General features: G+C 39.3%; 1 long non-coding RNA gene and 1 other non-coding gene across 2 annotated transcripts; one reads left to right on the forward strand and one right to left on the reverse strand.

Annotated features, from left to right (window-relative positions):
* Positions 1–19,271: 19,271 nt before the first annotated feature.
* Positions 19,272–19,373, reverse strand: LOC132682584 (U6 spliceosomal RNA). Its single transcript, XR_009611759.1, has one exon. It is a non-coding gene; the product is annotated as a U6 spliceosomal RNA (small nuclear RNA).
* A 3,914-nt stretch (positions 19,374–23,287) lies between these two features.
* On the forward strand, positions 23,288–48,050 carry LOC144615685 (uncharacterized). The gene is made up of 3 exons (XR_013554130.1): positions 23,288–23,405; positions 24,674–24,752; positions 47,189–48,050. It is a non-coding gene; the product is annotated as an uncharacterized LOC144615685 (long non-coding RNA).
* The last annotated feature ends 22,615 nt before the right edge of the window (positions 48,051–70,665 follow it).

A 70,665-nucleotide genomic window follows, 5' to 3' on the forward strand; every position in this document is an offset into this window, starting at 1 on the left:
CATAGAACATCAGGGATCTTTACTGCAACTTCTTTGTTCTTCTAAATCAAGAGACAGCTCTGTCCCTTGAAGAACAATGTTTATTGAAGAGTCAACTCAGAGACCTTGTGCCCTTAGGCGTGGAATACCTTATCCTCTCCAAAGCACTTCCCTACAAGCACTAAATTGGAGGAAATTCCTTCCAGAGCTCAAGCCCAGAAGGCTGACAATACTGTTAATGGTAGTATATTGAGAAAGAAAAGTTTAGGAGATGGAATGTGGGGGTCCAGGATCCTCCCTGAAGGGAAGAGATCTGGGCTCCTTGGAGCCCTGTGGAGTAGGGCCCCAGTGAACTGATGATAAATAGTGCCTCCTGCTGCAGGGCATACAAACAGCTAAAGATCTGACCCCCTCATGCCTTTATTTCCCTGTGGGAGTTGTGTACAATTTGGAAAGTAGATCAAGGGCATCCTGGCTCCCAGCTGACCACCCCACTTGCAGCCTGGACGTCTGGAGGCCTGGAGACCCCCCACCACAGGCCAGCAACCAGAGGTCCCCAAGTTCACAGAGCTAGTTCCACTTCCCCTGGGTTTCTGCTCTCTGGGGGACTGCCCTTTCCAGAACTTTTCCTCTGTAGGCAGCTCTTTCCAAGGCTCTCAAGACTCCAAACCAAATTGTTTGGGGAGTGAAAAAGTGAAAGGACACATCTTAGAGCAGCAGGGACCAGCTGCTGGGTCAACTCTCCCCAAAACAGAACTTCCTGGGAGTGCCTGGAGCATTGTCTTTTAAAGCAATTGTCTTTTAAAAAAATAACACAAAAATAAAATATTTTCACTTGAAAGAAGGGGAGAGAGAAAAAGGAAAGAAATTAATTACTAAGGTTGTCCGTCTCCAAGGAAGTTCAGGGGGAAATTTTAGGAACTTTGCGTCTGCTTTTTATTGTATTTACCGGGCCACCCTGCCAAGGGGAGGATGAGAACTCTTTGCGCCTGGTGCACCATTCAAAGCCCTGTGTGCTTAATAGAGTGACACAAATGTCTGTGTTTCTTTTTGCTTTTAACCAAAAGCTGTAGGGAGGGGCCATCCTACAGTTGGAGAGGGCTCTGCCAGTTGGTTCCCGTCCCCCTCACCGAACTCGTTCCCAGCCGGGGCCAAACCAGCCCCGGCCGGAAGGGCCTACGGGCCGCAGCCTGGCGGCGGAGGGGCCGGGACAGGGGTGGGGGTGGGGACGCGGACGCCGTTCCTACCGCCCGGCTTGAGGAGACTCGGAGCCGAGCGGGGCTAGCGTGGGCTCTGCCGAATCACGCCGTGTGACAGCTTTTGCCAAAGGAAACTTTGGGAAGCAGGAGGTCGGCGATTCCCTGCTTCCTCCCATCCCCACCCCCACCCCCACCCCGCCGCTCTCCCTCCTCCCACCCTTCTCCCTCCTCGGCCAAGGGACAGCTTTGGCCGAGGTCAGCTGGCTGCCTTTGTGGCTGCTTCCCAGGAAGGAAGAAGCGTTGTCTGCAGATCAGTTTATCAGCTGGCTTTCCTGTGCCGGAGCGCCGCCGTTTTCCGGGGACGGCTGCCACCCCCGTGATTCCCAGCCTGGGCTGCGGGTGGTGCGTGAGAGCCAGATAAATAGGCCATTGTGAGGCCGCTCAGAATCCAGGTTTCTTATCAAATTATCCAGCAGCGAGAAAGAAATTCCGCCCCTGCTGCCTGTTATCTCAGCTTCTCTTTTCACTCTGCAATTACAGCCATTTCAGGTCCCTCCTCCTCCCCCCTCCCCAATTTTGAAGGGAATATTCAGAAAGCGATTTATTTGTGCAGCTTACAGTGTGAGCAGACTTCGGGGGCTTGTCTCCTAACAGTGCTTCCCCTAGGATTTTGGTTTCCAATCTTGAGTTTGGCCTCTTTGGCTTTGATGTGTGATGTTTCTACTTGACACTCCCACTCAGGAACATCAGTCAACACGGACTGCAAATATCAGGGAGGTAATTCTGTAGGGCTTTAGATACGGTGTGGTGTTGTGTGTGTGTGTGTGTGTGTGTGTGTGTGTGTGTGTGTGTGTGTGTTTAATCTTTTAACTGCTTTATGAACACTGAAGACTTGCAAGGGGAAAACACTAGCGGAAACTGACCATCTGATGGAGGCCAGGAGGCAGTGTGATGGTTCTGGGGAGGGATGACTTTGAGGTATTAATGGTGTCTGGTTTTTGTTTTTCTGCTGCAGCGGCTGGCCTACTGTGGAGGAGTTGTGCATAGCTGGTGCTTGACTTGCTAAGTAGCCATTAGCAGGCAGCGCTGGTTTTAGAGCCTATGACCTGTGTAGTTGCACAGGTCCCTTGCTCAGAAGGGGACCCGTGCTTGGGTTACTGTTCTGCTGCTCCCATCTTGTCATGTTTAATAATGAGAAGATTCTGCATTTTCATTTTGCACCTGGTTTCAATAAGTTCATAAATTCCAATTTGAGGGAATGGCCTGCCATTAGTTGATAAACTGCTGAGGTTGCTTCTCTTACTTTTCAAAATATCTACTGCATTTTTTCTGATGGATTAGACAATGTTCTACAAACGAAACTGGGCACCCTGGCATCACATCTGTAGTGAGCTCCAGCAGCCTATTGCCAGAACAAGAACGAGCATCCAGGCAAAACTTGCTTCACTCTGTACATAGTCCTTCCTTTAGAAAGCTTAGGATGTTCACTCCTAAAAGATCTAGAGATTTCCATAGTAAGATGCTCATTTGTGCAGGTATCACCTTTCTTTTCTCTCATCCATTTGAAATTCCTAGCTTCCACATCTGTAAGTCACAGCAGGGTTGATAATGGGCTCATTCCATCAAAAATCTTTCATGGATTTGGAGACTGTGTTTAACACTTTTAGCACCTAAACAACTCTTGGGAAATTACTCTGAATCTGGGACTTGGCGTTCCTGACAGAAGAGAGAAAGTGAAAACAGTTCATAGTAAATAAGCAAAGTGCTATTTTTTTAAAAAGAAATCATTTGTGTAAGAAACAATTGTTTTGGCTAAATGAGACAAATATTCCCTTCCAAAAAGTATTCTTTCATTTGCTTACTTCTTCATTCATTAGTTCATGATTTTAATTTTCATTCACTCAACAATGATTCCATAAGACATGTACTAGAGAGATACTGTGATACAACAATGAAAGGAAGGAGGTTCAGAATAGTGGGGATATAAACAAGTGAACAAAGAGTACAATGACATGTTATAGATGCTAAGATAGAAGTATCTGTTAAGATGCTTTAGGGCCAAAAGAGTTCATAGGATCAATTCTATTTGCTCATCACTCATGAGTTCCCTGGATATGACATTTTTTTTTTCCTTCATGAGCTTTAGTATTATTATTATTGTTAGCAGGTAACATAAAGTAATTGACACGTTCAGAGAGAGAGCTAAAAGCATTTTATGGGCATTTTATCATTTGTCTTAAAATATGATCAATTAGGTTTGTTTAGAAACTCCATTTTATAGAAGCAACTTAGAGTGGGATATGATATGTGTGCTCAAGGTCACACAGTGCCTAAGAGGTAAAGTCACTATTTGATTCAGCTGTTCTCCTCCAAAGTGTGTCTTCTCCAGCAAAGCCACACTGCCTCCACAATCATAGCTGCAGCACCATGTGTAATCATGGTTTGTACAAAGTATTGGAAAAATGGCTTCTACTGTTTCTCATGATTGTTTTTCTTTTCACCTAATATACCGGAACTAGCATCTTCAAAAGGGAATGTTTTTTCCTCCCCTCACTAGTAGGATCACGCTTATTTGCTTCAACAATTTTTGGATGCCATTGCTACACATGACTCCCACAAGACCAGAGTAAACCCCTAAAATGGGGGCTGGGTACAGAGTGGTTTGCCATGGCTTCCTGTAGGAGGAAATTTTGTGGGTATTTTTGTGCCTCCCAGGTAAGGGGTGAATTCTACTTCCTTGGATGATTATGTATTCCCATGTCCCCAACTCCTAAGCAGTCAGTTTTAGGTTTTAATGCCACAAGTGCTGGAAGCCAGACTTTTGAGCTCATTCCCATAAACCCCTTTAGGCTAGTTGATACTAGTGGCTCCTTGTAATAAACCACTTGCGTTTGAAATTTTAGAGGATCTTCCTGAATGTTACACATAACACTCCAGTAAGGAGAGAATGGTGGAGGGTGGCAGTTTAGAGCCAGGATGGGGCTGGGGTGGCACAAAGCTGAAGTGGCCAGGATATGGTTGCAGAGCACTGGAGTGAGTGTTAGAAATAGAATTTAGGTTTTAGTTCTTTCTCTTTTGCAGGGCACTGCTACCTGGAAACCTGAAACTGGATTAGCTTGGGGTAAAACAAAGCAAAATTGACATCTTCTTGAGGAAGGTTTTTTTGTTTTGTTTGTTTGTTTGTTTTTCTCTCCTGAAATCTAGAGACAGACTCTTTGACTGGGTGCTAAGTGTTTTCAATGGGGAGAGGCCCTGTATGGCCAAATTCAGTTCCTCCCACTCTGAAATAGTCCCTTGCTCTGACCTTGACCTGAATCTTTAACAAAGCTGTGAAATGAAAGGCAAGACTAGAAAAGACCAGCAAACAGAGAAAGAAAAGAATCATTCATTGCAACATTGTGAAGAGCTCAGGTGTCTGATTACCATGCTCTCCATTGTTGCTTGGGCCACAGCACACGGAAGGAGCAATCTTGGTTGGAGTTAAAAAAATATACGTATTATTCTTATTTGAGTAGAAAACATAACTAGTCATTCTGGTGGAATCTGATAATGTTTTTCATCCTACAGTTCTGATGAATATTAACCTCTAGTGCTTAAGTGGAAAAGTCAGATTTGGAGAGATCAGAAACATAGTAAGTTGTATAAATAAAACCTCTATATGTATAAAAACAATTGTTTTGGAAACAATATGACAGCCTTCTACTACCTGTCTTGGATGGTTAGGTCACCAAGGAAATTATTGAGTGCATCTTTGTTCCTTTATTCATTCACTGTCAGGCAGTTAATAGCTGTGGTACTTTCTGTGCTAAGCACACAGAAGACACAAGCTAATGTGTCCTCAGAGAGCTTATGATGTCCAGAAAAGGTCAAAAACAAAAAGCACATGAACTTGAGGCTCAGACATGTCAGAGGCTACATGAAGGACTGATGGGGCTGGAAGCATAGGGAACTTTCTCGCTGAGCTTCTTTGCTTTGGGGGAAGAGAGCCAACAAGGGTAAGGTTTGTGCTCAGTACTTAGGGGTTGCTGGGGGTGAAGGAGTTATAAAAAGATCAAGCCAGTGTCTGTTTTCCAGGCTCACCACATGTGATGGGTATTTGTCCTATGGAGAGAAGGCTCTCTAGCTTCTAGGAAATATGGAAGGGAGCCCTTTTCTGCATTTATGCCCAATTCACAGTCAGGCTTTGATCCCTGGGAAGAGCAGCCTCTCCATTAGGAAGAGTCACAGCCTGGGGAACATTTCCTAGGTGATGGCCCCCAGGTCATGGATCTTAGCATTGTCCATGGGACTGGGTAGCAACAGTAGAGGCAGTGGTGAGAAGCTTCAGAGGAGCCCACCTGAAGGAGGTCTATAGCAGGAGAACAGCGAACCTTCATGAGGCACTGTTGGCTGACTCCCTGTTGGGTAACACTTGGAGGTGAGCTGAAACATGGGACAAAGAGCCATTAGTTCAGATACTTGCAGTGAGAGTAGTTTCACTATACCCACAGGCTGGTGCAGCCCAGTAGAGGATTGTATACAGACTTGATTTCAAGGCAGTGTGAGAGAAACCACCACAGTGGTCTTTGCAGACACCCTTTCAATTCAAAGGGTTTATCATGTTATGAAACAAAACTATGGAAAGTCAGAGAAGGATTTATTCAAGTGTTGTATCAGACATCGATTTAATTTTGGAGCTCTCTGCATCCTCTCCACTTTATGTATATCCTTTGGCCTCACCTGAGGCTAGTTCTAGAGTCATATATTTTATCACAATTAAAAAACAAAAGAATAAGTAATACTCTTCGATCATGAACAGTATATCATAAATTGACATTAAACCAAAATAACAGTACTGTCATAGAACTTTTAAAAACTGTTTCAAGTCTTTATGTGGGTAATTGTAAACATAGATCTTACTAGTCTTCTTGAATGTTAATTTATTACTCTGAAGTTATGTACAGAGCTTTTTAGATTAGTAACATAACAATGTAAATGTACTTAACACTTTCTGAGATGTACAATTAATGGATAAGATAGTAAATTTTATGTTATGTATATTTTACGACAATTAAAAAGGAAGGTTAATAAAAAAAAAAAAAAAATTCCAGGCTCAGAAGTTTCAGAACTGTAGAGTCATGTAGAGAAAAAGACCTAAATGTACTTGAGTAGTCTGTATTGTTAGTATATGCTTTTTAGGAAGCCACACATATTTCTTTGTCCCTGCCCTTTATTACATGATAAAACACATTTACAGATTCCATATTTGTCATGGAGGATTAGAAAGGTGCTTTGTTATCCTTTATCAATGTGGTGGAGGCTGCTGGTGGCCAGTGATATCCAAGGTCTCCTCTTCTTGGATTTCCCATTCATGGCACTTCTTAATCCTGTATATCAGGGCAAAAGACAGGGCTGGGAGATTAGACTAGTTCTCATCAGAGTGAATGTGCCTCCCTGAAGACCAGGCACTATTTCCACGAGCTCTTTTTGCTTCTCTGATTTGCAAATGGAGATGAGTCCAAAGGCTCAGAGGAAGGCACAACTCTAAAAAGGAATGAGTCTGGACCCCTAAATGACTGTGTGGAACTTCACTGCAATCTTGCATGAGACTGTGACAGAAATGAGAATAAACTTGTTGCATTAAGCCACTGGCATTTTACTCTTGTTAAGCATCTAGCCTACTCTGAGTAACACAACCATAAAAGGTAGTACAGAGACAGGATGTATAGTACTGTACCTGTAAGCTAAGGAAAGGTCAGACAGGCAAGGGAAATGGAAATTACATGTCTAATGATTCCCAGGTGTAAGCATTTCATGTTGCTCATTAATCATGTGGCAAATATGTTTAAATAAACATAGACAAGCTATTCCTGTTCAACAAATATCTCAAGGGAAAGGGATTTTGTTGAAGCTTGGATCAGAATGTTAATGCCTCCCTTTGGGCCCAGCACAGCAGTTGCAGCAGGAATCAGAAAGAAAGACTTCTCTGGAGAGGATGAAAAGGCACCTCAAGGGGAGAGTCAGGAGCAGCCAGGACAAGAGTTCCATTCAGAATTCTTGTTCCCCCAGGTTTTGGAGACTTGAGGGTTTTTTTCCCCTAAAATGATGATCACTGCTAACACCAGACAAAGGAAATTAAGGCACCCTGACACATAGGAGTTTCCCAAACAGTGTTCATCCAGTCCTGCTCCTGGTCCCATCCCACCTTTGGTTCTAAGTTGTTCTCATGGACAATGTGTTGAAGACTGGATCTTGCCTGTTGAGCCTGGCTGTGCAGCCCAAGACAAATCATCACCCCTGCAACTTGGAAGAAAGTCCTTAGTTTTGGCCCCAGTATGGATCTTTGCTCAGTGGTACTGTCAACCAGTTTGTACTTCCCAAAGTAGAATGACTTCTCAGCTTCATACCTGTAGTTCTTGGAGATTAGTAGCGTTCATTAAATGAGTTCATATTCACTTAGAATAAAATCTATACCATGCTCTCCAGGATTCTGCATGATCTGGCCTCTGTCCTTCTTACTATAACATCTTGGGCTGCCTTGCCCCCTTATTCACCATAGGTACCCTGATTTTTTAGTTCCTGAAAGATGCAAGCTCTTTCTCAGGGCCATTTAGCATGCTGTTTCCTGTACCTAGAAATGCTCTCCTCCCAGCTCTTGCTATTCTTAGTTCCTTCGGTTCCTTAGATCTCAGCCTTGAAGACTCTTCCACAGAGAGTCCTATTCCGACCCACCCACCTAAGCAGATCATCTCTTGCCTGCCTCAAACCCTCTCAAACCCTCTCAAATTCTAGCCATTGTGACAGAAATAGACCTGTTCAGCTGTCACCTGACAGCTTCAGCTGCACTTGGCTTCTTTCAGTTTCTGCTCCAGGGTTTCAGAGACTCCAGGGTTTTTCTGATGCTGCATTAGGAGCTTTGCAGCTTAGCCTGGGAATGGGAGGAAGTTGAAAACCCAAAACCAATAGTAACTGATGGGCCAGTGCTTCTCTCTTCTGCCCCTTAGGTGGACAGTTTTGAGGAGCATTCTACACAATTCCTCAATGTCCGTACAGGATCATCCCCATGAACCACAGCAGTGACCAACTTGAGACTCTACCCTAGTTTCAGCTTTTCTTCTCTCCTTCTTTCCCTTTCCTTTTCCCTTTCCTTTTCCCTTTCCTTCTTTCCACTTCTGTTCCCTGGGGTCACTTCCCAAAATAAGCTACCTGCATACAATCCCTGGCCAAGTTTTCCATGGAGAAGTTAGGTGAAGAAAGTCCTCTCCTTCATTTAATATCTTAGGGTTTTGGTTTTTCTCATAGCACTTATTACAACTTACATTAATTTTATTTATTTATACAATTATTTTTTTCTTCTATGCAATCCTAATTCTATACAATTAGAATATAAACTCCGAAGGGCATGAACCTGGGCATTTTCAACTACTGTTGTTCCTCAGCAACTAGTGTGAATCGCTTGGCACAGACACACCATCACTAAATGTATATAAATGAACACATCTCTAAAATGCTACATTTTAAGAATGATGCTTGTATTCTAAGCATTGAGAGACAGTATAGCATACTGATTGAGAACATACAATCTGAAGTCAGACTTTCTTGGGTCACTTCCAGACTGTGCCATTTAAGTACCTTAGTGGCCTCAAGTCAGTTATCAAATCAGGCTGGACATCCCAGTTTGTAAAATTGGATTAATAATAGTACCTAAAACATGGGTTTGTTATGATGCTCAAATCAGTTACATATAAAGCACTTAGTACAGTGCCTGGCACATAATAACCACCAAATATACTTTATTCCTTTAATCTTCCCCTTTTTATAGTCATTGAATAAAATTCAGACTTGCACAGATGTAGTATCCATTCTATATCTTTCATATTTGTTAGTCCTCTGGCTTAATTTTCCAAGTATGCCTGAGTTGAATAATATCAGTCTAATGACCCCTAGCTGAGAATCAGAGGATTTAGGGGTGTGGTACTGTAAATATTACACGTCTTTGATTCCCCCCTAAGAAGTGCTTTGAGAACATACTTAGATTAGTCAAAAGTAGACAAAGACCTGGGGCACCTGGATGGATCAGTCCTTGGGGTATCTGACTGTTGATTTCGGCTCAGGTCATGGTCTCATGGTTCGCGGGTTCAGGCCCCATGTTGGGCTCTGTGCTGACAGTGTGGAGCCTGCTGGGGATTCTCTATCTGCCCCTTTCCTACTCACGCTTTCTCTCTTCCAAAATAAATAAGCAACAACAACAAAAAGACAAAAGACCAGTGCTAATGTGCAATATGTTAGTTTCCTCTGTTTCTTGTCTTTTTAGGGCTTACTTCCATGTGATTATATTTTAAAGTTGTAGGCTAGAACCACAGCTGAAAAAGCTAATCATGATCATATTTCCCTAAATGTTTTGTGAAATTATAATAATTTTTAAATAATCATTTAAAGCAATGATTAAATGTTACATTGAGAAATGCTGCTGGAATGAGGGTTGGAATAGATGACATTAGTGATATGAATACGTACTATGGGCTGTTTACTCTCCTATTCCCCTCCCTTTCTGGCCCATCAGGAGCAAGGCTCTTCTCTTCCAGGTAGAAAGAACTCATGTTCCATCAATATTGGCATTGTGTGGGTCACTCTGATAAGACAGTTTGTGCCTACTTAGGGGCTGGAAAATGTCAGTGCCTTGGTTCTAGAGCAAAACCTAGAAAGCATTCTGCTTGGTCACCAGCCTCCCTTCAGGTGGCTGTAAGAAAGAAGTCAGAGATGGTGGGTTTCAGTGCTGAAAACTTCAATCCAAGACAAAGAGACTGTGTGTCAGCATGTGGGAGGGTGGTAGAGAGGTAGATGCCTGGATGTTGCTCTTGGGCTGTGGAAGGGAGGCAGTGCTGGACCTTTCCTGTCATGTTACTTCCGCTTCCCAACTTGCAAAGAAGAGCATGCCCCACTCCTCTGACTTCCCTTTTAACTTCCTTTTCTTACTGATCCCAGCCTGCAAGGAAGACAGGTGGCTAGGCCCTGGGTCAGGGTTGGGTAAGGCAAGTGGCCAAGCAGAATGGCTAGGAAATAAGATGATGGTAGAGAGAGAGGGATTATGACTCAGGAGTTTCCCTCTGAGGTGGTGCTACAGTGTGCCGTCATAACATAAGAGTAGTAGAATAGGGAGGCAAGAAAGTGTGGTGAAATGTTGAAGAGAGGAGATCTGGGCCCTGATTCTGCTGCTGGCTAGTTTTGTGATCTTCTCTTTGAGCCTATTTCCTGGAGAATGGACAAATGATTTTCTAACTTGGGCAGTTGGTGATTTTCCATCAGCAGATTTTTAGCCCTTCACTTTGTGTAGTCTGATTCTACCTACATCTCACTTTTAGGTGGTCTTGACCTTACAAAAGTCAGCAGGAAGCTTAGGTGGTGGCTTTTGCAACAGGAATCTGATTTTAAATGCTATTATTTTTCAAGCACATTAAACTAGTACTTGAAGTCTATTTTTTAGTTGTTGTTGTTGTTGTTTTTAATCTAGAAGACTATGCTTCAGAGTTGCATTTAGCCTATGACATGGTGTGCAGTGTGGATGGCTGAGCTCCATAAAAATGATAAGATATCCTGAAATTATATATGTGTGTATGAATGCATATGTGTGTGTGTATGTGTATGTACACATATTCATGTGTGTATGTGATTGGGTTTAAATAGCATATCACTTTTTCAAAAGTTCCTTTATGGCATTCCATGTGATTTCAACACAATTTTGTTATATTCTATTTTATCTCCATTATTTTCTTGCCTCATTGCCATTCCTGTCCATATTTCTGCTCAAAGCAGAATTTTAAGGACACCTCAAGGTGTTTTTAAATTAAGAGTAAACAGCTCTAGCCGACACCTCCAGCGTGGCACAGTGACACAAGCCAACACAAACAGGGAGTGGGAGGTGTGCTGACAGCTCTGAGCACTGAGACCTCAGGACTGGTTTGGTGAGGCAGACCTAGAATCAAGCAGTGACTTGTGGAGGAGCCAAAGAGGATGCAGTCATGTTGTCTCTTGTTCCAGCTCCCTGTACAAGGAAAGGAAATTCTAGAAGGGGCTGAGCCCTTCTTTTAGTCAAAGCAAGAGAAGATACATGCACAACTTGGGTGGGAAGGCAAGTCTACAGATGCTAACGCAGCACCTCCTATATAAGGTCGTAGTGTTGTGGCAGGACTTGTTCCACATATCTTCTTTTGTGTTTAGTGTCTGGAAGCAGTAACTAAAGCTCCAACATTATCCTGCGTATTAATTAGGATATAGGTTGGGTCATTGTAATGACACGATTCCCAAATACAGTGGCTTCAATAAGAGAATACTGTTTCTCTCTTACACGGAAGCTCAGGTATCCTGTCCAGAGTTGGCTGGTAAATAATCATGTTGGTGACCCTTCTCATGTAAAGCACCTTGCTCCCCTAAATGTTCTTCAGTTATCCTATTTAAAAATGAAGCTACTCCATAGCCATACAATAAGTCTCAAACATCTAAGAGAGTTTGTAGAAAAACAAAGGAAGTAGAGAAGATCAAGCATGCATCTCAGTGGGTGTTCTCAGTGGGGCCTAGAGGTTACATGGAGCCTTTACCATATGGTTTATAATATTTCCTCTGCCACTTGCTAGCCTGTGGGCTTGGGCAGGTTACTTAACCTCTTTGTGCCTATTTTATACAAAGATGATAATAGTACCTCCCTTGTCGGCTTACATGTTGTAGGCTTACATGTATGACTGAGTCAATACATGAAAAGTGCTTAGAATAGCATCTAGACAATAACTTAACCCAATAGCAGACACTGTTGATTCCTTACCCATATCCATTGGTACTCACCTTCACCATTTTGTAAACTCCAGATGCTTTTATACTGTAAGAATTTGTGACTCTCCTTCCAGGCTCCCTCTGGCCTCTGGGGGTGTGCTCTACTGCATGCAGGACAAACTGTATGTGCTGAGAAGTTAAAAGATAGCAAGTAGCCTGCAACCAGGAGGTTGAACGGTCCCCAACATCTTTCTTATTCCTTTTTTTTTTTAATTTTTTTTTAACGTTTATTTATTTTTCAGACAGAGAGAGACACAGCATGAACGGGGGAGGGGCAGAGAGAGAGGGAAACACAGAATCGGAAGCAGGCTCCAGGCTCTGAGCCATCAGCCCAGAGCCCGACGCGGGGCTCGAACCCACGGACCGCGAGATCGTGACCTGAGCCGAAGTCGGACGCTTAACCGACTGAGCCACCCAGGCGCCCCAATCTTTCTTATTCCTTGAGTGAGACAATGCTAAGGCATTTTCTACATTACCCTGCAGAGGTCCCCAGGACAACTGAGACCTGACTGTTCACATTAGCAACCTGCTTTTTGGCATATTCGTATTGCTTCCTTGCTTTCCATGGTTCATTTCAATACCCTCCTGATCGTCCATCTTCCTGGCATCACCACCCAAATTAACTACCTGTATTCATCATTAGCCTTTGGGAAACCTCAGCTAAGGTAATTTTCACTTACTATACACTTTTGCCCAAACGCGATGATCTTAGGATGAACTGTGATCCTGGCAGCCCTAACCCTTCCCTTTTCATACACCTCTACCTTCTGGTGTCCCTCTTCTCACTTTAACAGTTACATCTGCACCAGGATGAGACAAATGCAGACACCTCTACTTCTCAACGCCCCTTCTCCCCTTGTCCCACACTGACGTATATAGAGTCCCATGAAAACCAGGCCACAAAGGAAATGGAATGTTGTGGCAGAGAATATTCAGTATCTTTGGGGGCTGGTTGCTCTGCCTTACTTCCTTCAGGCTTGTTCTGATTTCTATTGGGGTCTGCACACATGGCATATTGCTTAGATCTGTGCCTGGGTTATGATTACACATTAAATCTGAGACATGGGGGTGGACCCAGGTACACAGCTCTACATCCTGTTGTGATGGATAAGCATTCTCTTTCCATTTCCTCCCTGGGGAAGAGAGAGGATGGAAGTGTTTTTCATGAAGACAGGAAATATCTTCACTACTGCTTTGTGAACTAGATAGAATGATCTTTAAAAAGCAGGTCCACTGGAGTGAGGAGAGACCATATGTGGGCTGGATTTTCGACTGAATGATTAAACAATAGTGATCTCTGTGGCCACACCCTGCTATTTTACACAAGGTGGTGGTGGGTGGGGGGACAACTTGGCAAGATAAAAATCAGTGTTTACCACTTTAAAATGTACTATCATTTCACTGTTACATTTATGCAAGACCCAGTTCCAAGAAGCCCAAAAATAATTCAGGTAATCCTCATTCTGCAGAATTCTAATATGTGTGAATTTCAGTCACTATGGTTTCCTTAGTTTAGTTAAAGGAAAGCAGTCCCCTCCAACAACACAGTTAAAATTTCAGTTATTATGGCGAATGAACTGTGACTACTGGCATAGAGGATGAACTTTGCTGCTGTCAGTACACAAATCATTTCTGAAATATGTGCATCATGATTAGTTATTTACCAGTCATGTTACTTCTTTCAGAACTCAGTTGACAATTGGTCACTGGGCATCTGTTATTCAGTTTACCCACAGACAGCAAAGTGTGTAGTTGTGTTGCCTCTTTGTCTTCAGTTATAACTCATGTGACAATTTACAGGATTATCAGTGGAATGAATTGTCCAACAAAAATGGAAGAGGAAAAAGAAACAAAAAATAATAACATAGAAAGTAAAATTCACATTGAATGTAAATGGGGTTTAGGAAATACACCTGAGCCTAGGAAGGTTGACACTGGAGCCATTTTAGAGATTCAAGATAAGCAACCAAAGGAACTTAGTGACGGTGAACTTATCACCGTAAACAAGGGAATTACAAAAAGATGAAGATGTCTCAGGGGAAATGATGCCAGCCCCCCTCCCCCCAAAATACGTGTATGTATATATATGTATATATATACGTATATATGTATATATATATACGTGTATATATATGTATATATACACGTATATATATGTATATATACGTATATATATACATATATATATATATGTATATATATATATATACACACATATACACACACACACACACATATATATATATATATATATATATATATATATATATATATATATATATCACACTAAAGACACTTACATATCTCACTGCCTGGAAAGTGCAAAGGATAAAATGGTGAAGCTGATCCAATTTTAGGAAGGACACTAACAATTTACCAAGGCATGGAAAAGATACTTGCTCTGTATTATAAATTATATGAAAGAAGGCAGGTACTGCTCTAATTATTCTAGGTAAGTTTTTACAAAGAAATAAAACACTTCAATTCTTAATATTTCTAATCAGCTAAATTATAGTGTACCACATAAATATTTGTTTTACTATATTCTTCATTTCCCTATACATTTATAACTGACAGTGAGAGTGTTTTTAATATTTTAACAAAAATTTCTAAAGGTCATGGACCAATTGTAATTTCCCCAGTGATTATTAAAATCATTTTGCAGTTTCAGCCTGCACATCATTTTTACAATGTTGTGCTACAGTGCAAGGACTGCCTGTACTTGAGGTTTTATCTTATTTATTAGGAACATGAAAACACATGGGCTTTGGATCCTGTGTGCCTGGGTTCACATCCTCTCTAACACTGAACTGCTTGCTGTCCACTGCTTGTCAAGTACACCAACCTGAGATTCAGTGTTCATATGTAAAGAACAGAAATAATAATATTTACCACATGGAGTTTTTGAGGCCCTGGATGAGAAGGCCTCTGGAAACCCACTTGACATTCAGGAAGCATTAAAAAAAAAAGCTCCATGAAAGTGGAGACCCTGTCTCTTTTCTTTGTTGCAGTATCCCTGGCATTTAGAGCAAAGCCTGACTTAAAGTAGTTGCTCAATAAATTATTTGTTGATTAAAAGAATGAAGAGTCACATTTAGCATTCAAAAAATGTTAGTGACTTGATTGTCTTCCTGTTTTGCTTACTTCTTGGATGCTGTACAGCTTCAGAGTTGAAGACATCATGGGATCCAGTTCTACTGAGAAGTCAGTTGGCTTATCATTGACCTGTAATATTGTCCATCTCTTATAGCCATGCCTTGTTGGTCCCTGCCCATTTGGTTGAGGCAGCAGGGCCACTCAGCAAGGTTAGCATTTTTCATATAAGTAGGGAACTCATAGAAATCTGGAGGAAACACATTAAGACTTCAAAAATGGGAGAAGAAAAGAATAATTGATTTGCAAATAAAAATATTTGGAAAAATTCAGCCTCACTAGTAACCAAGGAAATACAAATCAAAACCAGAAAGCTGTTTTCTTTGTGATCACATTGTCACAGACTTCCAGAGTGATGGAGACAGACTAGTAAGAGTAAGGTGGCGCAGACCTTTTCTCAACTGCTTTTTGCTTGTGAGCTTTGCTATCATCCTTTTGGAAAGCAGTTAGAACACAAGCATCATCAGCCTTTGACTTAGTAATTTTACTTCTGGAAATTGATCTTGAGAATTCAATACAGATGAAGCTTTAGTGTGAAGATTTTCATCACAGTGTTATTTTTAGAAGTGGAGATGGGAAACTACATACATGTCTGAAAATAGGGATTGTTTAGGTGGAAGATGGAATAAGCACTTTCTATTATGTAGTGCATGTCTATAAAGAGTTTGTGTATAAAGAGTACATGTCTATAAATGTGATAGAACATTGTATAAAATATATTTTTAATTACATCTAAAATCCAAGTACTGATGCCTTAATGCCACTCTTGAAAGAAAATACTCCAAATGTGAATAATTACCATTTGTTATGGCTCCACCATATTCCAGGGGCTTTGAATATTTTATCTCTAATTGTCACAACAATCCTGCATGGTAGATATTATTATGCCAATTTTACAGATGAGAAAATGAGGCTGAGAGACCCAGGTAGCTTTTCTGAAGCACCAGCTAATTATGTATATGTCCCTGACATTAAAACCTGCACTTTCCTGCCAAACAGGCTCTTTTCCTTGTTTGGTTGAAGTTTGTTCTTTTGTGTTTTGTTTTTTTAATTATGAAAACAATTTTCTAAAATTTTCTAAGTTTTTGTGTTTATTTAGAAACATAGACCATAACCATAAACCTGGTTAAAAGAAAACAGTGCAACCATTATAACTTGTTTACTCACTCTGAACCTCAGTTTCTATCAAATAAATAAGCCCTATCCCCACTCACTTTGTAGGGTTCTATACTGAAATTCATGTGAGATAGCAGACAACATGTATCAAACCTTTCGAAGTTATAAAAGGAAAAATGCTCAAGTCTTAAGTGTTCTTATTCTTACTTCCTAAATAAAAAAATTGATTTACTTTAGTTATGTATTAACTATCATTATTACTTTAAATAATAGAAGAGCTAAAAACCTTCAATAGAATGAGTGCTTTCTCAGTCACAGATTTTAATGTCTATCTCAGTTAAGAAATGGGAGGGTCATTGTTTTTGCACAGTTGATATGGAAAATGAAGCACATGTCCAGCATTCTTTGGGAAAGGAAGTAGAAAGCTTCCCTATCAGATGTTTTGGAAAGAAGGTAGCTGTGGAATAGGCTGGGAGTGCCAGTCCGGAGCTTTCCAAAAGCATTTTCATTGATTCTTGTTGAATATTCATGGACTTGAAACTTTCTGCCTCTGATTGTCCATTCTCTGAGTCTGGCACACTGCAGCCAATGGTTTTCTGGTTGTTTTCCTGAGGGTTTCTTGGTGGTGTTTTTGCTGAATATTGCATTGTGTGAGTGAGTGAGTGAGTGAGTGAGTGAGTGAGTGAGTGAGTGAGAGGTGTGTGGGTATGTTAAAGCACAGCCAGATCCTGGGCATTTATAGAGCATTGCCTTCAGGGACTGTTTATTCTGGACTCTCTCCAGGATGCCAGACTCGTTCTAGATGATTCGTTCTGACAAAAGGACAAGGCTTGGCTCATCCTCAAAGATTATTCAGATTATGCACCTTGCCAGTTTATTTGTGTTTTGCCCCAGAGGGCATCCTGCAAGCCCCCGGAAAAACTTAAGAGATGTGAACATCTTGCTCTTTCTGCACCCAAAGAGAGCCTCCTGATCAGCTTCCAGGGAAGTAAGTAGAAATGTTTGGCTGGGGCAGCTACAGCTTGACTTTCCCACAAAGTTCAAAAGGTTATTTAGTCAGTGACTCCCTCCTGCCACCTGCTTGTGTGCAGCTACAATTTTAACTGCAGGATTGCCTGCCTCCTGGATCATTTAAGGAAGGTGACTTCAGAGTGCAGTGCCATGTGGGGAACTTGCTAAAAAGAAGTGATTTTTTTTTCTTCTTCTTTAAGAGAGAGGGAGAGAATGTGGCATGGAGTCAAAACATCAATTAAATATACAGTTGGCTCCATTTACATGATAAGCTTTGAGTCCAGCCTTAGACACTGAATAGTAGCTTTCTCCCCGCACAGGATGCAACCATAAAGTGGGGTGCTTCAGGCTGGCTGGAGACTGCTCAGGCCCTTCTCTCTCAGCTGTAATAACATTCCCTGTGATGTACATCCCACCAACAGCATTCAGCCTTGGAGGAAGTTTAGTTTGGCTGATTTAAACTTAAAAAAAGGAAAAGAAAAGCTTTTTTTCCTTGTTTTTTCCTCAGGATTAGGCTGCAGTTTTGAATTTGTTGTTGTACTCCCTAGTACTTATTTATATGTGGAAAATGCAGTCCCATGTGTTGATCACAACCTTTGGCAGACTCTGGTAAGATCACAGCTGAGGTGGGAGCTGATTGTAAATTGTTTCCATGAGTGTGTTAATTATTTTCTTATTGGACCCTTTTTTCTCTGTATAGCACTTGGGTGTATGGTCAAGTGATAGGTTTTAAAAATTTACATAGAGAAGACAATTTTCAGAGAAACTAGAAAAACAATATGTAACAATAAAGGAATGGATGTGTTCCAGAATAGCAAAAGTTTGCAAACTTTTTGTGACAGGGCCTGGTAGTGTAATTTTAGGCTTGTGGGTCATTCGAGCTCCATCACAACTACTCAACTTTATTATTGTAGTGCAGAAGACAACAGTGGTCTGTGGATTAGACTGTGATCCAATAAAACTTTATTTACAAAGTCAGGCAGTTGTTTGCAGGCCCACCATAATTATGGTGTAATCTATCTGGTATGTTGCTTTCAGCTGAAAATAAGGAAAAACCTAACTAAAGGTAGCCTGAAAATCACATTAATTTCACGTTAGAAGATCATCTCGTGGGGCACCTGGGTGGTTCAGTCGGTTGAGCATCTGACTACAGCTCAGGTCATGATCTCCCTATTGGTGAGTTTGAGCTCCCTCATCGGACTCTCTGATGACATCTTGGAGCCTGGAGCCTGGAGCCTGGAACCTGTTTCCAATTCTGTGCCTCCTTCTCTCTGCCCCTCCCCCACTCATGCTCTGTCTCTCTTTCAAAAATAAATAAACATTAAGAAAAAATTAAAAAAGATCCTCTTGCGTAAGAAGAAATCTAATAGGAAAGTCCCAGGGTTGGTTAATTAAAGCAGTTTGAAGATGTCATCAAAGGTCCAAGTTTTCTTCAGTCTTTCTGCTCTCCCACCTTTAGCTCATTGGCTTGTTCTCAGGCTGACCTGCCTCATAGTTACAAGATGGCTGCCATGGTTTTAATGTTACAGGTAGATGCAACAACATTCAGCAGAAAAATTAGACTCCTGCCCACCTCCCACCCCCCACATTTCTTTTTCTAAGAGCAATAAAATCTTTCCAAGAAGAGCCTTCTGTTTCATAGACTATGTCTTATTGACCAGAACTGGGACAGAACGTTTCAAGAAGGATTTGGACTAGGTCACTGTATTAGCTGTCTACAGCTCCTATGTGACATCAAACTCGGTGATATAAAACAATCAAAATTTCTTTGGTCACAGTTCTGGAGTCTAAAATCAGTATCACTGGGCTGAAATTAAGGTGTTGATAGGGTTGTGCTCCCTCTGGATGTTCTCAGGGAGAATCCACTCCTTGCTTCTTCCATCTTCAGGGTGCTGCTAGTGTTTCTTGTCATGCGGCCACCTCAGTCCAGTCTTCAAACCTCTCTGCTCCATTTTTGTATCACCTCCTTTGTGTGCCCATGTGAAGTCTCCTTTTGCCTCTCTCCCTCTTTTAAATGTGGAGCTCTTCATGAATTTGTGTGTCATTCTTGTGCAGGACCATGCACTTTTCTCTATAGTATTCCATTTTTAGTATGTGTATTGTGGAAGCTTCTCTCTTCTGATGACACTGATGATGGCAGTTAGGGCCACCCAGCTAATCCAGCAAGACCCTTAACTTAATCACATCTGGAAAGACCCATCTCCCAAATAAGGTGACATTTATAGGTCCAACGATTAGGATGTGATAGCTTCGGGGGGCATTGTTCATATTGCTCATTTCTGTTAGAGTAACAGAAAACTTTGACTGTCAAAGTAAAAAACTTTGACATTTTCTGAAAGAAAGCCATTAAATCAGTTACTGGCAAGAGAGAACTACTTTGACTGCTTTATATTAGTGAAGATTTACTTAAGCCAAATAAAGGAGGTGTGGACCAAAAATCATTGGCTTCAGCCAGTAGGGAAAATCTGGAATAGGATGATTAGGTAGGCAAATAACAACTGCTGTAGCATTTGCATTTGGTGATTGTTGTGTTTAGCAAAAGCATATAGTGACTTAGGAAAATATTTTGTATAAAATAAGATAGGAAAAATTTTTTATCTATAGTGCGGTCACAAGTGAAATATTCTTGTCTATAAAAAAGATGAAGAGACAATAGAGACAATACACTAAAAAATTACTATTGGTTGAGGTGCCTGGCTGGCTCAGTTGGAAGAGCATGTGACTCTTGATCTCTGGGTGAGTTTGAAACCCACAGGTATAAAGATTACTAAAAATAAATAAATAAGATTAAAAAAATTACTAGTGGTTGTGTGGAGGTAATGGGAATATGAGTGATTGAGTTTTTTCCTCTCCTTTTCTGTATTTTCTAAAATTTTAATAAAAATTATGTACATATTACTTAAATTAAAAAATATATTTTAAGAATAAATCAATAGCATTATATTGTTAGATTGTAATATTGGAGTTTAAAAAATTATTTCTGTTTATTTTGTATCCTTTCACTTAATTTCTCTCTCAGTTAACTGTATCATGAAATTGTACAGAAAAGCCACAGATTCTGCCCAAAATTTTTGCTTTCAGAGAGACCCAAACTCCTCACATAGTCGCTAGTTATCCTTCTGAAACACAGGTTGTGACATACATGATGCTTCTCATCAAAAATATTTAATGTTTCTCTCTTACTTTAGAAAATCTTACCTTCCTTCCTCCCTCCCTCCCTCCTTTCTTTCTTTCTTTCTTTCTTTCTTTCTTTCTTTCTTTCTTTCTTTCTTTCTTTCCCTTTCTTCCTTCCTTCCTTCCTTCCTTCCTTCCTTCCATTCTTTTCTGGCTTTCAGAGTTCTCCACAACCTCATCCACATCCTTTTCAAAGTGTCCGGCACTGGACACCCACTACGTTCAGTCATGTGCCTCTTGCACCCATCTTTGCCCATTCCACAACCTTTAGTGCTCTTCCTAAAGCTGATGTCTAACTCAGGATTCTCCATTTCTCCAGGTGGAAGGGCAGCATCAGTTTCACTTGGGAACTTACTAGAAATGCAAATTCTCAGGCCCCACCCCATATTTACTGAATCAGAAACTCTGGGGATGAGCCTATTTATTGATGCATGTTGTAACAAGCCTTCTAGGTAATTCTGATATGGGCTGGAGTTTGAAAGCTCAAGGGGTAGCTCTCTTTGTCCTACGTTCTTCATTATTGCATTCTTATGTCTGTGGTGATCATCATTGACAGAATTAACCACCATATTATTCTTCCTAGAGAATTTTTGTAAATCAATTATACAAGCCATGTATGGCCTTCCAAATGAATAACATACCTATAGTCTTATGATTTTCTTGCTGAATCAGTCATTTTTTCTTTTCTTTTTTTTTTTTTTTTGAGGGGTGGAGGGACATAGAGAGAGAGGAAGAGAGTGAGTGAGAGAGAGAGAGAGAGAGAGAGAGAGAGAGAATCTTAAGCAGGCTCCATGCCCAGTGGAGAACCCAAGGCAGGGCTTGAACCCAGAAACCATGAGATCATGACCTGAACAAAAACCAAGAGTTGGGCACTCAACCAACAGAGCCACCCAGGCACCCCTCTCAGTCCTTTTTTTTTCATTAGGTAAACTGTTTTTCTCCTGTTTGTATGTATTTTATCCATACAAGTCAATGAACCTGGGCAATAATGAACATTCCTTCTTAATGATCCTCTGGATCACTTATTCTAAAGTCATCAAATTCCTGCTTTTTTTTTTTTTTTTTTGAGAGAGAGAGAGAGAGAGAATGAGTGATGGAGGGGCAGAGAGAGAGGTTGAGAGAGAATCCCCAAGCAGCCTCCAACTTCTCCATGCAGAGCCTGATATAGGGCTTGATCCCACGAACTCAGGTCAGATCATGACCTGAGCCCAGATCAAGAGTTGGATGCTTAACTGACTGAGCCACCCAGGAGACCCTAAAGTCATCAAATGCCTGCTCTGAGTCCAGCATTGTCTATGATTCAAAGCCATTCCTTCAACTGTGGTCCACTGAATAGGCCTGGTAGCACATGACCTCTCTCTGTTTCTTCTTTCTTCCTGAGATAAACCAAAAACATACACAGAAGAATCATAGCCTGTGTATCTGGAGGCCTAAGAGAGCTGTCCCGACCCTCCCCTGCAATTTCAATTGTAATTTTATAATCTTGGGTAGTTCATCTTTCCTCAGGGTCTCAAATTAATCTTTGGTAGAAGTAGAGATGTTAAGGTTTTATTCTTTTGGATACATAGACTCTGATGCACTGGAATTTATGTGATTCTATAAAGCTCTTTGGTGAGGGAGGACTCAGGTCCTTTTTTTTTTTTGTCCACTAGCATCTGACAAAAGGGTATTTTGCCCTCTACTCAGCACCCAACCCCGTGCCTGGCACATAGTAAGGGCTTAATAAACAATTGTTGGATAAATGGAAGAAATAGTGGAAAGAACAATGGAAGGATGGAAGGATAGAAGGAAGAAAGAAAGAGAGAGAAGAAGGGAGAAAGAAAAGGAGTAGTGAAAGAAGGAAGGAGAGAGAGGAAGGTGTAGGGAGGGAGCAGGGGAGATGGCAAAGTCTAGATCAGACATAGCTCCTGATATGGAGAAGTGCTTACCAGAAACAGGAGAATTGGAACTTTAATACCTAACCTGTGCTAGGGTGAGAGAGAAACAGAGAGAGAGAGAGAGAGAGAGAGAGAGAGAGAGAGAGAGAGAGAGGGAGAGAGACAGAGAGAGAGATGCTCTAACAGTAAATTAGCTATTCAGTTTGGTTCCCTCCCTAGAGGATATTTTCATCAGTTCCTCCCAGGTGCAAAGGGCAAGGCCTCTCTGAGAGTCTGAGCAAAAGGGCTTTGTGAACTGTAAAGCTGAATGCAAATGGTGATTCACTGAGACCACAAGCAAGGGCAAGTCTCCTGAGCAGTCCCAGGAGAGACTCTTTTGCCTTCTTTTTGTCATTTAAGTTCTCAAAATCATCCCCAGCTTAGACTAAATCCACCTCAAATGTCTGTGATTAAAATTTCCACTCTGAAAATCTGAGCAATTTAGGAATTGTAGGAACTGGACCATCTGGAGATAATTTATAAATAACACTTGCATTTCAAATTGCCTCTGTCTTCCCAAAGAGTCCTCTGTCCTGTCAGTGGGACTTCCGCCAAGGCCCAAACTGCTAAATTGGGCCAGTAACACTGAAGTCGCTGGCGGGAGCTTCTTATCTCTGATTTGTCTAAGAATTTGGGACACTTCATTGAAACATTTGTTTTTCCTCATGTGAAATGTAGGCTAAAAGTTATTGGCTATCTTTAGGTTGGGAAAGGTTTTCAGGATTTTAATGCATGTGATTTACTCATTTGACTTTATCTACTGTTAAAAAATTAAAACTCAAATCAAATACTAAATAGAATTCAAAATATCCTGGATATATAGGAAGATTTGGGGGCATTAAAAAATGACAAAGTCCTCTGTTTCTTTTTCACTAAATCCTGTTGACATGAGAGGGAGACATTAATACTATCTTTTTTCCTTCTTTTCTTTCAGGTCAGCACAGCCTTAGCCACTGCAGTGTGTTTCTGAAGAGTCAGTCCAGCTGTGTTAAACTGTACAATGGTGCTTTATGGGGCCAAGGCAGATAGGACCGTGCAGAGTTGATCAGCCTGGGTAATGATCCCTTGTACCATATGTCTGTGGAGTTGTCATATTGGTATTCTCTCACTTCTGCTACCAGGAGCAGTTGAAGTCTCATGCCTGTTCATACCCTGGGATTGTGTTGTGTCTCAGATGTCATTATTTCTCAAGGAAAGGCAAAGTTTAAAAATGATCAAGTTCAAAGAGAGCTCTGCAACCTGTGATCTCTGGGATTCCACCCGCTCCCACTCCCCACACCCAAAATACACACATATATCCCTTCCTTGTCCCTAGCTAGGGACTCTGTATTCATACATATGCCTGCAGTTGGGCTTTGTGGACAGGAGGTCTTTACATTGCTTCTCAATCATCTACTAATGGCAAATGACAAAGTTGAGGAGCTCGTGTAGGAGAGGGTCATACTGAATGCATTGCGTGAGAAACAATAAATTTATAAAGTAGGGCTCTTCTGGAGTTGGGGTGAAAACTTTTTCATTTGAGTAGTATACTGCATAACACACAGAGATGTGTATTTCAAACCTAAAGATTATGGTATACATGTTGAGAAAACATACACCCATTTCTGAGAACACTGTTTGGCCAGGTAGTTTCATGATGGTTCTCTTCTCTTTTTCTCTCTGGGTCCCACAGAGTCATTCTTTGTGTAGCCTTCACATCTTCCTTTTGTTCCTCTAACATTTTATAGCATTGGTTTTCAAACAGATAAAGAAAGTTCTTTTGGATATGTATCAACATTTCTAGAAGGAAATGTATGTGTACTTTGAAAAAAAGGGTGTTTAATATTATAGGAGAATTTCACAACTTGGGAACCAACGTAAGTCTACTGTTCCTGTGATATAAACAAACAAAGCAGGTTTATTAATTCTCTTAGTTGTAGGGAATCTGCACAAATGAGCCTTCTAAGGGAGCACCTGATGGGGCCAGGGTCTCATCTTGCTAGGTGGGTCATGTCAAGAGTTTGTTGGGTGGTTGAGCATAGCATTTAAAAAAATTTTTTTTAATCTTTATTTTTAAGAGAGAGAGAGACAGAGCCTGAGTAGGGGAGGAACAGAGAGAGAGGGAGACACAGAATCCAAAGCAGGCTCCAGGCTCTGAGCTGTAAGCACAGAGCCCCATGTGGGGCTTGAACTCAAGAACCACGAGATCATGAGTCAGATGCTTAACTGACTGAGCCACCCAGGTGCATTTTTCTTTATAAAAGAGGAAAAGTATTTTTTTTTAAGGTTCAAAACACTTCTGGGCGAAAATAATAACAGGAAATGCCTGTATCTCTCTTGTAGGATGAACTGAGACAGGAGTGCCCCTGCTGTGATAGAAGCAGCATATTCAGGGCACATGTTATAAGTCCAGAAGAGAAAGGTAAGTGTTGTGTGTGAAAACAGCTATGGCTTCAATGATATAGGCATTGCTTTCATTACATGAATGCAATTGCCCTAAAAAATGGAAACAGAAAGAGGATTGAGGACAGTGAATCCACAATGGGGCCTCAAAATGGGGGTCCTAGGACCTTCAGAACTGACAGCCATGAGGCTGCAGTATTTTTCCTCAAGAAACATTTATGATACATGTGGGGAGGGATGGGGTAACAGAGGCTGCTTCCTAATCTCCAGTGATGGTGCCCTGGGCTGGGGGTGGGAACAGAGGCCCCACCTGAGCAAGCAAATAACAGAGGTCCTTCTTAGAACTCTTAGTAGGGAGAAGCTCTCTGTAGGTGACTTCATGGTGTCAATTCTGCAGGCCTTCTGAACCTACCCAGGCATGCTAGTCCCACAGTGTTCATGAGCAGAGGCTCTGGGGAGCAAAAAGAGTGAGTTGGATAGGAGTGGTGACACAGGAGACAGAATCATAGCAAGGCAGGTCTAACAAGTGAGTTTTGACAGTGAAAGGAGGAGAAAACCCAGTGAGCAGTGCCAAATCCAACAAAAGTCTCCATGTCCTCATAGGTGAAGATGGGAAGGGTGAGGACAACTGGACATAATTTTGGTGGAGAGCTGGAAGGACCTTGTGTTGATGAGAAGATATGACCTCCCTATCAGGCTATGGAGGGATAATAAGCAGGACCAAGGAATACCAAGAGGTAGAAAAGAAGGATAGGCACCACATGACATTAGAGGTCATGCCTGGGCCATCCTGAGGCTTTGCAAGAGAGAAGGATTTTGGAGAATTGCAGTCCAGAGAGTTCCCTTGTGGGTTTTCAGCTCCTAGATTATGGTCTTGAAAGCTGATGACAGGAGCCTAGAGATGGGGCTAAGTACATGGAATGGAGGAGAAACCACAGGGAATCCTAAGACACTGGGGACATGTTGGGCAATGAAAGATGTGACTCACTGGTAAGGAGGTCCAACAAGAAGCATGATCTCCAAAAATTTAGGGTATTGCTAAGGTGGCACAGGGCAATTAGTCCTCTCCATTTTAAGGAAAACTGAGCCATAAATTAGAAATGCAAATAAATATTTTAGAAACCTCTTCCCACTTCCCTTCAATATTGATATTTAATGCAAGGATTGCTCTGACCTCAACTAGACTGTCTACAGACCAAACCAGGCTGTCCCCAGAACTCTGATTCCTTACCAGCAGCCTGGATATGTTATCTAAAAGAGCAACCAGGAAAGAAGGACCCATGAAAATCTAGGCAGGAAGCACCTTCTTCAATTTTCTAAAATACAAGATAAAAAGTGACAACAGCCCAGGGAGATGATGTGACAGTAGAAGGAGCAGGAAGAAACAATAATCTCTGGCACAATTCTGGCCACAATGCTAACCAGAATTTTGAGAGAGTCTGGGACAAATGAAGAAGAGAAGCTGGATCACAAATAGTATTTTATTGGGAATCACAATAAATAGGATCTTCCTAAACTCTTACTAACCTAGCTTGGGACATTTGGAAAATAATTTAATGTCTCGAGACTTGATTTCTTCCTGCATGTGAGAGTTGAAACAGGTGGTCCTTCAGGTCCCCTCTAATCCTGGTATTCTATAAATCTGGGGTTCTGGGTAGTTTACAGACTAGAACACTCTCCCAGATTTTCCAGAGCGAATACTGTACCTCTGATAGGGCTTCAGCCAATTTTGTGATTTTTCCTATTATCCCAGAGAATATCTCCACCTAGAAAATGCTGGGGATGGATCCTTTATACTAGTAAAGAGATTACACCAATTAGTGCTAAGTTTCCCCATAGCCCTGAGTTTACCATGCATTTTACTCTCAGTATGGTCCAAGCCATTCCTACCTCATTCATTTACCAAGAGATACATTTAGTTGGAATGTGGTACTGTTGCAAAGCCAGATGAGCCTACCAGTCATTAAGGAGACCTAAACCCATATACCAACCCCAGTATCTCAAAGAAAGACTGTTGAGTTTTGCTTGGCTTTTCAGTCCAGCAATCAGGTAAAATGTGCTGGGTAGACTTTAACTATTATATGACCCTTATAAGTATAGTGCTTTTACTTTGGAGCCCAGGGGAAATGTCACAGGTGCTCCAGCCTGAGCTCTGGGCCACCTGGACCTCCCCTAAGTCATGCCTGGACTCCTGTTCCAAAGCAGAACTGTTTTTACTCTATTCCCAGCAGTGGACTCTGTACCAGGACTTTTGGGGTGCATGTTATCTCCACTGGGAACCCAGTATTTGTTCATTCATGCTCTCTTGGAATACTTACTGTGATGAAGGCACGTTGTGGGTACAATGAAAATTACTCTTTTGGTGTTCCTATAACATTTGTTTATTTGATCCTCTAACTCAGGAGTCAGCAAACCACAGCTCCTGCCCCACATCCAGCCCTCTGCTTGTTTAGAATAGTTTTTACATTCACGAAGTTGAAAAATAAAATATAATATTTGTTAAATGTGAACCTTTTACTCAATCCAGACTTTATTGTCTATAAATAAAGCTATAGTAGAGCAAAGCTATGTTAGGCAGAATCTAAAATGACCCCCAGTGACAATCCCTCTTGCATAATATTCTCCCCTTGATTGTGGGCAAAACCTGTGAACATAATGAGGTTTCACTGCTGTGATTATGTTACATTATACGGTAGAAGGGATTATTGCAGGTGTAATTAAGGTTACTAATCAATTGACTTTGGCTAGTCAATGGGAAAGTTACTCAGGTGGGTCTAAGGTAATCATATGAGCCCTTTAAAAGTAAAGGGTTCTCCCTGGCTGGGAGAAGAAGAGGAAGTTAGAGAGATGTCCTTCCCCTGGCTTGGAAGAGAACAAACATTCATATTATGAATGGCCTATGAGAGACCTGAGAGAGGCCTCTAAGAACTGAGAATGGCTCTCACTGACATGCAGCAAGGAGGCTGGTGTATCGATCCTACAACCCCAAAGAGCTGGATTCTTCCAAACCCTGAGTAAGTTTGGAAGCAAATTCTTACCCAGAGCCTGTAGATGAGAGCTCTTCTGGCCAGCACCTTCTTGTCAGGCTTGTCAGACCCTAAGTAGAGTATTCTAGGCCAATTAGACTTCTGACCTATAGAACTAGAATTAGTAAATAAGTGTTGTTTTAAGACACTAAATTTGTGGTCATTTGCTATGCAGTGATAAAATAATAATAAAAGAACTATGCTTATTCATGTGCATATCATTTCTGACTGCGTTTGCACTATATTAGCAGAGTTTAGCTGCAACAGAAACCACATGGCCCACAAAACCTGAGATATTTACTAATCTGACCCTGAGAAAGTATATCAACCTGTGTTATAATAAAAAAATGTAATCTCACGTGAGATGTATTTGGTCAGTTTTTTGTCTGACCCAAGGCTTTCAAGAAATAGGGCTTACATTTGGAACCACTCAGCAAACATTCCTTTCATTCAACTAAATTAGGCCAAAAAACTAGTAGACACCAGGCTGTCCTGCAGACCCCCTCTCCATTCCAGTTCTTACAAGGTTGGGGAAGGAGACAGAATGTCCATGTATTTAGAGAGAAAAAAAAATTAGACGAAGGTGTTCTATATTGGAGGTTGTCATTTTCTACATTATGAGTTTCTGTAATGGTTGAATTTATGTAATAAATTTTTATTAAATTAGTAATAATTATAATATTATTTTTAAAGGCTACACTGTGCTTCACTTTGTTCTTTCTTGAGGCAGTGGCCTGGAGAAGATAATGTATGAAAACTCTTGCTTTGTGACTAGAATTCATTCCACCGCTTCTTGATTTTTCTTCTCTTCATGATGTCCCTTTGACCTTAACAGTGGAATAAGTCAAGATAATCCAATTTTTCATTCACTAATATTGGTGATCTAGGAGAGTAATTTTCAACCATTTTAGAATTTGTATCTTCTAACACACACACACACACACACACACACACACACACACACACACAATGAAAAGATTTGTCATTGTATGTATTTAGCTTTGAATGAGTTAAAACTCATGTGATTCTGAGGATGGGGAGAAGCTGAAGAGGATGTATTCGTGTCCTAGGGTTGCTGTTACAAATTACCACAAACTAGGAGGCTTAAAAACAGAAATTTATTCTTACAGTTTTGTAGGCCAGACACCTAAAATCAAGGCAGCACTGATTCTTCTACAGGAAGTCTCTCAGGGAAGGTTCTAAGGTTCTTCTAAGCAGTTTCTAAAGGAGAATCCATTCCATGCCTTTATCCTAGCTTCTGGTGGCTGCTGGAAACTCTGAATTCCCTTGGCTTTTAGCTGAGTAACTCCAGTTTCTGCCTCTGTCTTCACATGGCCTTCCCCTCTGTTTGTCTGTGTCTCAGATCTCTCTCTGCCTTTATCTTATGAGGACACCTGTCACTGGATTTAGGCCTACCCTAAATCTGGGATGATCTCATCTTGAGATCCTTAACTTAATTACATCTGCAAAGACCCATTTATTTGCCAAGAAGGTCACAGCTGTGGCTATGAGGGTTAGGACTTGGACATTTTTTTTTTTTTGAAAGCCACAATTCAACCCACTCTAGAGGTATTTAACATGTTCTCAGAGCTTATAGGGAAGACTCTCAATCTCATAAATAGCAATTGAAATCAACAAAGATGTCCTATATGGTAGTGAAAGTTATTTTTTCCCTCATAGAACTTTATGGATACTCAGCGTTTCCCTCCGTTATCCTGTGATTATAGGTTGGACAATTCCTCAGTGACGAGGCATATGAGAGATGGCAAGCCTTCATAGTATCTTATGTGGGTACCCCTTTTTGTCTTTACCTTTTTACCCATCTGGACAAAACCAAAGAATCATGCAACATTAGAAGTGTCAAAAGTCAGAGTAGTTATCCTCAAGTGTTAGATCCAGGATAGAACCCTGTGGAGCCTTTCTGTAAGTGGAAAATTGTTGGTGTTCTCTAGCAGAAGAGGATGGTTCTCTTTGGGAATGAGTCCATGCCCCTTATTGTCCATTTGGCCTTGGGAAAATCTGATGCTGTGATCTGGTTTCTCTCTCTGTAAAGAAGGTATAACAATGCCTTGCTACCTTACCACGGTGTTGTGTGAATTTGCTGACACCCATAAAGCTCCCTGAAAATGAAGAGGCTTACATAAGTCCCTGGTATTATTCGCACAGCAAATGTTTTCCCCTGAGAATAAAGTCATAAATGGTACCATTGTGCAGCCGGTGGAACATGTTCAAAAGTTTCCGTTCACAACTAGTAGATCAAGTTGTGGGTGGCTGTATGGACTTTCTGTGCTCATGCCAAGCTGCATCCAAAACAGTCTGCACAATGGGCTATCCTGGAATGAAAAGCTGTACTGTAAGAGATGGCAGATCATGGCATCGCATCACATGGGACAGTCCTATGTAGCCAGTGACTTCATATGCACCTTTTCTTTCTTGCACCTCTTCCAGCAGAAAGAAGTAATAGCAGAGACAGTGGCGACATGGCTGTCTAACATGGCAGCAATTGAAAGTCAATTCTCTTCTACCACATTGACAAACTTTACAAGGCTAAGGATGTATGACTGTGAAGGATTATAATTATAACCTACCTTTCTTTCTTTCTTTCTTTCTTTCTTTCTTTCTTTCTTTCTTTCTTTCTTTCTATCTTTCTTTCTTTCTTTCTTCTCTCTCTTAATTTTGGGGCCAGTAAAGTCATGGTACAAATGAGATTAAGTGTTCAGGTTAAGAACCTATTCTCTTTAAATACAGTTCATTTTAGTGGGCATATGTGGGAACAGTCTGGACAGAATGCCACTGGCTGACATAGGAGATAGGAGAGGATCTTCTTTCTACCATTATGAGCCCTGGAAATACTCTGAGACATGATACAGGAAAATGCCTTCCCTCTTTTAACAAGGTTTGGGATTCTCTGTGCTCAGATGTCACACCTGAGAAAATGACAGATACTTTAATTAATGAGAGGAAGATTAGCTACTGAAGATATTATGATTATTTTTTAAAGGAAGTCATGTTTAATTAGAGATATTTGGGGATTATACTAATAGACTTACTTGTATCAAGGTTACTCCCCTGAATGGAGAATATTCTCACATGAAAAAGCAAAGGAGGAATCACAGAATAATGGAATTTTTGAGCTGTGAGTAACCTACCTTGATATTAAACTATTTGATAACTTTTCAAATGCCTTGGACAAACTGACATTTTTTCCCTTTCTTTTCAAAGGCAACCATGGGCAAAAAATCTTGATGTTAATGGAATTAGGTCAATAAAAGTAAAATCTTTTTATTTTAATGCAGAGGCTGTGGAGGAGTACTGTGCATGGGTACATGGGATTCCCTTGAGCCCCTCACTCCCATACTCCAGACACATTCTGTTTTCAGATAATCTTTGATTCATTCATTCAGTGCCCGTTTGTTGAACACCCACCATGTATTCACCAGTGCTGGAAGTACAAAAAAATAATAGGCATGTTCACTGTCTTCATGGAGCCCCTAACTCAGTAACGAACAAAGTGACAAGTATTGTGATGGAATAACTGGAAGAACTGAAAGGAATTTCATCATTATGTCTTGCTTCAGGCCTTAATATTCAAGGTCTTGGCACCTTCTATTGACTTGACTTTTCTCCCTTGAATTCCTTTTGCCATACATATCATGAGAACCATGGCCCATATAGCGTCACATGGTTCTCTTCTAGTTTAAGGGAGCTTCAGTCACCTCCTGGAGGATGTGGAGCAGCACAGGTGCAGTGGTCAGGGGAAGGCTCTTGTTTCCAGGGAAACCACACAGCCAGCCTGGAGGACGTTGCATGAATATTTCTATGTGACTAGACCCATCTTAGACACTTGAACTGTTGCCAGAGTTTCTTCATCAGTGTGCAGTCTGGAGACCCAGAGGCTGGGTAGTGCTGATCATTGTGACCAAGTTCAGAGGTTCTGAAGGAGCTATATGCCTGAACAAGGCCAAGCATGCTTATGAGCCTGAGAGACATAATAATTTCAGCACTGTGATATGCTGGCTTTTTGGTAGCTTCAAGGAAGCAGACACTAATATCTCTGATAAACTCCCTGGACCTCTGACCACAGACTGCTTTCCCCTTTCATGTTAGTCCAGTGACCAGGGGCCAGGCCATCTGGGGAAAAGAAGGGATGAGATGGAGAGATGATTCAAGGAGAAGGCAGTACATTCTCCACTCTGTTCCTAAGGCTTGGGGTATTCCTTCGGCAGTTTCACAGCATATTAGTTACTTATTCTATATCCAGTCCTCCACTTCTTTCAAGGTTTCTTAAGGGAAGCAATATGCCTAGTTATTGCTTTGTTTTCCTACCCTGTCTCACTGCTGACAGAAGCTTATGACATAACCTGAGCCATTGAGATATAAGCTGAAGTCAGGTTGGGACTTTTGAAAAAAGTTTTGTTTTCTTGCTAAAAAGGGACCCATGTATGTGGCACCATTCTTCCTGTCCCCTCTTCGTTCTTCCTTGGACATGGACATGATGTCAGGAGAGCAACAGCCATTTTGTAGCCAAGAGGCAGTAAAGATGAAGACAAAGCAAAGATTCTAGGCAAAGTGGAATAGGAAGATCCATGTATGAATGTATATATTTTTTAATTTTAATTCCAGTTGGTTAACAGAGAATTATATTAGTTCCAGACGTACAATATAGTGATTCAACAATTCCACATATCACCCTGTCCTAACTATGAGAAGTACATTCCTTAATATCCATCATCTATTTTACCCATTCCACAACCCACCTCCCCTCTGGTAATGATCAGTTTGTTCTCTATAGTTAAGAGTCTGTTTCTTGATTTGTCTCTCTCTCTCTTTTATTCCCTTTGCTCATTTGTTTTGTTTCTTAAATTCCACATGTGAGTGAAATCATATGGTATTTGTCTTTCTCTGACTGCCTTATTTCACTTAGCATTGTTCTAACTCCATCCATGTTGTTGCAAATGGCAAGATTTCATTTTTTCTTTTGTGGCTGAATAATAATCCATTATGTATATATATCACATCTTCTTTATCCATTTATCTATAGATGGACACTTGGGCTGCTTTTTTGTCTTAGCTATTGTAGATAATGTTGTTATAAACATCAGAGTGCATGAAATAGTGATTTTGTATTCCTTGGGTAAATACCCATTAGTTAAATTGCTGGATCATTGGGTAGTTCTGTTTTTAACTTTTTAAGGAATCTCTATACTATTTTCCACATTAGCTGCACCAGTTTGTATTCCCGCCAACAGTGCATGAGGGTTTCTTTTTCTCCACATCCTCACCAACACCTGTTATTTCTTGTGTTCTTGACTTTGGCCATTCTGAAAAGTATGAGGTGATATCTCACTGTAGTTTTGATTTGAATTCCCCTGACAATGAGTGATGTTGAGTACCTTTTTATTATGTCTGTTGGCCATCTGGATTATTTGTTTTTTAGGTGTTGAGTTGTATCAGTTCTTTGTATGTTTATCTCTTTTGGATACTAACCTTTTATTGGATATGTGCTTTGCAAATATCTTCTCCCATTCCATATATTGCCTTTTAGTTTTATTGATTGTTTGCTGTGCAGAGGCTTTTTATTTTGATGTAGTCCCAATAGTTTATTTTTAATTTTGTTTTTCTTGCCTTAGGACCCTATCTAGAAAAAAGTTGCTATCACCCATGTCAGAGAAGTTACTGCCTGTGTTGCCCGTTTTCTCCTCTAGGATTTTTATGGTTTCATGTCTCACATTTAGGTCTTTTTTTTTTTTTATTTTTTTTAATGTTTATTTATTTTTGAGAGAGAGACAGAGTGTGAGCGGGGGAGGAGCAGAGAGAGAGGGAGACACAGAATTGGAAGCAGGGTCCAGGCTCTGAGCTGTCAGCACAGAGCCTGACATGGGGCTCGAACTCACAGACCACGAGATCATGACCTGAGCCGAAGTCGGATGCTCAACTGACTGAGCCACCCAGGCGCCCCTCACATTTAGGTCTTTAATCCATTTTGATTTTATTTTAGCCTGCGGTCTAAGAAAGTAGTCCAGTTTCATTCATTTGCATGTAGCTGTCCAGTTTTCACAATACCATTTGTTTAAGAGACTACCTTTTCCCCACTAGGTATTCTTTCCCACTTTGTCAAAGATTAATTGACCATATAGTTGTGGGTTCCTTTCTGGGTTTTCTGTTCTATTCCAATGGTCTATGTGTCTGTTTTTGTGCCAGTACCATACTGTTTTGATTATGAAAGCTTTATATTTTTTTGTTTTTGTTTTTTGTTTTGTTTTTGTTTTTTAGAGAGAGAGGGCACACAAGCAAGTGGGGAAGCGGGGAAGATGGTGAGAGAGAGAATCTTAAGCCAACTCCATGCTTAGTTTGAAGCTTGACACAGGGCTCTATCCCAAAACCCTAGGATCACAATCTGAGCTGAAGCCAAGAGTCAGATGCTCAACTTAGTGAGCCATGCAGCCTCCCCTGATTATGACAGCTTTGTTATAGAACTTGAAGTGATGCTTCCAGCTTTGTTTTTCCTTTTCAAGGTTGCTTTGGCTAGTTGGGGTCTTTTATGGAACCATACAAATTTTAGGATTTTTTGTTCTAGCTCTGTGAAAAATGCTGTTGGTATTTTCAAAGGGATTGCATTAAATGCATGGATGGCTTTGGGTAGTATAGACATTTCAATATGTGTTTCTCCAATCCATAAACGTGGAATGTCTTTCCATTTCCTTGTGTCATCTTCAGTTTCTTTCATCAGTGTTTTATAGTTTTCAGAGTATAGATCTTTTACCTCTTTGGTTAGGTTTCTTACTATTAAGGTAGGTATCTTATTAAGCTAGGTATCTTACTATTTTTTTGGTGTAATTGTAAATGGGATAAATTACTTAATTTCTCTTTCTGGTACTTCATTATTGGTGTATAAAAGTGCAGATTCCTGTATGTTGATTTTGTATCCTGTGACTTTACTGAATCCCTGTTATCAATTCTAGCAATTTTTTGGTGGAGTCTCTCTGATTTTCTATATATAGTATCATATCACCTGCAAATAGTGAAAGCTTTACTTCTTTCTTGCCGATTTGGATGTCTTTTATTTCTTTTTGATGTCTGATTGCTGTGGCTAAGACTTAAAGGACTATGTTGAATAAAAGTGGTGAGAGTGGACATCCCTATCTTTTTCCTGACTTTTGGAGAAAAGCTTTCAGTTTTTCCCCATTGAGGATGATGTTAGCTGTGGGTTTTTCATATAGGGACTTTATTATATTGGGTATGTTTCCCCTAAACCTATCCAGTTGAGGGTTTTTATCATGAATGGGTGTTGTACTTTGTCAAATGCTTTTTCTGTATCTATTGAAATGATCATAGGGTTCTTATCCTTTGTTTTATTGATGTGATGTATCATGTTGATTGATTTGCAAATACTGAACCACACTTACAACCCAGGAATAAATTCCACTTGATGATGATGAATGATTTTTTTAAATGTATTGTTGGATTTGGTTTGCTAGTGTTTTGTTGAGATTTTTGCATCTATGTTCATCAGAAATATTGGCCTGTAGTTCTCTTTTTTATGGTGTCTTTTTCTGGTTTTGGTAACAGGGTAATTCTGGCCTCAGAGAATGAGTTTGGAAATTTTTCTTCCTTTTTTGTTTTATGGAATGGCTTGAGAAGAATAGGTACTAACTTTTAAATGTTTGGTAGAATTCACCTGTGAAGCCATCTGCTCCTGGACTTTTGTTTTTTGGGATTTCTTTGATTGCTGATTCATTGCTGGTTATCAGTCTGTTCAAATTTTGTTTCTTCTTGTTTCAGTTTTGGTAGTTTATATGTTTCTAGGAATTTATCCATTTCTTCCAGGTTGTCCAATTTGTTCATAAATAGTTTTTCATAATATTCTCGTATAATTCTTTGTATTTCTTTGGTGTTAGTTGTTATTTCTCCTTTCTCATTTGTGGTTTTACTTGAGGATACATTCATTGAATTATTCAATTAATATTTACTGAGTGTCCACTATGTGCTAAGAACTGTTTTAGTTTGTTAGAGATATAGAAGTGAGCAAAATATACAATTTTTTTTTCTCCTTGAGGTTTGCATTTTAGTGGTGACAGGAGAGAAAGATAATATATACTGTATAATAAGTGAAAGATATAGTATGTCGCATAGTGAAAAGTACTATAGAGAAAAGAACAGCAGACATACATGTGGTGCGGCCCCAAATGCTAATGTAAGGACTTTGATATTCCTCTGAGCAAATCATTGGAGGGTTGTGCATAGAGATATGATGTGATCTGACTTAAATTTTAACAAGATCACACTGGCTCTTAGGTTGAGGATAGATTAAAAGAAAAAAGATAAAGCTAAGTCCCCTAATGGCATCTGTGAACAGCTAAGCCAACACTAGTAATCACTTGCTTCCAGAAATCTTGTTATCTGTGGAAAATAACTCATTATTTTTTCACACTACTCCTAGTCACATATTCCATCACTTACAGCCATGCTCATTTCTAACTGATATAGCTAGTTACCATCATTTGTTGAATATCTACTGTGTGCCGAGTGTTGTGTTAGTCCTGGGGAGACAAATACGAACATACATGTAGTTATTATCAAAAAGCCTTTCCAGGGACTTACAATCCAATTCTGGGGGAACCAACAGGCAAACCATTACACAGCAATACGGCAATTGCTTTAGCAAGGTTTGTGTGGAGAATGGGGTGAGCATAAGGTAGACGGGAGAGCACCTAGCCAAGTGAAGGAGGCAGGGAAGTCTTTATGAAAGCTCAGCAGGTGATTCTCAGGTGAACAATCCAGTGGAGGGCATTCCAGCCAGAGGAACTAACTGTATGTGCAATATAAAACATGGAGTGTTCAGGACCTATAAATAGATGAGTATTCTTAGGAGAGTAGAGGTGGGGAGAAGATGGTAAGAAGTAATGGGAGGTTAGGCTGGAGGTGGATGGGAATGGTGATGGAGGATTTTGTATGAGTCAAAGAAGAATATGATTTATCCTTTAGCCTACAGGGAGGCAGTGGAGCCATCACTCTGGCAGTAGGATTAACAAGTACTTGTAAGGGAGTGAGACTGGAGAAAAGACAGGAATCCAGGAAACAGCACAACCAGAGCCAAGGCAGACCTGGGATAGGGAGGAAGGAATGCAGAGCTGGTAGTTTGTATGGAGTGAGAGACAAGGAGACGATCCAGGATGACCGACACACTGCATATACCTCTGCATGAATAGCCAGATAGTATTTTTGGCATAGAGATCACACCAGAAGACACTGAACAGTCTTTTTTTTTAATGGACTATATTAAAGTATGACTGGTTTTGACATAAGCTCCTGGAGATTGTGTCTGCTTAGTTAGTACCAGGCAATTCCACTCAGCTAGTTTTGTGGAAGCTAGAGGGTAGCCCTAATACCTTGTCCAGGCTGTTTGCCTTCTTCCATGTGGCTGTGTGTTCAGTCCACCATTTGAATGTATTTTATATTCTCATCATCACTGCATGGGTAATAATACTAACAATGGCCATAGTTTGGAATTAACATATGAAAGACATGTTACATATACTCTTTTAAATTTTGTAATAGCAATGCAAAGAAAATATAATTAACTTGAGGCCTAGAGAGGTCAAATGACTGCCCTAAAGCCACATACCTGGTGAGGCAGAATGTGATTTGTACTCTGGACCACCTGACAAAGACTGCTGTTTCTGCTGTGTTGCAAGGTTACCTACCTTATTATAACCCATTGTCCACTTATGATTCAGGACTCTACATTTTGTCCACAATCGCAGAGAAGAAAAAAGAGTATGACATTTGCAAAATACTTTCATATACATTAAAGACAAATTCTTCCAAGCATGTTTTGCCTCATTTCCATGAAGGAATTTGAGTCTCTCAGGGTTCCAAAGTTTCCAAAGGACTAAAAAGTGTATAGTGACAAAACAAATTTAAGGACCAAATTACTAACTGATAAACCGTAATTTATAATACAAGACAATCCAGTTAATAAAAATCACACAGTTCCTTCACAGAGAATGGATTCAGGAAGGAATGCTTCAATTCCTTAACCACAGAGAAGAACAGAGCATTCTAGAACCTAAATGTGAGCAAGGCATAGGAATGATTATTCCAAAATCTACCCATGAGCACTTAATTCAGTGGTGGTACACCATCACTTGGTAATTAATTTTCTAAGCATCTGCTGTATTTGGAGTGCTGCTTTTGGTGCTGTGAAGATGAGAAGGATGGAGACACAAGAAGAAACAAAGTCATGGGTCTCATTTCTCTAGGTCTTTCAAGAAAAGTAAAAGATATACTTTCTTTCTGAAAGATTAAAGCAACAAAAGGTATCCCAATGACATTACTCAGGACCACAGAGTTCAATAGCTGTACCTAAGGGATCACCTGATCTAAACTTTGAAGTTCACAGATAATGAGATTAATCCCCAAAAAGTTTGTCACTTGCCTGAGGTCACAAAGATACCTGGTGTGAAAACTTCCTCTCCCATGAATCTCTTTTTTGCTGTAACTTTATTCAAAAATTGATTTTCAAGTATATAGCACATTCACCTGAAAGGGGAAAATATTTCCCTTCTATTTAATTCTGGAAAACCATAAAAACAAAGCAAAGAAATGCCAGTCTCTCATTTGGAAGGGGCCTGATCATAGTGGGTTATTACTGTGTGCCAGTAATAACTGCACTGCAGCTTTTAAAATATAATAGCAAAATATAGGAAACAACCTCAATTTCTATCATTAGAGAACTGAATACATTAGAATCTATCCACACAATGGAATATGATACAACCATTAACAAATGAAACAGATTTATGTGTAATTGATATAGACATAATTTAAGTGAGAAAATCAAGATGTAGATCAATGTTATATATTCCTTTAACCAGTTTTTTTTACATAGTCTCAAGTCGTGAATTAAGATAAATTTTTTTTTCCAGTAATGGCTATAGTAGGTATTGTCATTTGCATTGCTCCAAAACTATTAAACATTTTTTCACATTTTTAAAAGTTTATTCATTTTGAGAGAGAGAGAGAGAGATCGAGCAGGGGGAGGGGCAGAGAGAGAGGGAGAGAATCCCAAGCAGGCCCTATGCTATCAGCTCAGAACCTGACTTGGAGCTCAATCCCATAAACCACAAGACCATGACTTGAGTTGAAATCAACATTTGGGTGCTTGACTGACTGAGCAACCCAGATGTGCCTTTTTTCACATTTTAATACTTTCCCACAATTTAAATCCGTTTTACATGTAGAATAATAAACGATACTACATTGCCATTTCCCATATTCCAAGTGTGAGGACATAATTTAGTTTCCATAAAAAAAATACATTTACAAAAGACTTTGATTTAGAACTTTTGTTTAAAAAGGCAGGACATGGGGAGTCTGGGTGGTTCACTTGGTTAAGCATCTGACTCCTGATTTTGGCTCAGGTCATGATTTCATGATTAGGAGATTGAGCCCCATGTTGGGCTTTACACTGAGTGTGGAGTCTGCTTAAGGTTCTCTCTCTCCCTTTGCCCCTCCCTCTCTCTTTCTCTCAAGAGAAAGAAAGAAAGAAAGGGAAGGAAGGAAGGAAGGAAGGAAGGAAGGAAGGAAGGAAGGAAGGAAAGAAAGAAGGAGAAAAAAATAAAAAGGCAGGACATGGAGCATCCATTTGGCCCCTCTCAGCAGAAACAGTGTCTTAGAGGTGTCGTGGCTTTCTGATTTTTGTTTTTGTTTTTGCTTTTGTTTTAATTGTGGCAGAGTCAAAAACTCTTTTGAGGTCAGTTTCTTAGAGCTCAGCTTGGAATCTCTTTCATAAATCCTATTAGTGGTTCTAAGTGCTTCCTATATCCCTAAATAAATTCCTTTCTGACAAAGCTAGCTAGAGTGGATTCTGTTGACTGCAACTAGGCAGTGTTATCGGTATAAATGCTTTCAACTGAACTGTCATAGTATCCTTTACCATTATTTAATGACACCTTGGGCAGGTCTCATAGTTAAAATTAAACTTCCTGTCTAACCTTCCATTCATTTCCTTTTTACCTCTTATATCCAATTGTCTACCACATAAGGCCCACAGGCAGGGAGTGAGACATGAGCCTTCCTTTCTTACAAATACTCTCAGACTCTACCCATGGTTGCTTAAGTGTCTACTTCCCTCATTTTTTAAAAAATTTATTTAAAGAAATTTTTTTTAATGTTTATTTATTTTTGACAGAGAGAGAGACAGAGCATGAGTGGGGGAGGGTTGGAGAGAGAGAGGGAGAGACACAGAATCCAAAGCAGGCTCCATTCTCCAAGCTCCGAGCTGTCAGCACAGAGCCTGACGCGGGGCTCAAACTCACAGACTGCGAGATCATGACCTGAACTGAAGTCGGACACTCAACCGACTGAGCCACCCAGGTGCCCTGTACTTCCCTCATTTGTGAGAGAGAAGGGTTGGTAGAAATCCTGCATGAGTGAGGATGAAGGGAAGAGTATGGAGTTGTTGGGTCGTGTCCAGAAACAGCCTCCCAACATGAACACTGCATTCTTGGTAACTCTGATCTCTCATTCTCTTTCCTCCTCCATTGTTGTGTATAGAGTGAGAAGAGTGGAGTTAGGATGATGGTTGGGATAGAAGATTTAGTTTCAGCCTCTTGAAAAACCCCGAGAGGTCTCTAGAAATTCTCCTTACAACATACCCTTGGTTCTCAAGTCTGGGTCTTTTTGACCAGATATATCCTATCAGGGAAAATTTAACTCATTTTCCTAATATTTCTGGATCTAATTTTTTATGGGACAAATAGCCAGTTTTTTTTTTTTTTTAATCATAGAAACTGACCACTTAAGTCATTCATTCTCCCAGTTAAGATAGGGCCATATGGTCCAGCCAGTCCGATCCATAAGCTTTGGACTGTGAAGATGGAGTTGATGATCCTAAAAAGTAGAAATAAAGAACAAGAAACATTCTCATTATTGATGGAAGCAGCTGGGGTGATGAGAGCCAATTTCCAAAGCCAGTAGAGACTTTCAGGCAGCCTGGCATGGTCAGTGGCCTATAGTTGATGTAGTGGCATTCTCACAGGATTAGTGGGAGGTGTGACATTGGCTGAGGGCCTAGTTACTGCTTTCTCCTTTGTTTTTGCATGTTGTGACTCTGTCTTCAGTCTTCCTTTCAATTTTTATTTTCCCAGTAACCTTTCTAATATAATGCTATACATTTAATGCTATACATTTCCCCCTAAGCCCTGCCTTAGCTACATTTATAAATTTTGATATATTGTTTTTTCATTTTCTTTAAATTCTAGATACTTTCCATTTGTCCTTATGACTTCCTCTTTCACTCATGGGTTATTTAGTACATATTGTTCAATTGTCAAATATTTAGGGATCTTAAAGATATTTTTCTGTTATTGATTTCTTCTTTAATACTATTATGGACAGAGAACATCTTGGATGATTTAAATCTTTTAAAATTTTTGAGATACTGCTCTTGTTGGGCCAAGTGTCCTATAAATGTCAATTAGGTCAAGTTGGTTGATAGTGTTGTTTAGGTCATCTACATCCTTACCAATTCTCTCTCTATTTACTCTATTGGTTACTGAGAGAAAAATGCTTAAGACTTTAACTATAATTGTGGATGTGCCTTTTTCTCCTTTCAGTTTTATTAATTTTTGCTTCATGTAGTTTGAAGTTGTCTTGTTAAATGCATATACATTTAGGATTGTTACATCTTTTTTATGAACCAACCTCTTTATCAAAATGGAATGTCCATTCATCACTGGTAATAATTCTTTGTTCTTAAGTCTACTTTGATATTAATATAGGTACTTTGGCTTTCTTTTTATTAGTGTTTCTCTCCCTTCACTTTTAATTTATCTCTTTAAATTTAAAGTGGGTTTCATATAGGTAACATATAGTTGAACCTTCCTTTGTTCTTTTAACCCAAACAGACAATCTGTTGTTTAATTGGTGTGTTTAAATCGTTCACATACAATGTTATTATTGATATGATTGAATTAAAATCCACATTTTTTAATGCCTGTTTTTCGGTTTATGATTACGCTTTATCATGACTTTGAATTTTTTAAACTATAGGCCTTTATTACCTATTTAGATAGATAGATAGATAGATAGATAGATAGAGATAGGTAGATGGATAATAGAATATTTGTGCCCCACCCCCCCATTCATATTTTGAAGCTCAACCCCACAAAGTTATGGTATTTGGAGGTGAAGCCTTTGAGAGGTAATTACATTAGATGAGTCATGGGAGTGGGGCCTCCCTGGTGGAATTAGTATCCTTGTAAGAAGAGGAAGAGAGTCCGGAACTCAATCTCTTTCCATTATGTAAGGACACAGTCAGAAGATGAAAATCTGCAAGCCAGGAAGAGGGCTCTCAATAGGAATTGAATCTATCAGCACCTTAATTTTAGACTTTCCAGCCTCCAAAACTGTGAGAAATAAATATCTGCTTTTAAACCACTCAGTATAGTATTTTGTTATGGCAGTCCAAGCTAAATAGATAGATAGATTTTATTGCTGCTTTAAAGAAGTAACTGTTACCCTTATGCCCCCAATTTTCACTTCTCAGAACCTATGCTAGACAAAACATTAGCACAGTTACCCAGAAATTCATCATAACATTGTTCAAGGGCATTCATCATAGCATTCTTTGTAATAGTGAAAATTTTTTAAATAATCCACATTTCCATCTTTTAGAAATAATCAAATAAACTACTATATATCAATTCTGCAGAAGATTATGCTTCCATTAAAAAGAATGAAATCAATAAATGGGTACTGATAAGAAAAATACATTCAACTTAAGTAATAAAAACTAATTGGAGTACACTATACAGAGTATGGCACAATTTAAACAAACAGAAACTCTTACCAAACAAAATGTATCCTTTCTTATATTTGAACATACATGTGAATGTATATGATTGGAAAAATTCTAAAAGGATACAGAGTGGATGGGTGATAAGGATACACAATTGGGGAACAATGTGGGATTGGGTGAGTAGGCACAGAGAAGTTTTTCTTTATCTGTATTTTAATTTTATCAATGAGAATCTATTATGTAATTAAAAATTAATTCATTGTGATGAATGGTAACTAGGATCATAGGAAAGAAAGATACACATAAATCAGGGAATTTTTTTTCCTTTTAAGACTGATGTTTTATTCATTTCAATAAAATGGGTTAAGAGATTTGGGAGTGGGGAAGCAAAAGTTGTCTGCTGCTTTTTGTGATACAACAGCAACAACAAAAACACAGTGAGTGTCCAGGGAGTGCATGTGCCTGGGGTGTGTCCCAGTACGTTTAGTTATGCTCATTCATGCTGAGACATTACTTTTGCCCATAAAAGGAGGAATTACAACATCAAACCTGGATTATTCTCATTTCCAAACAGTCCCAAAATGTCAACACATGGCTGTCCATCTTTTGTTCTGTTCCTCTCTCACAAACACTCCCTGGAACCCATGCCAATGGTTGAAAACAGATGCAGGCAGGAACTGTTTTGACAACACTGGAAATGCCTGTGATTAGGAGGCAGGAGAGAGTAAAAGTAATTATTAATATGCTCCTAAAAGAACAGGGAGTGCACCTTTAGAAGAGATTGTTGCATGGGTCCCTACTTGTATATACTCTCATACCTGAACAAGGGCACATGCTCTCACCCAGGTTTCTCCTAAGGAACCTCTAGCTAAGTATTCCCTGCAGCATTTTCATCATGGTAAGGCAGATGTATGGAAAGTTCTTGGAGGATGGCAGAAAGGTTGGAGGATGGCAAAAGAAGGGGAAAAGTTTCCCTTCCACCATAAAGTAACCTTCACCCAGTAAAGTGGATTTGGGTATCTTTTTAAAGCCAACCGACAAGGGCTCTCTGAATTTAGCAGCAAGCCATGGGATGCAGCACTTGACAATACAATTACTAGTTCTTAATTTATAAGACAGAAAACCTTTGTTTAGTTTAGCTCATTGCACATAAAGTAAGGTTGCCCTTAAGTAACTTTAATTATGGACTCTTCTCTTTACCAAGTGGTTGTGTTTTTCCTGTAAATATCCTCAGTTGTGTGTAGTTTGAACTCTAAATGGCTCCACCTCTGTGAAAAATGAACCAGGAAAAAAACAACCCCACTGACCAGCACAGGGAAGCCGTCTGTGTCTCTAAGAGCTATATGTAGAAACAAAAGTTTCCCTGATAATTTGTATTCACAAGCTTCCACTTCATGAGTTTGAGGTTAACTATATTTATATCTGTATGGTCTTAGAAACTCTTGATGAGAAATTATGGTAAAGATTGGTCTTGGGTCTGTGGTACACCAGGGTTACCTTAGAGAAGTACAGGCATACTTTGGAGATATTGTGGGTTTTGTTCCAAACCACCACAATAAAGCGAATATCATAATAAAGTGAGTCAAATGAATTTTTTTGTTTCCCAGTGCATATATATGTTATATTTACACTAGACTATTTTTAATTAAGTGTGAAATAGCATTATGTCTTTAAAAAACAACGTACATATCTGGGGGTGCCTGGGTGGCTCAGTCAGTTAAGCGTCTGACTTTTGGTCTCAGCTCAGGTAATGATCTCATGGTTTGTGGGTTTGAGCCCCACATCAGGCTCTGCACTGACAGTGTAGAGCCTGCTCAGGGTTCTCTCTCTCTCTCTCTCTCTCTCTCTCTCTCTCTCTCTCAGTCTCTCTATATCTCTGCCCCTCTCTCGCTTGCATGCTCTCTTTCTCTCTAAATAAACTAAAAGAATGTACATATATTTTTTAAAAAATTTTATGTTTATTTTTGAGGGAGAGAGACAGAGGGTGACCAAGGGAGGGAAGAGAGAAAAGGAGACACAGAATCCAGAGTAGGTGCTAGGCTCGGAGCTATAAGAACAGAGCCTGATGTGGGGCTTGAACCCACAATCCACAAGATCATGTCCTGAGCCAGTTGGATGCTTAACTGACTGAGCCACCCAGGCACTCTAAAAAATGTACATATCTTAATTTAAAAATGCTTTATTGCCAGGATGCCTGGGTGACTCAGTCAGTTAAGCATCTGACTCTTGATTTCAGCTCATATTCTATGATCTCATGGTTCATGGGACCGAACCCCACGTTGAGCTCTGCACTGACAGTGTGGAGCCTACTTAGGATTCTCTCTCTCTGTCTCTCTGCCCCTCCCCTGCCAAGATAAAAAATAAACATTAAAAATAGTTTAAAAATTGCTTTATTGCTAAAAAATGCTAATCATCACCTGAGCTTTTAGAGAGTCATAATCTTTTTGCTGGTGGAAGGTCTTTGCTGATGGGAGGACTGATCAGGGAGATGGCTGCTGAAGTTGGGGGTGGCTGTGGCAATTTCTTAAAATAAGACAACAGTGAAGTTTGCTGCATCAATGGATTCTTGTTTTCACAAATGATTTCTCTGTAGCATGTGATGCTGTTTGTTAGCATTTTACCCATAGGAGAACTTATTGCAAAATTGGAGTCAGTCCTCTAAAATGCTGCCACTGCTCCATCAACTGAGTTGATGTAATATTCTAAATCCTTTGTTGTCATTTCAACAATCTTCAAGGCATCTTCACCACGAGATGATTCCAGCTTAGGAAACCACTTTCTTGGATTTATCCATAGGAAACAACTTTTCCATTCAAGTTTTATCATGAGATTGCAGCAATTGGGTCACATCTTGAGGTTCTGCTTCCAATTCTAGTTCTCTTGGTATTTCTTAGCACGTCTGCAATTACTTCTTCCACTGAAGTTCTGAACCCCTCAGTGTCATCCATGATGGCTGGAATCAACCTCTTCCCACAAATCAAAAATGTTCCTTAATGGCATCTGGAATGGTGAATCCTTTCCAGAGGTGTTTAATTTACACTGCCCAGATCCATCAGAAGAATCACTATTTATGGCAGCTATAGCCTATGAAATGTATTTCTTTAATAAGAAGACTTGAAAGTAGAAATTATCCCTTGATCTGAGAGTTACAGAATAATTGTTATGTGAGCAGGCATGGAAACAATATTCGTCTGATTGTGCATCTCCATCAGGGCTCTCAGGTAACCAGGTGCGTTGAGCAATAATATTTTGAAAGGGATCTTTTGCCTAAATGTCCATCAACTGATGAATGGATAAAGAAATTCTGGTTTATATACACAATGGAGTACTACGTGGCAATGAGAAAGAATGAAATATGGCCCTTTGTAGCAACATGGATGGAACTGGAGAGTGTTATGCTAAGTGAAATAAGCCATACAGAGAAAGACAGATACCATATGTTTTCACTCTTATGTGGATCCTGAGGAACTTAACAGAAACCCATGGGGGAGGGGAAGGAAAAAAAAAAAGGAGGTTAGAGTGGGAGAGAGCCAAAGCATAAGAGACTCTTAAAAACTGAGAACAAAATGAGGGTTGATGGGGGGTGGGAGGGAGGAGAGGGTGGGTGATGGGTATTGAGGAGGGCACCTTTTGGGATGAGCACTGGGTGTTGTATGGAAACCAATTTGACAATAAACTTCATATATTGAAAAGGGGGGGATCTTTTTTTTCTGAGCAGCAGGTCTCCACAGTGGGCTTAAAATATTCAGTCGACCATGTTGTAAAGAGATATGTTATCATCCAGGCTTTGTTGTTCCACTTATAGAGCACAGACAGAGTAGTCTTAGCATAATTCTTAAGGGCATTAAGATTTTCAGAATGATAGATGAGCATTGGTTTTAACTTAAAGTCACCAGCTGCATTATCCCTTAAGAAAAAAGAGTCAGCCTGTGCTTTCAAGCCTTGAAGCCAGGCATTGTCCTCTCTTCTGTAGGCATGAAAGCTCTAGATGCTCTAGATGGTATCTTCTTCTAATAGAAGGCTGTTTCATCTACATTGGAAATATGTTGTTCAGTGTAGCCACTTTCATGATTTATCTTAGTTAGATCTTCCAGAGAACTTGCTGCAGCTTCTAGATGAGCGCTTGCTGCTTCGCCTTGCATGTTTATGTTGTGGAGATGGCTTCTTTATTTAAACCTCATGAACCAACCTCTACTAGGTTCAACTTTTTCCTCTGTAGCTTACTCATCTCTCTTAACCTTCATAGAATTGTGAAGAGTTGGGGCCTTGCTCTGGGTTAGGCTTTGGTTTAAGGGAATGTTGTGGCTGGTTTGATTTTCTATCCAGACCACTACAACTTTATTCATGTCAGCAATAGGGCTGTGTTGCTTTCTTCTCATTCATGTATCTACTGGAATAGTGCGTTTAATTTTCTTTGTGAACTCTTAGCATTCACACTTTGGTTAACTGGAGCAAGAGGCCTAGCTTTCAGCGTCTCTTGGCTTTCATCATGCCTTCCTCACTAAGCATAATCATTTCTAGCTTTTGACTTAAAGTGAGAGACATATAACTCTTCATGTGACTTGAAGACTTAGAGGCCATTGTAGGGTTGTTAATTGGCCTAATTTCAGTATTGTTGTGTTACAGGAAATAGGGAATTTCTGAGAAGAGGGAGAGAGATGTGGGAATGGCTGGTAAGTGGAGCAGTCAGAACATACTTAACATTTATTTATTAAGTTTGCCAACTTATATGGTCATAGTTTGTGGCACTGCACAATTAGAATAGTAACATCAAAGGTCAGTGATCAAAGACACCATAGCAAATGTAATGCTAATGAAAAAGTTTGAAATGTGAGAATTACCCAAATGTGATACAGATACACAAAGTAAGCAAATGCTCTTGAAAAAAATGGTGCCAATAGACTTTTTCAATGCAAGATAGCCATAAGCCTTCCATTTATAAAAAAAAAAAAACACACACACACACAATTACCTGTAAAAGGTACTAAAATGAAGCCCAATAAAACAAAGTATGCCTGCAAAGTCCTGCTGAAGATGAGCTCACACTCTAAAATTACAAATTGTCAGGCAACAGTCCTCCAAGAGATAGAATTAGGCACAAAACATGCAACAGGATTAGAACCTAGGAACTAAAATAACTTAAAAATTTAATTAACAACTTATTAACATGAATCATTTTGTGATTAAGGACATACAAAGAAAAAAACCCCAGCTATAATAAAAGAAATGACACTTAAAATGAGAAAGAGTGAGCATGATGGAGAAGATAAAACTAGATCCCTGCCTCACTCTGTATACAAGATAAATTCCAGATATATTAGGATTTAAGTGTGAAAAGCAAACTTTAAAACTTTTGGAAGAAAACATAGAATATTATGACATTGGAATATGAGAAGTTTTCTTGTACAGGACACATAAATCAGAAACCATAGAGGAAAGTTGGATAAATTTGAGCTTTATTAAAATGAAAAACTTCTTTGGGAAAAAGGATATCATAAAGAAGAAACAAATAGTCTGAGGAAGATATTTGCACCCTATATAAAAAGGAATCCCATAACTTAATAAGAAAATGATAGTCAATCCAGTTGAAAAAGATATTAACGGTTCACATAAGAGGCAATATAAATGGTTGATAAATGTATGAAAAGATGCTCCAGTTCACAAGTAATGAGGAAGTTGCAAATAACAACAAAAGTTGGCAAGGATGTGAGGAGACAGGAACACTTATGCGTGTAGGGGCATATGTTGGAACCACCATTATGGAGAGAAATTTGGCTGGATCTAATAAAAATGAAGATGTACATACCATCTCTCTCACCTGTCCACAGAAGGCAGGTAGTTGGTGAATACCAAATGACCAACTGACTTAATCTAAGAAATAAAAAAAAAAAAAAGATATTTTCATTGATACAAGTGGAGAGGATTGCATTTTGAATAACTTTTAAGTACCTGCTATGCCTGCCAACAAGCAAAGAAAGGCGACTAGTTAAAATTATGTATTTCAAAATAAATGGGCACAAGAAGAACTTCTTGGGAAGTGAAGGCACTGCTAATATAGCCATATGAATTTAACAACTGAAGACGAAAATATTTAGAAGCACAAGGAGAGGAGCCAAATAGCTTATGAGCTTGCTATGGAAAAGCAAAATTAGCCAGCTCCAAAACTGTCTTACTCAGCAATACAATTTATTCAAAAGTGCAATATTGAAGTCAGATTCTGCAGTGCAAACTTATCATATGGTTCTTGGGCTTTTAGCTATAAGATGAAACTTTAAAATGCTTAAATACACTTGCACAGATTGAATTTCCTGATTAAAAAAAACTTCTGTTTCTGTTGTAGTTTTTAAAATAATTGACTCCTAAGCATCTTATTTTTCTTGAATTGGCCCTTGTGCAAAAAGTTTGTTCATTGCTGCCCTAAGTGTAGCTGTGTGTAATAGAAACAAAGGTTTAAAAGGAGGGGATTCACCTAACTGAGCAATGTCGGAGACAATGGGAGATATTTTTAAAAGCACTGGCCTTTTTCCCATTGGAAAGCATCCACCCAGTACTATCATGCAGGCTGCCACTGATTTGTCTCTTTATAAGACCAATCATTATAGGCACATAGAAAATAAAAACTTGAAAAAAAGCTCAACATCACTCACCATCAGGGAAATACAAATCAAAACCACCATGAGATACCACCTCACACCTGTCAGAATGGCTCACATGAACAACTCAGGAAACACCAGATGTTGGCGAGGATGTGGAGAAAGAGGATCTCTTTTGCAATGTTGGTGGGAATGCAAGCTGGTGCAGCCACTCTGGAAAACAGTATGAGGCTCCTCAAAAAGTTAAAAATAGAACTATCCCACGACCCAGCAATTGCACTACTAGGTATTTATCCAAAGGATATAGGTGTGCTGTTTTGAAGGGACACACGCACCCCAATGTTTTTAGTAGCACTATCAACAATAGCCAAAGTATGGAAACACCCCAAATATCCATCTATGGATGAATAGATAAAGAAGATGTGGTACATATATACAATGGAGTATTACTCAGCAATCAATGAAATTTTGCCATTTGCAACTACGTGGATGGAATGGAAGGTACTATGCTAAGTGAAATTAGTCAAAGACAATTATCATATGACTTCACTCATATGAGGACTTTAAGACACAAAACAGATGAACACAAGGGAAGGGAAGCAAAAAGAATATAAAAACAGGGAGGGGGATGAAACATAAGAGACTCTTAAGTACGGAGAACAAACAGAGGGTTACTGGAGGGGTTGTGGGAGAGGGGATGGATTAAATGGGTAAGGGCATCAAAGAATCTACCCCTGAAATCATTGTTGCACAATATGCTAACTTAGATCCAAATTAAAAAAAAAAATTAATTAACTAATTAAAAAAAAAAAATTTGCTCCTGTGATTTTGAGAAATGACCAAAGGGAAACTATTTGTTCTGCCACTCCCAAACCTGTGCATTTATATACCTTTGAATGAATGTATGTTTGGTCATGTGACTAACTAGAGATCCTTCAGTAGGTTTCACACTCAAGGAACAAACACACAGTCCCAAGGGTAAGAGCAAATACCTTCTCTACCCCAGACATTGATGACTGGGCCTTAAGGCCTTATTTGATCAGGTAAGCAGGTTTAAAGGGTTAAATAAGGAAATAATGAGTGAGGTGGGAGAGGTTGCCAAGATTTATGACTTAATTCATCTACCTGCACTGCTCCTTTGCAATGGAGTGGGGGGAGCAGTGTCATTTTTCACTCAGCCTGTTGACTGTTGAAAATGATTGCCCTATTCTAGTCTAAGCTAAGTGGGTTGAAGTCTTAAAGTGACAGCAAGATGACAAGTGCCCTTTCAGACTTGGGTTTTCAGTGTTTCCTTGGTTTTCAGAGAGGACAAGGGGGGATAATTAGGAAAAGGAAGTCTTATTGTAATAATGTCAGGCTTAGGGAGAGGGAGGTAGATGTTTGTGGACCTTCAAAAAGAAAATACTTATTAAGTCAAGCTCTTCAGGCTGATAGAAAACAGAGGCATGTTTTCAGGATACTGAAGGAGCCCCAGTGCTCCAGAAGGCACCTTTGATGATCGCTTCATCAGGGGTGGCTACTTTGGGCCCTGGATGTGCACAGGTGGGCCTTAGCATAAAAGGGCATCTGGTGGGCATTCTAAGGGAGGAGAGTACTGTGTCCTCTTAAGCCTCCACCATCTGGTAACACTTTACAAATCCTTCATACCTTATCGACTCCTGCTGCCTTAGAGTGCCTTTCCATCAGAAATACCACTTATTCTGAGTCCTGTGAACACACTCGCGGTGGATATTGACTGCTCCTTCGCCCCAGTAGCTCTAGGATTTGCCTCCAGGTCATTGTATCAGAGCGTGTAAGAACTGCATTGTTTGGTCAGAAGAGGAATTTTGCAAATAAGGAAGTAAGACCCAGATTGGTGAAGTGACTTGCTAAACTAGTCACTGGAAGAACCAGCTCCTAGACTAGCTGTAGTCTTGTGCTGGGTGCCTTATCCTTCAATGTCTAGGGATAGAGGGTGTCCTGGATCTGGGAGAAATCTTTCAGGAAAAGGACATTTTCCTGTCTTCCCTGTCAGGTCTTCATATCCTCCACTGTCCCCACCCCCTTGCACTGCCCCAAGCCACTTCCAACTCATTGGAGAGTACTACTCACTTTAAACCCCACACAGCAAGAGACCTGGAAAATCCCTGGGCCATGAAGAAGTCCTGGAACAAAACCAAGTATCTGCAGACCTAGCACAGCAGGTGGTGAAGTTACATCTCTATGCAATTTAATTACAAAATTCTCTTTGTGACTGAAGCGTAGGAAGAGGTTAATTTTTTTTTTAAAGACCCAGTTTCCCCCTCTTGCTTGGTAACCCCCAGGCATTTCAGCTCATGAACACAACGGACCTCTAAGTGTAGGGCAGGAAAATGCACTTGGACTTCTCAAACATTTCCACTGGCAAGTCTGGGAATTTTTAGAAAGGCAGCCTAGCACTGGGTTTGAGTAGAGTTGCTTAGAGTTCTGGTTCTCATCATGTTTTTCTCAGTGTTTGTTTATAAAATTTGCAGATTTTATGTGCTTTCAGCTTTTGAAGAATGCATTAATAGCCTTTAGAGGCTTTCGGTAGCGTTTTTTGTGTTCCTTTAAGAGGCATATCTCCAAAAGATAGGGTTTCACTAATTAAAGCCGGAGAGCAGACTGGAGGGAGTGGCCGCAGGGCTCCATGCAAGGGGTGAGGGATTGGTTCTTTATTCCTAGGACCCTCCATCTCCCCTCCCTCTGCTGTCCAGATGAGGAAGCGTATGTGTGAGATTATGTACCTATTTGCATGATGAAGAGGTACACATTGCATGTGGGAAGGAATGAAATCATCAATAGATACCGTTAGTCATTGTAAGTAAAAAGCTAATACCTCTGTGTCCAATAAGTGAGATATTGTGGTTAGAAGAAAGATACAATTTTTACAGGTAATTGAATTAGAAACATTTTTATAGGTTGCACTTGCTCAAGCTACTTTATTTCCCACTGCTTCCTAGTGTTGGCCCTGGGGTTCTTTCCAGCAGAACCCTTCACTGTCCATCACTGCAATGTGCTTGTTCCTCTCTCTGCCTTCCTTCCAGAGGCCCTTTTCCTCTGGGCCAGCCAAGCCCTGCCTTGGTTCCAGCCCACTTCCCAGCTCATTTCCCCCATTGGATGCCCTCTTAGGTAAGTCTGTCCATGTGTATGGTCTGAATGCCTCATTACAGTAAACAGCTACTGGCTGCTGTTGTATTCATCTGATGTCTTTTCCCCTCTTTGCTTCATGGTGCACCTCCTCCTCCTTTGGGAGAACTGTGTATCACTCACTCTGTATGGTTTCTCTGGTGTACATTCTAAGAATCTTTCTTTCTAACACTTGTTACACTTTTTCAGGGGCTTCTCAATAGAGTGGAAGCTATTCAAGAAGGGAGACTGCCTGTAGGACTTAATCACTGGGCCCTCCCCGCCTACCTTGCTGCCTAGCTCACAGGAGGGGCCTAAGGAATGCTTAGAGAAGGAAATGAATAATCAGGAGCCAGAGCATCTTGATCCGAAGAAGAAGGAAAATGTCTTATTCAGATAAGGGAAAACTTCACTTTTGCTTAGACAAGTCAGTGCTCTTCTCATCCATACATGTCAGAATTTTTCTTCTTTATGTATGCTTCAGTTTCACTACAATGGTTAGGTCAGAATGAGGCCTTCAGGGCTGAAGCCCGTTGTAGACCGATCGGACTTTCTAGGAGGAAGTCAAAGTACAGACACTGGACAGAAATTCTTTGGGCAACAGGGAAATGTAAGGACATAAGGGTTGCTGACAAGGGGAGAAAGTGTAGGTAGGGGGAGGAAGTGTACCTAGGGGGGGCAATCTTGTAGTGCTCTGCAAGCGTAGTCTTGAGACATTTGGAAATGTCTACTCTGAACCTTCAAGCTCAATGAAACCACTCTCTGGCCTCCTTCTCAGTTGGGGCATTTTTTGTTTACATTTTTGCATAATTATGCATTTCCAGGTTAGAGGCTGGAATACCAGGGGCTTCACCCCATTGTTTCACTGGGGGGTATTTGGAAGAGCTGTGAATAGCAGAATAGACTCTCTCTCTCTCTCTCTCTCTCTCTCTCTCTCTCTCTCTCTCTCCTAACCCTCTTCTACTTGATTTCTACACTAGAGTGACCAATTGGATCTTTATCTGAAAACTTCTATACCTTTTGGGATGAAGTCTTAATTTAGCATAAACCAAAGAAAAGCCAAGCCAAAAAAAGGAATAGTCAGAAAAATTACAGATCACATGCCCTTTTAAGGATTACTGACCCTGAGCTAAAATCTGAATCACCTCAGTATCCTCCAGACTCCTTATGGGTCCCTATTTCTTCTCTTTCCACTTCTACCCACCTTTCTTCAGGTCCTCAGAACTTTCATGATGGCTCTAATTTTCCTCTTAAGTGATGCAAAAAAAATAATATATTGCCTTTCAGGGATACTCAGAGTTTAGCAAAGGACAAATCCATAAGCCAAAGGAATGAATCTCAAGGTATTGGATTTAGGTGTTGGGGGTTGGGGGGGGATGGGATTTGTCTGGGGTAAAAGAACTTTTTTAGAGCTTCTGAAGTTATGCCATTTAGGTGCCTGCCAGTCAGCCTATTCTTAAGGCAACTCTTCCTTATGGGATATTGTTATATGTGATTTTTATTATTTCTAGCTTCTCATACATCTTTCCCAACCCTAGCACTAAACTCAGCAGTTTGGTCAGAACAATCCTATTTCAACAAGAAAATTCAATATTCCCTGGAAGTTTCAGGCCTTTCCTTTAAATTTTACTGCACAGGACTTTTTTAGATAAGAGACTATTTGTTTTTCATGTTCAAGTTCCCAGTACATAGTACAAAGCCTGGCACATAGTAGATGACTAGTAAAATGAATGTAAGTGATTCTAACCACATTGGTATAACTAGCCTTTGTTCACTTTAGAACAGATACTGTATTTGCTGGGAATCTGGATAAGCAAACAGACTGGTGTTGATTCTTTACTAGTTTGTTTTCTCTTGAAAGCTTACATAAAAGTTGCTTAAAATAGAGGGGTTTATTTTTCTCTCTACCCAACAAGAAGCCCAGAAATAGGGCCTATTCTGGAGCCTTATGAGGATATCAAGGAGCCAGACCTTTCCATTTTTCCGAGGCTTATTCCTCATTTGGTCAGAGTTGTCTTCTTCTCTTATGGTCACAATATGGCTGCCACGGCTCCAAGCACTACCTTCTCAGCAGCTGCATTTGGTCAGGGTCCCTCCTAATCTTTTTCTGTAATTAGGGAGGAAGTCTTCCCCAGAAACATCAGTACACTTCCTCTATACCTGAATGCCCCAAAGTAGATCACATGGTTCCTTTACATCAGTCACAATATAGGGGAATGGAATCACCTTCAGGGGCTTCCACATTCTCAGTCGTTCTGACCCAGGGGAGCAGTTGCTTTTCTCTGACCTCCTTGGCTCCACTTCCTGAGCCCAGTGGACAGAGGGGGAATGCTTGTCTGGTAAACAACCAAGAGTGTCAGCCCAGACTCCATCATATCAATATTCCTCTCAGGCTTTTTTTCTGCAGATATAAATCCAAGTTGGCTCCTTCTCAAGGCAGATATAGAAGGAGGAGACTTTAAGAGCCACAAGACTGTATTATTATTTTTAATTAATAGAAGTTTTTAGAAGTTACAGGAAGAGTTGAACCATCCTGCCACAAAGCAATTTTAAAGGAAATTATCTTAAAATGTTTTCATAAGGTTAAAGATCCTACCCAAATTTACTTCTCTTCTTAAGAGAGAAACATCACAAACTTTACCATGAACTATACTTAATCCATTTGCATGGGAATACTTGAAATTTTGACTGATATCAGATCTTTAATATTAGAGCTTATAGTTTTTTACAGTATATTTTTTTTAACCCATTCTAAATTCAATCATCCTTGAGGTCAAAGGTAGATGCTGGAATCCTGGTTTACTTTGTTTTCCTATTTTCTTGTCATTTATGTGGCACACAGAGTCACTTATCAAATCCCACATTTTCCAGGTTAATCCAGTCAAATCCACCTTTAGGACAATGCTTCACTGTACCTATGCAGTCAGGTGTGTGTGTGTGTGTGTGTGTGTGTGTGTGTGTGTGTGTACACTCTATCTACTCTTAAAAATATGGAACTGGTTTCTAGATTCTAAGACAACAGACTTAGAATGGAATGGAGATCTCAGAGAGAGAGAGAGAGATTTCAGACCCTGTTTCAGGGAACTTGACCTAAGAAAATGGTGCTAATCCAGATCAATAGTTTAGTGATGATGTGAGGAAATCTGGGTTACTACATAAAAAACAAAACAAAACAACAGGATCAATACTTTATACCTATATAAAAGAAGACTTTAGCTGGATCAAAGATCTAAATATGAAGGTAAATCCATACAGTTAGTAGAATAAACCATAAAAGAATATTTTTGTGGCTCAAAATGAAGAAGGGGATTCTAAAAAGACCAAAGCCTTTGACCATAATGGTCAGAGAGGATGGCAAATTGGAAGAAGGATTATCATCATCAACTAAATATTTACAATGACTTAATTGACAATGGGTTTATATGGATAGTATACAAAGATTCTTGCAAATCAGTAAGAAAAAGACAAAAAAAAAAATCATTGCAAAAAATGGGCAAGGTAAAAAAGGAAAGTCATGTAAGAAGAAATCCAAATGGCTAGTACATATGTGAAGACATGATAAAATGAATAATAATTGGGGAAATGCATTAAAATGAACTTAAAATGCATTAAAGCAGCCATGATATACTACTTTATTCCTATAAAATCATAAGTTAGAAATTTGATAATGTGAAGTGTAGGGGAAAATACACGATGACACAAACTTTTGTGTATTGCTGGTGGGAATACAGCCCAGTTCAGACATTCCGGAGAAAAATGTGTCAGTGCCTAGTCAACTAATGTGTATGTATCTTACTTTTTGTTTTTTCAAATGTTTATTTATTTTTGAGAGAGAGATAGCACAGGCAGGGGAGGGTCAGAGAGAGAGGGAGAGAGAGAAAATCCCAAGCAGTCTCTACACTGTCAGCACAGAACCCAGTGCGGGGCTTTAACTCATGAACTGTGAGATCATGACCTGAAACAAAGGCAGACGCTTGAACAACTGAGCCACCCAGGTGCTCCATCGTATGTTTTTCAGTAACACCATTCTTGAGAAATTCTCACTCAGGTCCTTAAGAGTATAGATACACATGTGTATCATTGCAGTTGCTGGGCCAGTGGAGAATTGAGTAGCAAATTAAGAGTCCATAACCAAGGCAGTTGATTATCGAAGGGTGGTGAATTTTGGAATACAATATGTAGTTAGAAGCAAAAAATTAGATACACAAAGAAATCTTAAAAACATGATGGGTGCAAAAAATAAGGAAAAGAACTGAGTTTTTCTAAGCACAATATAATTTAAGTAGAGTGAAAACACAGACATGCAAAAAATACTGGACAATTTATAAGGAAACACACAATTCCAAAGATAGGTATCAAACCCATTCAGGGTATAGCTCAATGTGGGAATGGGGAAGGGGGCAGTTATTAAGGACTACTCAGAAAGCAACAAGAAATGAAGCAAGAGCAGGACATGGCGTGAGTAATGAGGATAATATGTCATGATTCAGCCAGCCCTCAGTATCTGAGGTCCAATACAAATAAGTAAAATAAAAAGACACAGTAAAAATAACCAGGGAAAGATCTCAAATGCTCAGTTTAATTTTAAGTACTGCAGAAAGGGTATATGTTTGATGATTTAACACTCCCTCTCCTTCCTGGTTGTTTGCTTCTTATTAGTAATTTGAAAAAAACATTCTAATATGGGAGACGGCATTTTCTGGCTCTCTTCTAGTATGGTTTATTCCTTGCTTCTATGGTAAAAGTGCCCTTATTATAGCTGAACATATGGTTATCTGAAATAAAGATGACTTCAAATACCCCTTGCAGTTAGGGGGCCATGAGACTAAGTTGTGGTCGGTGAGATGTTAGGAGAACATTATCTCTCATCAACTATACACAAGGATTTTTTAAATCTCCACATCCCATTTGCTAACATCCAGCATTACCTATCTGTCTGGCTTTCAAGTTCTAGGATGTATAGAACCTGACAGACCAGTTCTTTACTTTCAATCAGTAGTAAACCTTTGTCAGCCTCATACAGAACACATCCACACTTCACAACATCAAAAGTACCATAAACAGAGCAAAACCAATAGGAATGTATTCTTAGTGTGGGTTGCCTCTACAGAGACAGGGCAGGGGGAGAAAAGAGCTGCAACAGACTTGTCCTAAGTGGCCAGTGTGGAGGGCAAGGTCTAAAGGCACCAAAGTTGTAATTCCAGTTTGTATGCTAATTCCCACTAGTCCCTAAACAGGTCAGTTCATTCCATCAGTAAAGTGGACAGACTAATAATGGCCTCTCCTTGGAGCAATAAGAAGTAAAGTCTGTGAAACACTTTGAAAAAATCACTGTTGTTACAGTTCACAGAGAGGGAAACACTCAGAAACAGAGGCCTTGGGCTTAGCAGGGACAGAAAAGGTCAGCATGTCCCAGCCTGTGCACTGATCTAATTAATCACTGGGCAACCCTCCCACCGGCCAAATTCAGATGTCTGTCTCTCTGTATAATGTCTAGAATGTACAGATGAATATGAAAGAGTCAAAGTTTCTACTGAGAGATTAAAATGCCACTTTGAGTCTGTGCGTCTGTGTGCATGTGTGTGTACGTGCACATGTGCATATACGAATGCTGTTGTAGATTTGTAATATAGGTCAGTATGCATCTCTTTTAGAAAATCTTCTGGATTTTTGCCTACACTTGAAATGCACTCAGGGCAGCAGGTAGCATTGTGTTTGGCCACAATAATAATAAGCACTAATAAAACATAACCATTTCAACTCTATGTATAACCCCCTGCCAGAGGCATCAGTGCCTTCAAGCTTATGTAAGAGTCCAGTGCTTTGTGGAAAATGTACATTCCTGTTTTTCTTATTATACTATTCCATAGCCTTGCCTTATTATTTTGTCTGGTCCAGAAACAATGAATTATTGGATACTTTTTCACTTCCACTTTTTAAAAAAAGTTGTAACTGTTAAATTCTGGGTTTCCTACAACTCTAGTGTCTGTTCTTTGCAGGATAGACTTCGAGGGTTTTCTTCTCCAGGTGGAAAGCATATCTCCCTTTTACCTGTGCACATGGAGAGACTTGCCAAAGCTGTTCTCTAGACAGAAAGAATTTAAGTCATGTGCAATCTATTCCAAGGAGCACATTTTGTAACTTGATAGAATGACTTTTCTTTATTCCACAGAAAATCTGAACCCAATGATATTCTGGCTTTATTCAAAGCATTTGCAAAAGGGAGACATTTATTATGGTTGCTGTAGTTATGCACTATCGAGCAAAGTGCTTTAGCATTCATAGGCTGGTGGGTGTAATCCTGTCAGCTTCCAGAGGAAACTAAGGATAAAAATACCAATAATATGAAAGTGAATTGTAACATTAGTCCCCCAAGTAAGGTTGAATTTGCAAAGTATGCAAATGAGGATGGTTATCTCCTGGTTATGGCAGGAGTTACTGAATCTTAGTGGAAGAGACATAATTTTGTAAAAAACTAAATGTTCTAAATATGATTTTTTATATATTTTAAAAATACTTTTCTTATTGACAGAGCATCAAAACCAATTCATTCATTCAGCAAACATTTTTTAGAAAAGTACTTTTTGCCAAATGGGGAACTTCAGCATAGAAATAAAAACTTTATGAAAAGATTAAGTAGAAATTATAGATCTGTAAACTGCTATATCAGAAATAAAGAATTCATTCAATGTGTTTAACTACAAGACTGGACACAAAAGAAGGAATCAATGAATTTGAAGACAGATCAACAGAATGATCCAAACTGAATCACAAAGAGAAAAAAGAATGAAAAAAAAAAAACCCACCACTAAATAGAATGTTCTAGATATCTGAGACACTACCAAATGGTGTCAAAGAAGGATAGGAAAAAGAGATATGGGGCAGCAGAAACCCTTTAGGTATAATGGCTAAAAATTGTCCAGAAAGACATTGACCCACAAATTAGTCTCTCAAAACCCTCTGGAAGATTCCTACTACCCCTGAAATAAAACCCAAGTTCATAGAGTAAACCTCTATGTGTATGACCTGGCTCTTTCCTACTCTCCCAACCTAATTTTTCTGCAGATTTTTTTTCATCTAGGTTACTTCAGCTGATTTTTTAGTTCTTATTCCAAAATGTTTTTTCCTGGCTGGTACCTCTGGATATTCAGATTTTAGTTCAAACATCAAATTCTCCAGAAAGATATTGTCTCTAAATTGTACAACCCCATCTTCCATTCCCCACCCCCCCCTGCCTATTGCTCCCTATTTAATTCTTTTATGGTTATTCTATAGCATTTATAATTATTTGGATTTGTTTTAATTTTTTCTGACTTCACTATTTTATTTCTTACACTAGAAGGTAAGCATTCTGAAAGTATGAAGTATGTATTTCTCATACAACAACATAATCTCATTGTTTGGGGCACATAGAAGTTCAACATATATATACACATTATAGGGGCACCTGGGTGGCTCAGTCGGTTAAGCGTCCGACTTCGGCTCAGGTCATGATCTTGTGGTTTGTGGGTTCCAGCCCCGCATCAGGCTCTGTGCTGACAGCTCAGAGCCTGGAGCCTGTTTCAGATTCTGTGTCTCCTTCTCTCTCTGCCCCTCCCCCACTCGCACTCTGTCCCCCTCTGTCTCAAAAATAAATGAACATTAAAAAATTTAAAAATATATATATACACATTATATATAAAATTGTGTGTGTGTGTGTGTGTGTGTGTGTGTGTGTGTGTGTGTGTGTGTAAAGCAACACGGAAGATTTCAGGAATTACAGGGCTCTGCTAAGATTCTGAGTAGCTCAGCTTACATTCACTGATGCAACTCACTCTTCCAGCTCATCTTCACTTCCTCCTTCTGCTTCTCACGTTAGTAGGGTAAAAGAGCACATATTTTCACAATATTTTTACCAAAGAAGACACATAAGTTTGCTTCATCCACACAGATGCCAATCAAAATCAAAGAGAAAAGGGAATAGGAAACTGAGGCTATGTGGTTAATTTATTTTAGACTTGCTGCCTAACTGATGACTAACTCAGGCTTCTGTTAGATTTGGAGTTGACTTTTCCAGAATTGACTTTTTCAGTCTTTCCTTTATTGGCCACTTTCTCTACTCAGAACTGAGCTTTCACAAAAAGAAAAAAAAAAAAAAAAGGGAAAACAAACTATTTAATTAAAATAATATACATTTGAATAGGTCTCTTAATTTTTATAAGTATTTTATCTGTATTAACTTTTCCTGAAGCAACACTGTAACAAAACATAAATGGGCCAATTTTAAAATATTTCTATCAAAGTTAGAAAACTTAGGTTAGAGAGATTAGGTGACTTCCAAGATCAACAGGAAAATATCTAAGTTGCAAGTATCTAAAATTATCTCTTAACATTTTTTTTCTGCCAGTGTTTATCCTATTGACAAGATACATTTTCAATCTCTAAGTCTTGGGTTATCTACTATTAATGTTTTATTTTCATAGATAGGGCCTTTGAAAATCAGGCTATTAAAGTCTCTGATGGGGAAAGATAGAAATAGCAAGAAATAGTCTTACCACGAGGTCAGAACTAAGACCTTAACACACTCTCACAATTTGTATCTGTCCCTTGCTTCTAATGTGGTTAACTTACAATCTTGTTGTCCTGCTTTCTTCCAGAAACCAAAATGCCAGACAGTTATCCCTATTGTATCTTATGTTATGCTCATCAGATTATTAGTGTTTTTAACCAGCAGCCATGCATTTGGCATATATAAGAGAAAATAATTCCCAAGTCCTCTATGAAAAGGCAGAGTTGAAGAAGGCATGTTGATGAAGTACTTGCTTCAGATGCCATCTTAGTGTCTCTGTTTAAATATGTCTTAATATTTCTGAAACCATCATTTTCATTATGAAACTGCCACCCCCAACATGAAACTTAATTCTCCAATTTGCCCCACCTAGCAACTTTGTGTCTTCACTAAGCTTTCATTTTATAAAGGATGACAGGAAACCTCCTTGGTTATGGCTTCAAGGAGTAATGATGTGCTAAAATAACATGGCATTGTCCCAGTTCATGCTTTAAATCCTAACTTTCTCTGGGGTGAGATTCAGCCAAGTGCCTTGTCTAATGAGAGCAGTGCTGGGAACATGAAAAGGAAATAGTAGGAACAGGCTCCAATTACAAGCCAGCAGGAGAAATAATGTACATACATGTAATGTAAAGATATTCATTCAAAAATTACTTACTGATTCCCAATTCCATACCTATCCCTGAGCCAGATTCTAGAGACATAAATATTAATAAATAAAACAGTCTCTATTCAAGGAGTTCATAGTGAGGAAGACCTTTTCAAACTACCCAAACTCTGTAAGTAGACCTTTAATTACAGAGTACTTATGAAAGTCCTTTGAAACCTGTAAAAATGCTAGGCAAATATTAAGGCATTTAAAATTCTATAGTAAATGGAAAGTAACCATGAAACATTTTTAAAATTCTCTTTATTGGGCCGCCTGGGTGGCTTAGCTAGTTAAGTGTCCGACTTCGGCTCAGGCCATGATCTCGCAGTTCCTGAGTTTGAGCTCTGCATCAGGCTCTGTGCTGACAGCTCAGAGCCTGAAGCCTGCTTCAGATTCTGTGTTTCCCTCTCTCTGCACCTCCCCTGTTCACTCTCTCTCTCTTTCTCTCTCAAAAATAAAAATAAACATTAAAAAAATTTTAATATCTTTATTAATCAAAAGCTTATTTTGTCATCTTTTTTTCTTAATCCTTTTTTCCCTTAATCCTTCAAAAAATTTTTTTTAATTTTATTTATTTATTTTTAGAGCTAGAGAGAGCACAAGTGGGGGAGGGGAAGAGAGAGAGGAAGAGAGAGAATCCCAAGCAGGCTTTACACTGTCAGTGCAGTGTCCCATGTGGGGATCAAACTCATGAACCTTTGACCTGAGCCAAACTGACTGAGCCACCTGGGTACCCCTCCCTTAATCCTTTTAAAAGGATTTTTTTAAGGGGTTCAGATTTCTAAGATTCTAATAGGTTCTTCCCATTGGAGGAATGGCCAGTTTACATGGTTTGAGTAGTACCAGAGACTAACATACAGTTTCTGGATCATAATACACACACAGTTTTTATTGAATGCCTAAAGGAAGGCATAATTTGAGTCATAAACAGATGGGATGGGATAAAGGAAGGCAGCATATGGCAGTGGAATTTTGTTGAGTGTAAATAGCAGCAGAGCTATTCCTGCTTTCTTTGGGCCATAATCTCATGAGAATAAATGAAGCTCCATTATGATTACTCCAAATGTTTTATGTGCCAAGCAGAGACTTTATGGTACACAGTGGAAGCTTAGTAAACCTTCAGGACTGGTAAAAGACAACTTTTTCATTTGACCTGCTTTTAAGGGAAACACCTTAATTTTTTCTTTCTTGTTGTTCAGTCTTAGATGCCTAACTCAATGTGGTTTCCATTCACTGTGCAAAGAGATATTTAACTAGTTCAATAAATAATTCTAGAGAAATAGCATCTTATTTTGGCAAAAGAAGAAGGGTGAGAATGACAGTGATCCCTAGGGATGATGATACTAAGAGGAGGCCTCAAGAAAGGTTGGATTTGCCAAGTGATGGCCGTATCTGAGGAAATTTAGCTACTAAGACAGAGATCTTTCTTTGGGCACAGTTGCTGGAGTCTCTACTATAATAGTTGTAGTCATTACTGGGCATCAGTCCCCCAAATTATAGAGATACATGGAAAGATTACATGACTTCAGAAAACACCCACGAAAGCAGTGGAATCCTAGGAGGATTTCTAGCTGTACAAGTTTAGATCATCAAGGACAAAGAAAGGACAAAAATATTTTAAAGATCGGAAAAAGTTAAATGCTCTGAAAAAAGGGTTAAGCTATATTTTAAGATTTAAAAGTCCCCTGAAGCTAGTAGATTATAAAGAGAAGAGCGAGGTGACAGTGATAATCAAGGCAAATTTCAGCCTTGAATTGCAATGTCTAGGTCCCAGGAATAGGCATCACAGAAACTCCATTGCTTTTTGGTTTCGAAATGTTGCAAGCAAGGGCCTAGAAAGACATTCCTAAGAAGTAGACGATAACTGGCTGTCCGATAAGAAGTGGGACTCAAGGCCCAGGCCAGTGTTCTAGTTGTGCAATCTATTTCTCTGTAGAAGTGAATTGGGGGTGAGAAGGTTAGAGACAACAGTTGGAAGAACTCTCTGTCTACAGAGAGGCAACCTGCCCAGACTCTCCCATTGGATTGCCAAGGTCCAATTACTACTTCCTTCTTCATGACTATGGGCAAATTTCATCAATCTCAGAGCCTTGCTATTCTCTTTGGTAAATTTGGGTAACAATTACAGTCTTGTCTCAGTCTTGTTGGGTGATTACATTCTATCAGTAAGCTAGGACATGGTGAGTGCTCAGCAAACAGTAATTATTTAATATTGATTTACCTGCTGCCACAATTCAATAATATACTGGTAATCAACATGTCATTACTGTAGATTTGAGGAGAGTCAGTTTTAAAAACAGGAGAATTCGTGCAATTCGAGAGTGGCCCAGTGACTGAAAAGCACCCAAGGCTTTCTAATATCATGGCTGTCAAAGATCTGCAGTGACCGACCATGGACAAAAAGCAATTCACCTTCATAAATGAAGAACCACTTCTGTTTAGAGAACCTAGTATAAGGATTTACACTAGAGGTGAAGTTTCTCATCTACTGAAAGACTAGAAATGATGAGTCACACCCATATATTTTATAGCAGCAATTTTCTTGGAAGAGTAAGTTGTAGATCCCTTTTGAGCAGAGCATTATGAAGCCGGGAATCCAGTGAGTCAAAGGTGATTCTAAGTGAATGGAGACGGCATAGGATTCTAAGACATAGTTATTCCAAAATAAACCAATATAACCAAACATACTGAGATTTCTTACAGGGATGCTTAAAGACATTCAACATAGAATACAAACTTTTTCTCTGTTAGGAACAGCAGCCTATTACATAAAGCTGGAAAACAATCTTCGGTCGTGTTTTTTTGTCTGAAGCTCTGGGTTCAAACTCTGTATAGTATTAGGGGCTGTCAGTATTTGAACCTACTATAGATTTTCCAGTTCTTTTTCTACCAATTCTCTTAATTTCCACAGTGAGCTTTCCCATTCATGTCCCATATTGTTTGATCTCTGAGGCTTGGCTCATGTTTTTATTCTCCCCGCAGAGTCTTTCCCTTTATCACCACAAGTCAACATCCAACCCATCTTTCCATGTCCAACTCACATATCTTTTTGCCCCCAGAGTGTAGCCTGATTCCCCAATTGGAAGCAATGTTGGCTATCCCTATGCTCACCAAGCTATCTGTATATATCTCTTTCATGGAATCCACTTTCTCCTTTGTATTATAATTATTTGACCAAATAATTTGACTAAATAGAGCCTCTCTCATAGATTATAAGCTCTCTGAAGGCAAGGTTCACTTCTGATATATCTTTAACTCAATTTAGTGAATGTTTATTAAATACATGTTGTGTACTAGGCACTTAGTTGGTGTTCTGCCTCCTTTACAAGACCCATTATTTGCTGGGATATGGTTACTAAGTGAATCAACAAGTGAGATAAGTGAGATAAGTGATCTCAATCTGTTCCTTTGGTTCTTTTTCAGTCTGTCTTCCAAATGGTCCCTGTAAAAAATAAATTCAAATCTAGAACACACACACGTGCACACACACACACACACACACACACACACACACACACACAGATGCACAATTATCCTATGCCTTATCCTAGATAAGAGAAGCTTTACCATAGTGCATCTGGCTACAGCCCGAAGATGATCAAGATCTGCTAAAACAGAAACTAAATTCTAACCACATCAAAAATATATCTTTATGTCCTTTACACAGGGATTTTATTTGGTTATTTCCTCTCCAATTAAATTGTAACCTCCTTTTGGGTGGAAGCTGATTTGTACCTTTTTATCTGGAGTCTTATAGATAGTAGAAACTCAATAATTTTGGGGGGGATGTATGGCAAATTCAAATTTGTATTATGCAGTAATTTAAAACTATAAGAGATGTACCATGTTCTATAAAGAAAGAATAACTGGATATAGGTAAAGATTGAGAGGCTTCATTCATTGTTGTCATAGATCTTTTAAAGTAATTGGAGTTCATTCATTGGCTGACTTTAGGTTAATTTTAAGAAAAAAATTAATTCAGATGTTTCAAGATTCCCGCAAAATATTGTTGGCTAATAATATCTTGTTTACCTTAAACACTGAAGGTTAGACAAACCTCACCAAAAGAAAATCACATTTGCCTCTATAGTTGATGCCTCTCCATAAGATCTCAACTTTTCTTTTTTTTTTTAAAAAAAAATGGTGCCATTAAAATACAAAGTAGCTGAAATGAATTATGAGTCTTTTTGGAGCAGGGGGAGGGAAAAAATCTTTCTTCTGGGATAATTTTTTTAAAGTTCCTCTTTCTATTTGAAATGCTTCCTGACTTAACAGCTTGCAAGAATTTCACAATCCCATGAGTGCAGGGAAGACTAGTTCTGCAGAATAGTAGAAAAATATTTCTTGCAAATTAGAAAATTAATTGTTTCTTTTGCTAACCCTATTCAAGACTTGTTCAGTGGTTTACAAATGCCACTTCCTTGTGGTTATCTTTTCCAAGGTTACTGTGTATGGACATAGATAAAATATCCTGTATAAAATTATGGATGCTATCAAAAGATTCAAGAGTCCTTAATATCACCAGAGATACATCACCCCCAAGCTGTTTGCTAATGAGTACATTAAACCTATTACACCAAGTCAGACTTCTAAGAGTTGTCAAGTTACAGTTTTCAAAAAGTTGAAAATGCATCTTATACAAATAGCTAGCATGTGTCAAAGAATTATTAAACTTGTTAATGATACAACTAGAAGAATGACAAAGCTGACTCAAAGGGGAATATGGGAACTGGTACCAGGAAAGAAAAATTGAGGTATAAATTGCAAATTTAGACATCAAACTGATTAATGGTGTACAGGCAATAAAGCCATAACTGTTCTTTTTTTCCAAATAGAAATCATTTTTTCCAGGTAGAAATCACTTGCGATATATCGATTGATTGATTGATTTTAATTTCATTTTTTATTTTTTTAAATTTACATGCAAATTAGCATATAGTGCAACAATGATTTCAGGAGTAGATTCCTTAGTGCCCCTTACCCATTTAGCCCATCCCCCCTCCCACAACCCCTCCAGTAACCCTCAGTTTGTTCTCCACATTTATGAGTTTCTTCTGTTTTGTCCCCCTCCCTGTTTTTATATTATTTTTGTTTCCCTTCCCTTATGTTCATTTTTTCTGTCTCTTAAATTCCTCATATGAGTGAATTCATATGATTTTTGTCTTTCTCTGACTAATTTCACTTAGCATAATACCCTCCAGTTCCATCCATGTAGTTGCAAATGGCAAGATTTCATTCTTTTTGATTGCTGAGTAATACTCCATTGTGTGTATATACAACATCTTCTTTATCCATTCATCCATCGATGGACATTTGGGCTCTTTCCATACTTTGGCTATTGTCAGTAGTGCTGCTATAAACATGGGGGTGCATGTGTCCCTTCAAAACAGCACACCTGTATCCTGTGGATAAATGCCTAGTAGTGCAGTTGCTGCATCATAGGGTAGTTCTAGTTTTAATTTTTTGAGGAACCTCCATGCTGTTTTCCAAAGTGGCTGCACCAGCTTGCATTGTCACCAATGATGTAAAAGAGATCCTCTTTCTCCACATCCTCACCAACATCTGTTGTGTCGGTTGGCCATCTGGATGCCTTCTTTGGAGAAGTGTCTATTCATGTCTATTGCCCATTTCTTCACTGGATTATTTCTTTTTTGGGTGTTGAGTTTGATAAGTTCTTTATAGATTTTGGATACTAACCCTTTATCTGATATGTCATTTGCAAATATCTTCTCCCATTCTGTCAGTTGCCTTCTAGTTTTGCTGATTGTTTCCTTTGCTGTGCAGAAGCTTTTTATTTTGATGAGGTCCCAGTAGTTTGTTTTTGCTTTTGTTTCCCTTGTCTCCAGAGACATGTTGAGTAAGAAGTTGCTGTGGCCAAGATCAAAGAGGTTTTTGCCTGCTTTCTCCTTGAGGATTTTGATGGCTTCCTGTCTTACATTTAGGTCTTTCATCCATTTTCAGTTTATTTTTGTGCATGGTGTAAGAAAGTGATCCAGGTTCATTTTCCTTCATGTCGCTGTCCAGTTTTCCCAGCGCCACTTGCTGAAGAGACTGCCTTTATTCCATTGGATATTCTTTCCTGCTTTGTCAAAGATTAGTTGGCCATACATTTGTGGGTCCATTTCTGGGTTCTCTATTCTGTTCCATTGATCTGAGTGTCTGTTTTTGTGCCAGTACTATACTGTCTTGATGATTACAGCTTTGTAGTATAGCTTGAAGTCTGGGATTGTGATGCCTCCTGCTTTGGTTTTCTTTTTCAAGATTGCTTTGGCTATTCGGTGTCTTTTCTGGTTCCATACAAATTTTAGGATTATTTGTTCTAGCTCTGTGAAGAATGCTGGTTTTATTTTGATAAGGATTGCATTGAATATGTAGATTGCTTTGGGTAGTATCAACATTTTAACAATATTTGTTCTTCTTATCCAGGAGCATGGAATCTTTTTCCATTTTTTTGTGTCTTCTTCCATTTCTTTCATAAGCTTTCTACAGTTTTCAGTGTATATATTCTTCACCTCTTTGGTTAGATTTATTCCTAGGTATTTTATGGTTTTTGGTGCAACTGTAAATGGGATGGATTCCTTGATTTCTCTTTCTGTCGCTTCATTGTTGGTGTATAGGAATGCAACCGATTTCTGTGTGTTGATTTTGTATCCTGCAACTTTGCTGAATTCATGAATCAATTCTAGCAGTATTTTGGTAGAATCTTTTGGGTTTTCTATATAGAGTATCATGTCATCTGCGAAGAGTGAAAGTTTGACCTCCTCCTGGCTGATTTAGAGACCTTTTTTTTCTTTTTGTTGTCTGATTGTAGAACCTAAGACTTCCAATACTAGTTGAATAACAGTGGCGAGAGTGGATATCCCTGTCTTATTCCTGCCCTTAGGGGGAGAGCTCTCAGTTTTTCCCCATTGAGGATGATATTAGCGTTGGGTCCTTCATACATGGCTTTTATGATCTCAAGGTATGCTCCTTCTATCCCTACTTTCTTGAGGGTTTTTTATCAGGAAACGATGCTGTATTTTGTCAAATGCATTCTCTGCATCTATTGAGAGGATCATATGGTTCTTGTCCTTTCTTTTATTGATGTGATAAATCACATTAATTGTTTTGTGTATATTGAACCAGCCCTGCATCCCAGGTATAAATCCCACTTGGTCATAGTGAATAATTTTTTTAATGTATTGTTGGGTCAAGTTGGCTAATATCTTGTTGAGGATTTTTGCATCCATGTTCATCAGGGAAATTGGTCTATAGTTCTTTTTAGTGGGGTCTCTGTCTGGTTTTGGAATCAAGGTAATGTTGGCTTCATAGAAAGAGTTTGGAAGTTTTCCTTCCATTTCTATTTTTTGGAAGAGCTTCAAGAGAATAGGTGTTAACTCTTCCTTAAATGTTTGGTAGAATTCCTCTGGAAAGCCATCTGGCTCTGGACTCTTGTTTTTTGGCACATTTTTGATTACTAATTCGGTTTCCTTCCTGGTTATGGGTCTATTCAAATTTTCTATCTTCCTGCTTCAGTTTCGGTAGTGTCTATGTTTCTAGGAATTTGTCCATTTCTTCCAGATTTCCCATTTTATTGGCTTATAATTGCTCACAATATTCTCTTATTATTGTTTTTATTTCTGGTGGGTTGGTTGTGATCTCTCCTCTTTCATTCTTGATTTTATTTATTTGGGTTCTTTCCTTTTTCTTTTTGATCAAACTGGCTAGTGGTTTATCAATTTTGTTAATTCTTTCAAAGAACTGGCTTCTGGTTTCATTGATCTGTTCTACTGTTTTTTTGGTTTCGATAGCATTAATTTCTGCTCTAATCTTTATTATTTCCTGTCTTCTTCTGGTTTTGGGTTTTATTTGCTGTTCTTTTTCCAGCTCCTTAAGGCGTAAGGTTAGGTTGTGTATCTGAGATCTTTCTTCCTTCTTTATGAAGGCCTGGATTGCTATATACTTTCCTCTTATAACCACCTTTGCTGTGTCCCAGAAGTTTTGGGTTGTGGTGTTATCATTTTCATTGACTTCCATATACTTTTCAATTTCCTCTTTAACTGCTTGGTTAGCCCATTCATTCTTTAGTAGGATGTTCTTCAGTCTCCAAGTATTACCTTTCCAAATTTTTTCTTGTGGTTGATTTCAAGTTTCATAGCATTGTGGTCTGAAAATATGCACGGTATGATCTTGATCTTTTTGAACTTACGTAGAGCTGATTTTTATCCCAGTATATAGTCTATTCTGGAGAATGTTCAATGTGCACTGGAGAAGAATGTATATTCTGCTGCTTTAGGATGAAATGTTCTGAATATATCTGTTAAGTCCATCTGGTCTAGTGTGTCATTCAAAGCCATTGTTTCCTTGTTGATTTTTTTATTAGATGATCTATCCATTGCTGTGAGTGGGGTGTTGAAGTCTCCTACTATTATGGTATTACTGTCAATGAGTTTCTTTATGTTTGTGATTAACTGATTTATATATTTGGGTGCTACCACATTTGGCGCATAAATGTTTACAATTGTTAGGTCTTCTTGGTGGATAGACCCCTTGATTATGATATAATGCCATTCTGCATCTCTTGATACAGTCTTTATTTTAAAGTCTAGATTGTCTGATATAAGTATGGCTACTCCGGCTTTCTTTTGTTGGCCATTAGCATGATAGATGGTTCTCCATTCCTTTATTTTCAACTGAAGGTATCTTTAGGTCTAAAGTGGGTCTCTTGTAAACAGCATATAGATGGATCTTGTTTTCTTAACCATTCTGTTACCCTATGTCTTTTGATTGGAGCATTGAGTCCATTGATGTTCAGAGTGAGTACTGAAAGATATGAATTTATTGCCATTATGATGCTTGTAGAGTTGGAGTTTCTGGTGGTGTTCTCTGGTCCTTTCTAATCTTTGTTGCTTTTGGTATTTATTTATATATATATATATATATATATATATATATATATATATATATATTTTCATCTTTTCTCCCCTCAGAGAGTCCCCCTTAAAATTTTTTGCAGGGCTGGTTTAGTGGTCACAAACTCCTTTAGTTTTTGTTTATCTGGGAAACTTTTTATCTCTCCTTCTATTTTGAATGACAGCCTTGCTGGATAAAGAATTCTTGGCTGCATATTTTTCTGATTCAGCACATTGAATGTATCCTGCCACTCCTTTCTGGCTTGCCAAGTTTCTGTGGATAGGTCTGCTGCAAA

Source organism: Panthera onca, chromosome A1, assembly GCF_046562875.1.
Source record: "Panthera onca isolate mPanOnc1 chromosome A1, mPanOnc1 haplotype 2, whole genome shotgun sequence".
Lineage (NCBI taxonomy): Eukaryota > Metazoa > Chordata > Mammalia > Carnivora > Felidae > Panthera > Panthera onca.